Source organism: Lactuca saligna, chromosome 5 (assembly GCF_052625555.1).
Source record: "Lactuca saligna cultivar CGN05327 chromosome 5, ASM5262555v1, whole genome shotgun sequence".
Classification (NCBI taxonomy): Eukaryota; Viridiplantae; Streptophyta; class Magnoliopsida; order Asterales; family Asteraceae; genus Lactuca; species Lactuca saligna.
Genome location: NC_136421.1, coordinates 249,573,621 through 249,645,709, shown reverse-complemented (window position 1 = coordinate 249,645,709; position 72,089 = coordinate 249,573,621). Strand labels below are relative to the sequence as shown.

Genomic DNA, 72,089 nt, shown 5'->3' with positions numbered 1-72,089 from the left:
GATAAAATCGAAACAATGCATAATGAGTAATCAATATGGTGATTAGATAAAAGGGTTTTTATTTACACTCAAGAGTTTGGGGCCATATAGGATTAGTATTATTCTTGTGTTTTACTTTGCATGTTTTGATTTCCAGAATAACTAGGTCGTTCTTCCTGGATGACTAAGTTATCAAACCATCCACAGTCGGTCATATGCTGGAAGTAGATATGAATCAAGACTGTCATGAAGTTGGTTTGTAGGTAGTGGACATAGCAAAAGTTTCTGCAACATTCATGAGTGCTCATAAGTTATGAGTATTGGATTCAACCCATGCTCATTTGAATCACTTCATGGATTTTATCACGAGTGAATCATGAGATGATAATATCTTATATTCTTCAAACCTAGAGATATGAGTTGTTACTATGAGTTGGTTATACATTGATTGCACGAAAACGCATTGGTAATTCAATGTTATAAAACGTGCCTTTGTGTATGATTCAACAAGTAGTAGAACAAGCCATATGAGTCGAAGTTTATCCATTGCTTTTACCCTTAAAGGGATAAAAGCGGTATATGTGGGCCCCTCGATGATTTAATGATGACACTTGTGAGTGCTTGGCTAAGCCAGGACTGATTTGATTTGTTCAATCAGTCAGTTGTCATAAATCGAAAATCAGGAAACAACAAATGGACAGAGAGAATGATTATAATCCATGTCTCAGTCTATATGATATCTAGAATGGTGGAATGTATGATCCTTATCTAATGGGCTCGTCATTGGTTTATTCAGAGTTCGACATCGGCTTTAAGAGCTACGATTACTAGTCCGGTTATAAAGTCGTGTGACAACCGTCAAATTCTAGTCAATTCAAAGTCAAATAAAGTCAACAAGTCAAACCGGTCAGCTCAACGAACCCTTGTGTACTTGGACTTACGTTCAGTATTTACTAAACAACTCGCTATTCTGATAAGAAAACATAAATCGAAAAGTACGTGCAACTAGATCTCTTTAACCTAAAAGCTGCGGTAAGTGGCAAGCCAAACCGATAAAACAATGATGCTTACTCATCGGGAGTGTGTAAGATCCTTAAACAAGGCTTAACAGGGTTTACGAACCATGCATTGCGATGCCGGACACTCACAACTGTCCCACACGGAACCTCTCTCAATCGTTTTCACTCTATCTCTCTCTATGTCAAATCTCTCCCAAATCTCTCCAAGTATGTGAAATCTCTCTCTAATATCTCTCTGTATTAGAAATCTCTCCAAGAATGTCAAATCTCTCCCAAATCCCTCTAAGCATGTGAAATCTCTCTCAAATATCTCTCTGTATGAGAAATCTCTCCAAGAATGTCAAATCTCTCCCAAATCTCTCCAAGTATGTGAAACCTCTCTCAAATATCTTTTTGTGTGAGAAATCTCTCCAAGAATGTCAAATCTCTCCCAAATCTCTCCAAGTGTGAGAAATCTCTCCCAAATCTCTCTCAAAAGTTTCCCGTAACTTTTTGGAATCATTCGGGTCATTCCGGCCCTTAACCGGGTCAAAAACGGCTTAAAACGGGGCGAAAACGAGAAAAATAGGCTTTAGGAACCGAAACCAAGAGAGAAGCTTCTTAGGACCCGAAGGTCCTCTTAGGGACTGAGAGTAAGAGGAACCGAACCGAACCCTCCTGAGCCGAACCGAACCCTCCTGAGCCGAACCGAACCCGAAGGTACTGTTCACCACTAACCGAAACCGAACCCTGCTCAAGAGGAACCGAACCGAACCTCGCCCTGGAAGAACTGAACCGAAGGTAATGTTCACTACTGTTCACTACAGTTCGTTCGGTTCTGACCTTCTCGCCTTCTATCTCCGAACCGAGCCTCTGTTGGCTATGGGCGCGAGGACCGAGCCTCGGTTCTCAGTCACCTTATCTGTTCCGCCTCTCTGTCTCTTCCCTTCTCTCGCTCTGTCTCGCGCCTCTCTGTTCTCTCCTTCCCCCTCTCGGCTCCTTCCTTCCTCTTTTCTTCCCTCTCGGTTCTGCCTCCCTCTCTCTCTCGGTTCAGCACCAGAAGGCCGAGCCTCGGCCAGAATTCGCATTTTTGTCACTTTTAGCCCATTTTTTATATTTTTAACATTTTAAGCCCGTTTTTCGTGATTTTAAAGCGGGATTTTCTCCAGAAATTATATTTAAACATAATAAACTCTAAATATTCATAATTTAAACATATTTTGATGAAAATCATTATTTAAATAATAAAAATCAAATGGGTGAATTATTAAAGGTGGAGTGTTGACTTTGCCTTATCCAATGTCACAAGCAACCACCCCACACCCACTCTTTGACTAACCACACCTCCCCACCTTACCTAGGTCACATCAATGTCATTTCCACTCAATTTACACTCATTCCCACGTTTTTAGAGCTGGAACAAACATCCTCTCTCCTCATTTTCTCTCATTTGCCCTCATTTCACTAAGTATCAAACACCACTTTCTCTCAAACTTTTTCCACTCCAAACTCGAGATTCAAGGCTGATCTTCACATGTTCTTCCACTCTTAGTAAGTATAATTCATCCTCCTTATGATTATTTCACTTCATTCTACTCAAATCATGAATATCTTACACAAACTCCATCATATTAGCGTTAGAGCTTCGAATCTTCAAGTGATTCTTCAAGTGTTCTTGGGTTGAACACTTCTCTTCTTCAACACTTACCTACTGAAATCACTCAAGGTGAGTTCATACCCCTACATTTTCATGTTTTCTCAAGTTTACAGGGGGGGAATACAAGTTAAAACACTAAGAACATAATTAAATTTTTCTAACAGCCTTCATCAGAAAAGTTCAACTCCATTCACGGACTGTTTTGGGCATCTTAAACATTTTTGTTTTCAAAACTGTACAAGGTGAAAATAGTTCAAGTTTGTAGCTTTAAAATGACTACTTGCACATCTCCATACGATTTTTCTACAATTTATGGTGATTTTTACAAAACTACCTATCATTTCAAACAACAATCCGGACCAGTCTGTGATTATGGACATTTTCACCCAAGTTGGAGGTCATTAAAAATCGTGATAAAAATTATGAGTAAACTAGACACGTTTTGTGAACTCTCAGAATTTACGGATCTAGTTTTCGACTTCGTATGATTTTTCTATGATTTTTGCAAAAACGGGGCAGAATGGCTAAAGTTAGCCAACAACATGTAAATATCATAACACTTTGTATTATGTTGAGCAAAGTGTATAATCATAAGTTTTAATATTTGAATGTGTTTCCTTGTTAGTTTATCATTATGAACTGAAACTAAGACATTCATATTAAATATTATTCATTCATTTTGGAACACGTATTATTTAACTATAAAAAGTATAGTTTGAATATATTTATAACACTAATACATTTCCATAAAAGAGTTCATACATATTACATACATTTTAGATAAACTATAATAGGTATAGTTTATGATACATCACTCAACGCACTAGTACAAGAAGGGTACATTCATACAAGAAATATTTATATTCACACACATTTCACGTAAACTTGTTAACCTATATTGTGAGACTCTCTCTCTCTCTCCCCGTACGTCCTAGTGCGGGATATAATTCCTGGTAGTTATAATCAGAATCTCCTTGAGGGAGAACGTGATACTTGTATATAGATCTATATTGGGTTTGACACCCCGCACCTTGCTGCTAGCTACAGTTGGACCTGCAGGTCTACGGGTGACAAATGTCATTTTATTTTTCGCGACACTGAGAACGTCGTGGCAGGTTCACATAGTCATAGTATGATTATAGCGACTCACATAGGGATATAACAACCCATAAGTTTACGGGATTTTATTTTTAAAACCTAAATGAGTTTTATGTCGATTTAAAATCACCTTTTTATCTCTATGAGTACAGATATTACTGTACACTTTTGGTTTTGGTAGTTACGACTACACATCGTTTGAAACCACATTTATACTTTTAAGTATGGTCAATACTTGTTATTACTCGGTCCTCTAATTTAGGACTACATATATATAATGTATTAACAAACTATTTTTCATCTAGAACTGTTAGACTTCAACTATAATCGCTGACCGTACATGGTTGAGTCATATAAGAATTTAGTCTTGATTGGCCTAGAATTGGTGGTGCCCGCCTCATCTCCTGTTCCTTGTTTGGTTGTGGACCTAGGGCAGACCCACTATATTCAACGTTTTATCTAATTTAAACCTTATATAACTTATATACGCTGGACGATTATAGAGGAACTTTACGGGTCATTCTAGGATTCATTAATGCATCATATAGGAATATTTCTATTCACACTTAAATAAGAAAATATTGGATTTTCTGGAAATCAAACTATATCGATCTTACAAGGAAAAACGGTTTCTACTTCAAACAAAACTCTTATGAACTCACCAACCTTTGTGTTGACACTTTTTAAAACTACTTGTATTCTCAGGAAATCAGTGAAACAGGAAAACTTCATCGCTTTGAGGATGGGACGTTAAACCGTCAACAATTTATTTTGTCATCATAATGTAATTGCTTTTGAAACATATAAACATATACTTTGGTGTAACTTTTGCAATTATATATATGGTGGTTGTTTTTACTTTGAGCACTATTATACACGTTGCTGTGATACTGTACATGAAGTCCTCCACCCCAGACGTTTCCGCCATCCTTGGTTTGGAGGTGTGACAGATTGGTATCAGAGCATTGTTTATAGTGAACTAAGTATATCGAACCACATAAGATATACAAACTATAAATGCATTGGGACTAAGGTCTCTGATTTTAAGATTTCAAAACCACTATACCTTTAGGAATAAATAGCTTTTGTTAAAAGTATACATGCATGCATACATACTAAGGTCAGCATCATTTTAGGACGAAACAAAAGTAATGATTGTTGGATATCACAGGTAAGTCTGGGGATGTATGGTCAGTCTTGGGAGTGGCATAGCCTGATCAACTATGTTGGTCCGAGGAGTGATTAGTATATGCCCAAGAATGGTTGTGATGTGGCAACAAGACTAAAAACTTACCAACACTACCACAATGAAATACCATACGGGTATTTTGGCATTATTAAAATTACATATGTGAGAACTAAATAGATCTTTATCAATAGGTCAATAGTTGCTTAGTGGATACATTAAAATTTTATGTATCCAGGACGTCATAGACTTAGAATCTGTGGATCTTTGCTCTACTTCCTGTTCTCGTTGGATTGGGGATTTAGAGTTAGGGTCGTTTATTCGAAGGTCTATCCTGTCCCGAATACATATAATTAGTATGCACTAAACAATTTGTTGAAGTACCTGATAAAGATCATCATATAATTAGCTAATTAGTAAGTTTGCCTAGTTATTTCTTATATCCCCATTTCTCGCGAAGATATCATGGCTGGATTCCATCCACACGACGACCCGTACTACCCTAACCTCGACAATACCAAATGGCTCGGAGAGGAGCCAGAGAATGATTACCCAACCCCTGGAAATGGTCACCAAACTGAAGGATATGCTGATGGTTCTGACTCCGACTCTGAAGTGGAGAACTTAACCCCGATGACTCTTGTTTCGAATCCCAACCCTCGACCGGCTTTTCAAGGCCCGACGCCTCCTTAGGTAGAGTGCTTGGAAACCTGGAGCGAAGAACAAGACCAACATATGTCGTTTAATAGAGAATGAAGTTTCTACAACATAAACGAAGGAAGCTCAGCAGATAGGATTTTTCCAATCCTGGTCCATAGAGTTGCCCGAAATGAAATTCAGGGTAGAACAACTCTCTATAGTATCGCAGAGGTTGATAGAAATGCAAGAATACATACGATCCGCACCAATCGCCTTGAGCACACTCGTGAAAAATCTAAGAGAGACCACAAAACCTACTAACTCGTGAAGTTCATTCATATGGACTTCCTTTATGAAATATATATAAGAAATTCTTAAATCAAAGAATAATGCAGGGAAAATCTAATTCTATAACAACTGACTTGTCTGTACTAGTAGAAACTTACCATCTGATCATTTTTCTTTTTGCAAACTCGTGACAGAACGATGCCACCAAGGAAAAGACCCAGACCTTCGGGCAGCACAGCGCCACCACCTCCGACGCCACCTCCCCAGTTTGATCCCGAAATGTTCCAAGCTGCAGTAACAGCAGACGTGGTAGCTGCAATGTCACAAATTGGCACAAATAGCACTGGTGGTGCTGGATCTGGAGCCACAAACCCTAACCACGGGGATAGTGCAGGACGCACAAGGGAATGCACTTACAAGGACTTCACAAATGGCAAACCCGATTCCTTCGATGGAAGTGGGGGTGTCCTCGCACTAATTCAATGGTTCGAGAGGACCAAAGCAATCTTTGAGATTTGTGCTTGCCCCGAAGCGAGCAAAGTCAAGTACGCGACATTCACCTTCATCGAAAGAGCTCTCACTTGGTGGAACGGCAAAGTTAAATCGCTTACGCTTGCAGTGGCTAACTCGTTAAGTTGGGAGGACTTAAAGAGAATGATGCTGAAGGAATATTGCCCAAGAGGTGAAGTGCAAAAGCTGGAGCAAGAAGTATGGAACCTCAGAATGGCAGGCTCCGACCTTACAACTTACACCAATCGATTTTGTGATCTAGCACTCCTTTGTCCCGCTATGGTCACCCCGGAAGATAAAAAGTTGGAGCGTTACCTCTGGGGATTGTCCCCCGAAATTCAAGATAGCATGCTGGCCTCAAGACCAACTACCTTCGACAGCGCCAAGGAGTTAGCACAACAACTCATTGACCATCATGCCCACCATGACACTATGACAACCACCCTTACCCAAGCAAGAGGAGGGAACAGCGAAAGAAAGTTTTGGGACAACAAGAAGGACCAATCAGCCCAAGGCCTCGCTAAGAAGCAACAAATCCTTGCTGTTCATGTTGCCACAACCCTCACCACGCCGACTCCCAAGAAACCATACGCTGGAACACTTCCGAAATGCAACAAGTGTAACTTCCATCACACTGGGGCTTGCCGAAAGTTGCATTGCAAAAACTGCGACAGAGAGGGGCACACTGCTCGTTTCTGTAAGGCACCAGCACGACCCATCAACCAGGTACCTGGCTCTGGAGTAAGCCCAACCTGTTACGAGTGTGGAGAAACGGGACACTTTAAAAGGGAATGCCCAAGGACAAGAGATGCCGGTGGTGGTGGGAGGGTGCTTGCAATCACCGAGGGAGAAACCACTCCGGAACCGCCCGTAAATATCAGTACGTGTTTCTAACATCGACATTTAAATCCCGAATTTCTTTATATGCTAAATCTAGCATCGATTAAAGCATGCAGAGTAGTAATCAAATTCTTGTACTACGAAAAGTTATCCCCACCTTTCCCCTAAATCCCTGGATCCCCATTCGAAGTGCAAATTTCGGGACAAAATTCCCTTTAACGGGGGGATGATGTGACAACCGTCAAATTCTAGTCAATTCGAAGTCAAATAAAGTCAACAAGTCAAACCGGTCAGCTCAACTAACCCTTGTGTACTTGGACTTACGTTCAGTATTTACTAAACAACTCGCTATTCTGATAAGAAAACATAAATCGAAAAGTACGTGCAACTAGATCTCTTTAACCTAAAAGCTGCGGTAAGTGGCAAGCCAAACCGATAAAACAATGATGCTTACTCATCGGGAGTGTGTAAGATCCTTAAACAAGGCTTAACAGGGTTTACGAACCATGCATTGCGATGCCGGACACTCACAACTGTCCCACACGGAACCTCTCTCAATCGTTTTCACTCTATCTCTCTCTATGTCAAATCTCTCCCAAATCTCTCCAAGTATGTGAAATCTCTCTCTAATATCTCTCTGTATTAGAAATCTCTCCAAGAATGTCAAATCTCTCCCAAATCCCTCTAAGCATGTGAAATCTCTCTCAAATATCTCTCTGTATGATAAATCTCTCCAAGAATGTCAAATCTCTCCCAAATCTCTCCAAGTATGTGAAACCTCTCTCAAATATCTTTTTGTGTGAGAAATCTCTCCAAGAATGTCAAATCTCTCCCAAATCTCTCCAAGTGTGAGAAATCTCTCCCAAATCTCTCTCAAAAGTTTCCCGTAACTTTTTGGAATCATTCGGGTCATTCCGGCCCTTAACCGGGTCAAAAACGGCTTAAAACGGGGCGAAAACGAGAAAAATAGGCTTTAGGAACCGAAACCAAGAGAGAAGCTTCTTAGGACCCGAAGGTCCTCTTAGGGACTGAGAGTAAGAGGAACCGAACCGAACCCTCCTGAGCCGAACCGAACCCTCCTGAGCCGAACCGAACCGAACCCTCCTGTGCCGAACCGAACCCGAAGGTACTGTTCACCACTAAATGAAACCGAACCCTGCTCAAGAGGAACCTAACCGAACCTCGCCCTGGAAGAACCGAACCGAAGGTATTGTTCACTACTGTTCACTACAGTTCGTTCGGTTCTGACCTTCTCGCCTTCTATCTCCGAACCGAGCCTCTGTTGGCTATGGGCGCGAGGACCGAGCCTCGGTTCTCGGTCACCTTATCTGTTCCGCCTCTCTGTCTCTTCCCTTCTCTCGCTCTGTCTCGCGCCTCTCTGTTCTCTCCTTCCCCCTCTCGGCTCCTTCCTTCCTCTCTTCTTCCCTCTCGGTTCTGCTTCCCTCTCTCTCTCGGTTCAGCACCAAAAGGCCGAGCCTCGGCCAGAATTCGCATTTTTGTCACTTTTAGCCCATTTTTGATATTTTTAACATTTTAAGCCCGTTTTTCGTGATTTTAAAGCGGGATTTTCTCCAGAAATTATATTTTAACATAATAAACTCTAAATATTCATAATTTAAACATATTTTTGATGAAAATCATTATTTAAATAATAAAAATCAAATGGGTGAATTATTAAAGGTGGAGTGTTGACTTTGCCTTATCCAATGTCACAAGCAACCACCCCACACCCACTCTTTGACTAACCACACCTCCCCACCTTACCTAGGTCACATCAATGTCATTTCCACTCAATTTACACTCATTCCCACGTTTTTAGAGCTGGAACAAACATCCTCTCTCCTCATTTTCTCTCATTTGCCCTCATTTCACTAAGTATCAAACACCACTTTCTCTCAAACTTTTTCCACTCCAAACTCGAGATTCAAGGCTGATCTTCACGTGTTCTTCCACTCTTAGTAAGTATAATTCATCCTCCTTATGATTATTTCACTTCATTCTACTCAAATCATGAATATCTTACACAAACTCCATCATATTAGCGTTAGAGCTTCGAATCTTCAAGTGATTCTTCAAGTGTTCTTGGGTTGAACACTTCTCTTCTTCAACACTTACCTACTGAAATCACTCAAGGTGAGTTCATACCCCTACATTTTCATGTTTTCTCAAGTTTCCAGGGGGGAATACAAGTTAAAACACTAAGAACATAATTAAAATTTTCTAACAGCCTTCATCAGAAAAGTTCAACTCCATTCACGGACTGTTTTGGGCATCTTAAACATTTTTGTTTTCAAAACTGTATAAGGTGCAAATAGTTCAAGTTTGTAGCTTTAAAATGACTACTTGCACATCTCCATACGATTTTTCTACAATTTATGGTGATTTTTACAAAACTACCTATCATTTCAAACAACAATCCGGACCAGTCTGTGATTATGGACATTTTCACCCAAGTTGGAGGTCATTAAAAATCGTGATAAAAATTATGAGTAAACTAGACACGTTTTGTGAACTCTCAGAATTTACGGATCTAGTTTTCGACTTCGTATGATTTTTCTATGATTTTTGCAAAAACGGGGCAGAATGGCTAAAGTTAGCCAACAACATGTAAATATCATAACACTTTGTATTATGTTGAGCAAAGTGTATAATCATAAGTTTTAATATTTGAATGTGTTTCCTTGTTAGTTTATCATTATGAACTGAAACTAAGACATTCATATTAAATATTATTCATTCATTTTGGAACACGTATTATTTAACTATAAAAAGTATAGTTTGAATATATTTATAACACTAATACATTTCCATAAAAGAGTTCATACATATTACATACATTTTAGATAAACTATAATAGGTATAGTTTATGATACATCACTCAACGCACTAGTACAAGAAGGGTACATTCATACAAGAAATATTTATATTCACACACATTTCACGTAAACTTGTTAACCTATATTGTGAGACTCTCTCTCTCTCTCCCCGTACGTCCTAGTGCGGGATATAATTCCTGGTAGTTATAATCAGAATCTCCTTGAGGGAGAACGTGATACTTGTATATAGATCTATATTGGGTTTGACACCCCGCACCTTGCTGCTAGCTACAGTTGGACCTGCAGGTCTACGGGTGACAAATGTCATTTTATTTTTCGCGACACTGAGAACGTCGTGGCAGGTTCACATAGTCATAGTATGATTATAGCGACTCACATAGGGATATAACAACCCATAAGTTTACGGGATTTTATTTTTAAAACCTAAATGAGTTTTATGTCGATTTAAAATCACCTTTTTATCTCTATGAGTACAGATATTACTGTACACTTTTGGTTTTGGTAGTTACGACTACACATCGTTTGAAACCACATTTATACTTTTAAGTATGGTCAATACTTGTTATTACTCGGTCCTCTAATTTAGGACTACATATATATAATGTATTAACAAACTATTTTTCATCTAGAACTGTTAGACTTCAACTATAATCGCTGACCGTACATGGTTGAGTCATATAAGAATTTAGTCTTGATTGGCCTAGAATTGGTGGTGCCCGCCTCATCTCCTGTTCCTTGTTTGGTTGTGGACCTAGGGCAGACCCACTATATTCAACGTTTTATCTAATTTAAACCTTATATAACTTATATACGCTGGACGATTATAGAGGAACTTTACGGGTCATTCTAGGATTCATTAATGCATCATATAGGAATATTTCTATTCACACTTAAATAAGAAAATATTGGATTTTCTGGAAATCAAACTATATCGATCTTACAAGGAAAAACGGTTTCTACTTCAAACAAAACTCTTATGAACTCACCAACCTTTGTGTTGACACTTTTTAAAACTACTTGTATTCTCAGGAAATCAGTGAAACAGGAAAACTTCATCGCTTTGAGGATGGGACGTTAAACCGTCAACAATTTATTTTGTCATCATAATGTAATTGCTTTTGAAACATATAAACATATACTTTGGTGTAACTTTTGCAATTATATATATGGTGGTTGTTTTTACTTTGAGCACTATTATACACGTTGCTGTGATACTGTACATGAAGTCCTCCACCCCCAGACGTTTCCGCCATCCTTGGTTTGGAGGTGTGACAAGTCGTACTTGCAATAATAATTTTAGACTTATCCAAGTGGGAGACTGTTGGATTAGATGTCTAAGCCGATAAATATTATCGGTATGTACTTGACCCGAGTGTAGCATGGTCCATTTGGGTTGCATATCATCAGGAAAATTTGTTAGGATGGACTTTTGAGAGAAGGTAATTTATGGTTTAGTAATATATTATAAGTTATAATATATTAATATGAAATCATATGTTTTAATTAGTATTGATCAATAATTAATTTGGAATTAATTTAGTGATCAAAAGAGTCTAATTAAATCTATGGGGACTAATTATGATAATTAGTTATATTTATATGTGTTGGGCTTATGATCCATGTTGGACCAAGTTTATGTATGGATACATAAAGAGTTGGGCCACATGAACCATGGATCATAAAAAACCTATGGGTATGGCTTTGGGTTATACCCATGAATCTTGAAATACCACACATATAAATACATGCATCATTACCTAAAAACGCCACTTATGGTTACACATGAAGTTCTTGGAGTTCATGGGTGTTTTTGGGTGCATGGAATTCTCTCTCAAGTTCCACCTTTGTCCGTGGTGTGTTGTGATTCCACTTGAGGCTTCCACACTATTGGTTTATGTCAAATGCATGCTAGTTATAGGTTTAATGCCTTGTAAACCATTTGCATGTATAATTAGTGAAAACATAGATCCAAGGTATTTAGGGTTGTATGTGCACCATAGGATGTTGTATTATACCAAAACCCAACATTAATATCAAACATATTTCAAATTAGTTTTTCTACAAATCCAGGATCCACTATATAACATAATTCCAGCTCAGGTGGGTGTGTGTACAATCAATCCGGTGCCTTCCCGCGATCCTCGGGGGGTACCTGAAACACAAAACATATGAGTTTCCTCCATGGCCACACTTAAATGACAATTCTAAGGTCATATCTGTTTCCCCAACCTATATATATATATATATATATATATATATATATATATATATATATATATATATATATGACCTTCTAACACCAAATAGTCACGTAAAGGTCCAGACTTTATACACATGCAACACACATATAGCTCTATATGGTGAAATAGCTCTAAAAATGGCATCCTAGATTCATAACTCCAATGGAACTGCATAAAGCTGGAAGATTGGGACTCTCTGGACCTCTTAAGGTCCGGATCTAATACTTATTCCACATTGGGACCTCATATTCATCATATACTATCCAAGAAAGGGTAAAGAAAACCCTAGATTCAATGATTCTTCACAAAACAGAAGAAAGGGTCAAATTACTACCTCATAATGGAGATGCCTTCTTGAATGTCTCAGAATGTCATCCTCCTTTGGTCCTTCTAGCTGAATCCCTTCTCTTCCTTGGCAAAATCACACCAAAATACTTGATTTCATCATAAGAACTCTCCATTGGCTCCAATGGCGGTTTAGGGTTTCTCACAGGAGATATGAGGCGCATCCAAGGTCATAAGTTCCTTTAAATAGGCTCTAACCCCATAAATTTGGGTTTTCTCTGCCCAATACCTACTCGGCGAGTCCATACTTGGACCCGTCGAGTCCGCTCATTAAATCCACGTGATCATCCTGACGTGACTCGGCGAGTCAGACCTACGACTCGTCGAATCCCTCCTAAATCCTCAAAGTTGAACCACGAATTATCATACCTGAAATTCCGGATGTTACACACCGATAAGGCATTATTTTCATGAACATACCTCCAACATAATTTTTGTAAAAGAGCATATTATTGAAAGCTTCTAAGCTACTGATACCCAAACCACAATTATCTTTAGAAGTTATAATTGTAATCCAGACCACCAAGAAAATCATAGCACCATTTCCATCACTCCCCCAAAATAAATTGGAACAAAGTGATTCCAACTTCTTTTTTATTTGAACTGGCATAGAAAATAACAAGAGATGTTTGATACCTAAGGAACCCAAGATAGACGAGACAAGTACCGATCTACCATCGATATATAGCATGTTTGCTTTCCATTTGGATAACTATTTGTTGAGTTTATCAATAAGTCCCATCGTTTAAGACTTGCCATATTAGCCCTAACCTAAAGACCCGAGTAATGAAAAGGATCGACCTCTGGTTTATAACATATAACATAAGCCCAATGACATATATACCAGTTTGGGGGCTCTAAGTGAACCATAAATTTGGGGGCTTTGGCCTTTACTATATTTAATATTATAAACCATCCTCCTTTTTATCTGGGCTTGGGACCCCGTATTTCCTCTCAGACATGATTATTGATTATTTGATTAATAACAACAATCACCAAGATAACTACAAATGAACAAAATGATAAACTAAAAGTAATGGATTATGGATTAAAGTAAATACTTATTACTTGCCTGCTTGACATAGTGAGTCAAATGAAAAACTCAAATTTGTTCCAAACACTTGAGCCACCCCTGGATGAAAAATATGAAAAAGTTCTAAGTCAATGAAACATTTAGAAATCTATGAAAAACTTCTCTATTTCAAATTGGTATCGTCTAATCTAATCTCAAAATCAACATTTTTTTTCTTTCTATATTGTGATCTTCAACACAGCTGAAATACTATTTGTATCTATATTCATATATGTATATAAATTAAAGATTACAGAGATCTTAAAAATAATGTATTTTTCTGAGTTTCAACTATTTGAATGGTAATATATATATAAGAAATATTATCTCTTGAATATATATACCTAGAAAAATATATATGCCTAAATATATATATATATATATATATATATATATATATATATATATATATATATATATATATATTCTCAGTTTTAACTATTTGAATCATTGAATGGTGATACTAGGGTCGTCCTTACCCTGATTGATACAACGATCATCTATATTTTGTATTATACTCTTAAAGACGGTGTATTTGAAACTTAAAAACTAAAGGGTTCTTTGTTTGGCAGGAACGGAATGTAATCTGAGTGAAAAGGATTCCAATTCTCTTTAATTTTTGTCTTTGGTTCGTCTTTAAGGGAAGGAAAAGGAATCCCAAATGAAATATTTTTCCTTCAAATGAAGAAAATTTCATTCATTCACCATTTTAATGGATTAATTCCTTTATGACATGGAAAGTAGAAGATTACAATTTTGCCCTTGCTAAACATTATCATGCGTTTCATCAGGTAAACTTAGATATCGTATTCATCTCATTCCCATTCATCCAACAACCTTCTTTTGCCTTGTGTCTTCTCCACTTCGGCTCAGGGGTTGTCTAACGAGCTTCATCACAGGTGATTTCTCTCTCTCTCTCTCACTCTCTCTCTCTCTCTCTCTCTCTCTCTATATATATATATATATATATATATATATATATATATATATATATATATATATATATATATATATATATCCCGCTCTTTTAATTTCATCTTACATTCGAACCAGACAATGTCCTATGAAGTCAACCCCAAACAGGACTACTGTGACATCATTGGAGGGTTTCTTTTTCTTCAATCGCTACTGTGACCCCGCTAATATGAGAATCTGAAAAGAAAATCCATTTCTTTCTCTTCAGTCGTTGCTATTAATCTTGCTCTGAAATCGTTTGCATTAGAGAAACATGAAAAAGAAAACATGTTGTGGTTTCTTGCCAAATTGATAGAATAGAAAACATGTTGTGGTTTTATTTTCCATTTTGCTTATTTGAAAAGAATTTGTTGTTATGAGTTTCTTTTCATTATTCTACTTTCTAGTTACAATTTACAATGCTAAACCCCAAATAACACACACACACATTAATACAAACACACACACAACCACCCTAGTGGTGGTCGGAAGTGGCACGTGGTGGCAGCTTGATGGTTGACAGCGACGACAACTTGTTGTCAACGAACACAAAGAACGGTGACGGTGGAGAGAAGATGTGATTGTGGTGGTGGTGCTTGGACGAACTGAGGGTGAAGAAAACATGAAGTGAAGCTACAACGACGGAGGAGGATTGTAACACCCGTAAAATTCAAGCCAATTTAAAACTTTTCAAAACATTTACAAACAACAGTTATTACAAATTTGTTTTCAAAATAGTCTAATATCAGAGTTTTCCCAGAAAACATCAATAAAACATGAGGATATGTACGATCACGCCTTCGCCTTGCCGCGATCCCCTGATGTACCTGAAACAATAAACTGAAACTGTAAGTCTGAGGCTTAGTGAGTTCCCCCAAAATATCGATACACCACACATAACGCATATACAAATAACAACATGTACTGGGTCCACAACTTTACAGACTGGATTACCCCAGGGCCCACAGTGTGAGTCTGGATTGCCTTCCAGGCACATCTGGCTTGCCATCAAGCCCACAGTACGAGTCTCCCTCGGCTCGTATCTAGAATGCTCCATCGATTGGATTACCCTTGGGCCCACAGTGTGAGTCTGGATTGCCTTCCGAGCCCATAACTCACATCTAGATTACCATCAAGCCTATAGTACGAGTCTCCCTTAGCTCGTATCTGGAATGCTCCCGGGTTTGTTGGTTACCGCACGGAGCAATATCACCTTAACCCACCCCACATAACATATCAACATATAACATAACTATGGAGCATGTAGATAATCATATAACATAATAGGTAATCCTACAGATTTACATAAATGGCATAACCATTAGCATGCAACACTAACTCATACTCAACATCTAACACTGCTAGGATAACATATCCAATGGGCCGACCTTGGTGCCTTATACCCCTTAGTATAGTGAGGATAACTCACCTCGCTAGAAATGTTGAAATATTGTAACTCTCTGACTGTTGTCCCACCAAGAATCCTGAACTGTCACATAATAATAAATTCTAGGTTAATACCCAACATTACTCCCTTGACTAAGTGTCCACATAACTCATTAAGTCCATTCCATTTTGTTGGGCCAAACGTTAACTTGAACGTCCATATACATATACTAAATTGGGCCTAACCCCATGATCCATTACCATTAACTGGCCCAAAACATCTTATTTACAAAGTCCAACAAAGGCCTAAATCCAGTTAGTCCATAAACAACCCAAAACCCGAAGCCCATTTGTCAATGGCCCAACAGAGGACGTACGCGGGGCGTACTCCTCTGGTACGCGGGGCGTACTCATCCAGACGTTGACCACCATCGGGGTGGTTGATCTAGTACGTTGGGCGTACTGGACAGTTTGCCAAAACCTTGTTAAGTGCTTAATGGCTTAAGCACTTAAGCCCAAACTTCAAATCTAGATATCTATCATGCCTAGGATCCATAAAGGCGTGAACTTTATCACTTTGGATGTCCATAAAGTTCTAAATGCTTGGTCTTAATCCATTAAGACCTTATCCTTCCATGCATGGGACACCTTCAGCTAATGGGACCTCATTTTTATCACTCAAGGTCCCTTCAAGAGTCCAGAAGGATAGTCATTTTCGTTCAAAACACAACATGCACCACCTTGTGGTTTTGGGGACAATAAATGGGTCTTTTAAAGCAAAAAGGAGAGATCTAATCATATAAGCATAAAGTTTGGAACTTTATACCTTCTAAATCTTCTTGTACACGAGCTAACTTCAGATCTACAAGCTTGGTCTCTTCCTTCAACTCTTTGATGCAATGGTTTCCTCTTAAGGCACTCAAGAACTCACCTCACATAATAATAAATTCTAGGTTAATACCCAACATTACTCCCTTGACTAAGTGTCCACATAACTCATTAAGTCCATTCCATTTTGTTGGGCCAAACCTTAACTTGAACGTCCATATACATATACTAAATTGGGCCTAACCCCATGATGCATTACCATTAACTGGCCCAAAACATCTTATTTACAAAGTCCAACAAAGGCCTAAATCCAGTTAGTCCATAAACAACCCAAAACCCGAAGCCCATTTGTCAATGGCCCAACAGAGGACGTACGCGGGGCGTACTCCTCTGGTACGCGGAGCGTACTCATCCAGACGTTGACCACCATCGGGGTGGTTGATCTAGTACGTTGGGCGTACTGGACAGTTTGCCAAAACCTTGTTAAGTGCTTAATGGCTTAAGCACTTAAGCCCAAACTTCAAATCCAGATATCTATCATGCCTAGGATCCATAAAGGCGTGAACTTTATCACTTTGGATGTCCATAAAGTTCTAAATGCTTGGTCTTAATCCATTAAGACCTTATCCTTCCATGCATGGGACACCTTCAGCTAATGGGACCTCATTTTTATCACTCAAGGTCCCTTCAAGAGTCCAGAAGGATAGTCATTTTCGTTCAAAACACAACATGCACCACCTTGTGGTTTTGGGGACAATAAATGGGTCTTTTAAAGCAAAAAGGAGAGATCTAATCATATAAGCATAAAGTTTGGAACTTTATACCTTCTAAATCTTCTTGTACACGAGCTAACTTCAGATCTACAAGCTTGGTCTCTTCCTTCAACTCTTTGATGCAATGGTTTCCTCTTAAGGCACTCAAGAACTCACAAAGATGAGGTTAACACATAAATAGGAGTCTAGGGTTTGAGAGAGACGAGTTTAATCTGTGGAGGCTGAGGTAAAGAGGTGTTGGTGCACATTATGTTGCTTATATAGGCCCCAAACCCTAAACATTAGGGTTTCACCCAGACATTAGTACGCCCAGTGTACATAAGTGTACGTTAAGTGTACTGAGGCAGCCTTAATACGCTTAGTGTACTCTTATGTACGCGCAACGTACTCCCTTTTTAGCCCAAGTTTGCAACTTGGTCCTTAAACTTATCTTGGCTCTTCACTTCCAACCCCAAGGACTATAAATGACAAGGAAAAGATATAAAAGGGTTCGGGAATACCTGCCAAATCTCAAGATGTTACAAGGATGGCAGCGACACTAGGAGGCTCCATAACAGCGAAGTAACAGTGACCAGGTGGCGATCGCCTCACCAAGGCGGCAGCTGCTGGAGACTCACGAACGGCAGCCACCACGACACCACTCCTTAGATCTTCACTGATGCAACTTTGTTCCCCTCTCATTCGGTCTTCAACATCGTTCGATTGTGCTAGGTGGTCGGAGAACGACTGGGTGGATGGTGGCGGCGGCCGGTGGTGGGAGGCATAAGGGTGGCGACTGTCTCTCTTTGGGGTTAGGGTTTGAAGCGGGAGGGGTAACGGGTTATATACCCCGATCCCCTAAACTTACCTCCATAATGAAAAGTTTAGCCCCTCCCTTCCCTTTTTCTTTCAATCTTAGCCCAAGATTTACTATTTAAACCCTCAACATTAAAATCCATTACGATTTAGGTACAAAATTTACCATTTACACCCATGCTTCCATAATTCCTCTCAATTTCGATCCTTAATTTACCCAACAACCCCTTAGCCTCCAAAATCTCTTCAAATGAAGTCCCCAAAATTACCATTTAGTCACTACCTTCAATATTACTTACAAATTAAGTCTAGATTTCACACTTTAATCCACACCTTCTAAAATTATGACAGTTAATTCCTCAGGACCAACACCTTGCTATATAATTATTAATTTTAGGGCTACTATTCATTCATTAAGTTGTTTATTTACTTATTAAATAAATGGGGTGTTACATTTGGAGAAGGATTACAACCAAATTCATATGTTCTTGATGGGGAACAAGTATTGGACATGACCCGTTTCAAGATCACTTCATGGATCGTAGTCATAAGTGAATCTTGAACAAGGTATTATCTTTGTATCCTTAGACCCGAGATACATATTAGGGACTGAAATGTGAGGAGTGTTGTGCTTTAATATGTTTCTTCCCTGTTTATTAACCAGAGAATCATAAGGCCATCATTAGGTACAATATGATATACATAAGAGACGTATGTAGTTAAAGTGGGAATTGTTCCTCTTATGTGTTGAGAGTGAGACATATAAGGGGCCTGACTAAAGTTGTACACTAAATGATAATGATTGTGATACATATCTCATGTCTAACATGATGTCTGAAACAAAGGGATAACTGATACATACCTAGTTACATCAATTGAAGCTTTTGGCTTATAGGAATTGAATGTTGTTGACTGACACTTCAACATGTGTTCTTGAGGGTGGTGAAATGTTGTTTGACATTCATCATTATCTATATCATTTTATGATTCAATCTTGGACAAGTGGGGGGGGGGGGTTGTTGGTTCTATATGCTCAAGAATGATCATAAAACGATATTGCTAATGACATATGATCCTATAGGGTCGCACCAATAACAAGTAGATACTATAATTAATAGTTTAGTATATGGGTTTGATTCATATTAAAATATTAGAACTCTTGGAATTATTATTTGATAATAATAATAATAATAATAATAACAACAACAACAACAACAACATGATTCATATGTGTATGAATTATTATAAGATTTGGTACTTATATTGTTTAATTATTAAAATTTATTTATTTAATTTAAAAAGTTAGATTAAATAAACAAAGCTAACAAATATATGTATTTGAAAGTCTTTATAAAATATAAAAGCTAGTCTTATAAAATAGATGACTTAGACTATTAAAGAGGAAATAGATTGAGTGTTTGACAAACTCTTTCTCTCTCTCTCTCTCTCATAATTTTGTGTATAATCATCCACAACCACTTTTATGGGTGGTTCGATGCATGTAAAGGCTTTTATGTTGGTTATAACCGAGTTTTGCATGTGTAGGATGATTAAAAGGAGTGAAAGGTTTTCATTTCTAAGCTAGTTTTGCCTTGGACGAATTTCACTTGCACAAACTCTCTCATTTCTCTCTCTAAGTTGTTAGTTAGATAAATAAGAGAATACATATTCTATTGAAAATCAAAATTCTTTTTTTGGGTGTTCAAGCTTAAGATGTCGTATTATCAAGAGTTGAACTAACATTCTCTAGTGTTGGAGCTTGTTGGTGGACATTCTCTAGATGGATTCTACTTTGGGTTCATACCATCGTCATTATCATTCAACCTCTTGTGAGAACCAAAGGACAACAATGGTTGTTAATCTTATCCCTCTTTGGTTGTTGATTTAAATCTTGCATGATCATGTAACGTGATCATTTGTTAGCTTTTATGATGTTCAAGTTTTAATTTTAAGTCTTCCGTTGCAAACTCAAAAGTTTTATGTTTTGAAACTTGATCTTGAACACCATGATTCCCTCACTTGGTACCATCAGGCATGTTTAGATCATCCAACTTTATTTTGGACCATAGATTAGACGTACATATTTCCTCACCATATGACCACAACATGGCATAATGCTCTTTCAACTTACTTTTTATCTCACCAATTGCTCTCTTCTTTGTTTTTTGATACTGACTAACACTAACTTTTAGGTTATACTTCTCTTTTATATCCTTTTGGAATTCTCTATAACTCAAATCTAGTCTCTCCAATATTTGCTTGGAATAATTGTTAGCAATCTGGTTATGTGTAACAAGTGATCCAATATGCAAATTTCTAAAGCAATTATGGTATGATATCAAGCTTTTAATATGGAAAGATCTCTCTATGGTCATCCACGTAGCCCAAACTCTAAATGGACACTATACTTTACTTCCTCTTTTCCCACACCTAACCAATAATCTTTCTTTATATGATTTTTATACCACAACCCATAACCATGGTCCACAATATAGTTTGTTAGACACTCCTTAAGTTCTTTTGGATCTGTAAACTTCATCCCGCTAACCGGTTTCATCGACCTTCAAGGTGCGTAGAAGGATTACAAGTAGTGTATACATGTCATCAAGACCATCATCAGAGGTAGAATCATGTTGATCACTTTCTTGTTCAACAACAAACTTTGTGCAAAAATAACTATCATCCTTACTCTTTAGCTTGATCATGTCATTTTCTTATTCATGGTCCACATATAGTCCATCACACAAAGCATCATCACTCGACTCTACTATTTGATCGTCATCTACCATGTATCCTATTAAATATTCACCATGAATGTCAATGTATAAACTGATTCTACCAACAATATAAGCATGTCGAAGGAATTGTTGGTAATCAAGATCACATTCTAGCTTCCTTAGTCTAGTTGCTATGTTTTGTCTTGGAATACAATAGTAAACATGTCTACAATATTCCCCGATGAGCTTTCTCAAGAATTATAAGAATGAGTTGTACTCCATTAAACCAAAATTAACACCATTTACAATAATGATTTTCGAATGGCGACACTTCATGGTTTAAGGACAAAACACCCATGGTGATGTACGTTGACTGTAATAATCTCATCCATCTAGCTGACTCCATTGTTTGACGTCGACTGGTAATGCATTTCTTACAAGAAATTTGGGGGTTTTATTCTAGGGTTTAGAATGTCGATCAAAAAGTTTACGGTGCAAGTACAATTTGGGGGGTTCGATGTTTGATCGGGGGAAATGATTGTAAAAAGGGTTTTAACGGGTTTGTTTAACGTTCGTTAAGAAGGAAAGAGGGAACATGATTTTTACCGGTTTTACCTTTGATGAGAGGTCAACATAAGTAAAAGGGACAATGTTACCTTCCTAAAACATAAAATCGTTTAACCGACAAATTTAAGACATTATGAATGAAAAGTTACTTGGCAAAGAACCCTCTTTAATATTGTGATCTAGAGTAGATGTCTTTCTTAAAATTCCATACCGTTGGTTTAGCCCTCATACTTCCAGATATTTACAGATGGACCCTCGCGTTTCACACACGTGTGCCCGAAGCCCTCGACTTGGTTTGCTTGCGGATTTATATGCCCTGGAAAACACTTATCTCAACCCTCTCTCTGTTTGGCTTACCTCTCTCTCATTCATCCCGCCGTAACCTAGCGGCGATCTAGCCGTTCTCTGGTCGGATCTCCGACTAATCTATCCATACCTATTATCCTTCCCTCTCCTCTCTCTCTAGCTACCTGTACCCATTTCAAAAACAAAACAAAAAACAAGCATCTACAAAAAAGCGAAAAAATTTCTAGGGTTTCTGCGGCGTGTTTTGTTGTAAGTTGAATTTTTATCTGAGTTTCCCTTCTATCTATCTATTAAGATTTGAAATAAGAAGGGGGAGAGGGAAGTTACAAAAGCAAAAAAAAGAGAAAAATACCTGGAAAACAGAAAATTTTTGCTAGGGTTTTGAGATGGCGGCGCAAGTTCTTCAACCTCAATCGGTGAACGGTGGTGCTGCATCTGGTGGCAACGCTCAGCAGTTTGTCCCGACGTCGTTGTATGTCGGTGATTTGGAGATGAACGTCACCGATTCGCAACTGTTTGAGCTGTTTAGCCAGCTAGGTCAGGTGGTTTCGGTTCGAGTTTGCAGGGATTTGTCTACTCGACGATCTCTTGGCTATGGCTATGTCAACTATGTGAATCCACAAGATGGTTAGTTCCGCCGAAATCTATTTTCTTATACTGAAATGTATATAGTCTGTCTAACGTCTTAGCGTTTCGCTTTCTTCTGATAGTACCTGATTTCATTTAGCAATAATAGTAGTTGAAAATCGAATCGAGTATGCAAACAAGTAACTGGATTCGTTTCTGATGAATACGACATTAAAAAGCTAATTCATTACTTGCTCATGGGCTTTTGACCTGCATCGATTCTAACATTTTGATTTGTTTTCAAGATTCATGTCTCAAACTCTGTTGATTATGTTAATGACAGCTGCAAGGGCGATAGAGGTGCTGAACTTCACACCTCTCAATGGAAAGGCTGTTAGGATAATGTATTCCCATCGTGATCCCAGTGTACGCAAAAGCGGATCCGGGAATATATTTATCAAGGTATATCTAAACTTCAAAATCTATCTCTCTTTGCATTTCTTGTCATCATTACTGATTGATCTCTTGTTTGTTTCCTGAACAACACAGAATTTGGACAAGGCAATTGACCAAAAAGCACTTCATGACACCTTCTCTACCTTTGGCAACATCCTTTCTTGCAAGATTGCTACAGACATGACTGGTCAGTCAAAGGGCTATGGGTTTGTGCAGTATGACACTGAGGAAGCTGCACAACAAGCCATTGAGAAGCTGAATGGCATGCTTCTGAATGACAAGCAAGTGTATGTAGGCCCCTTCCTCCGTAAGCAAGAAAGAGAATTGGCTGTTGACAAGAGCAAGTTCACTAATGTCTTTGTTAAGAACCTGTCTGAATCAACAACAGATGATGACTTAAACAAAGCATTCAGTGAATACGGAACAATCACAAGTGCAGTTGTGATGAGGGATGCAGAAGGCAACTCCAAATGCTTTGGTTTTGTTAACTTTGAGAATGCTGAAGATGCTGCTAAAGCAGTAGATGGTCTTAATGGACAGAAGTTTGATGATAAAGAATGGTATGTTGGAAAAGCTCAGAAAAAGAATGAAAGAGAACAGGAACTCAAACAACGATTTGAACAGACCATGAAGGAAGCTGTTGACAAATCACAAGGGCTGAATCTTTATATCAAGAATCTTGATGATACCATTTCTGATGAAAGCCTCAAGGAGTTCTTTACTCCTTTTGGTACCATAACTTCTTGCAAGGTTTGTTAATCAAAGAATAGTTCAGTACAAAACTAATTTCATTAACCGTTGATTAATTTAATTGTATTTGTTTAATGTTTATTTATCAGGTCATGCGTGATCCTAATGGAACTAGCAAAGGATCAGGCTTTGTTGCATTTTCAACTTCTGAGGAAGCTTCTAGAGCTGTAAGTAGATGTTTGTGTTTATTATTTATATTATATTTAAGTTAATTTATATAAAAAGTTTAATAACTTTTTGTATCTAATTTTATAGCTGACTGAGATGAATGGGAAGATGATTGCTAGCAAGCCTCTTTATGTTGCACTTGCTCAACGCAAAGAAGACAGAAGGGCAAGATTGCAGGTTTGTTTACAATTTTTTTTAAAAATAAAATATAAAAATTGGTGATGGTTTAAATTGTATGAAAGCAGGCACAGTTTTCACAGATGAGACCTATTGCAATGGCACCTGCTCCTGGTGGACCCCGCATGCCAATGTACCCTCCTGGTGGTCCCGGTCTTGGTCAACAAATGTTTTATGGTCAAGCTCAGCCTACCTTCATTCCTCCCCAAGTAATTCCAATTCCAATTCCAATTCCTTTTTTTTGTGAAAAGAATTTTGAATGATGATGATTTTTTTGTTGTGTGTGGATACAGCCTGGTTTTGGGTACCAACAGCAACTAGTTCCAGGGATGAGGCCAGGAGGGGGCCCGATGCCGAACTTCTTCATGCCAATGGTTCCGCCAGGTCAGCAAGGACCGCGTCCAGGTGGCAGGCGAGGTGGCATGCCGGGTCAACAGAATCAGCAACAGACAGTTCCCCTCATGCAGCAACAGATGGTCCCACGTGGACGGATGTACCGTTATCCACCTGGACGCAATGTGGGTGAAGTTCCAATGGGTTCCATTCCGTACGACATCGGAAACGGAATGCCAATCCGTGAGACCGGAATGGCACAGCCGATTCCGATCGGTGCTTTGGCTTCTGCTCTTGCAAATGCTTCTCCAACAGAACAAAGAACTGTAAGCCCTTTCCCTTTTTCTTGTTATTTGAATGTTGTTGTTTTTGTTGAAGAATTAGATTTGGATAGGGGGTGAAAGTGTAAATATGATGGATTTGGTTGTGCAGATGTTGGGGGAGAGTTTGTACCCGTTGGTGGAACAGGTGGAGGGAGAGTCAGCTGCTAAGGTGACAGGGATGCTGCTGGAGATGGATCAGACGGAGGTGCTTCATCTGTTGGAGTCTCCGGAAGCTTTGAAGGCAAAGGTGGCTGAGGCTATGGATGTGTTGAGGAATGTGGGTGGTCATGGTCAGGCTGGAGTTGGAAGCCCTGCTGATCAGCTTGCTGCTTTGTCCTTGAATGACGGCATTGTTTCTTAAACTAATCGAATGTCTGAGGTTTTGAGACTTTTAGAGATTATGTTTGGATTTATTGTTCGGTTTTTGGTTGTTTGACTTGAGTGAGTTGTTAGGAGTTTCTTTTGACTATTTAATATTTATGTGTGGTTGAATTTTGAGATGGTTTCTTATCCTCTCTTGCTTTTTGGTTGGTTATTTTATTTGTTTTTCTTGCCTGTTTTCATAATGTTGATGAGATGCTTGTTAGGCTGGAGGGAGTGGTGCCACCGAAACCGCACTCCCTTCCCCGCCACATCAACGTCATGTCATCTTTTACCACTTAAGTGTGGTTTCTTGCCACACCAAGGGTGGTGCCACATTTTTTTATTTTTTTGTTTTTTTTAAGTATTTTAATTTAATAAAACTTCTTTTTTTTAACTAATTTAATTTAATATACTTTTTATTTTAATAAAAAAACATAATTCTTCACTACTTGAAAAAAAAAAAAAAAAACAAGTACATTGCGTTACCAAAAAAAAAAGGAAAAAAAAAACGCACACACACACATGACATTTAAATAACCCTAGAAACTTAAAAAACATAAAGAAAATAACTAAAGGAAACTACATAAAGTCGTTCTCCGAGAACTCATCTTCGGGGTCATCCGGTGGATCCAAATTAAGGTTAATGTTTTGAACCCCGTAAATGTGTTCCACCAAGTCATTGCGAAGATTGTGAAATGTTTCGGTGCAACGTATCTCTGCTCTCCTGTTTATATACTCTTCGCCACCAATTTCTATTGGCTGTGTCTCTGGTATGATTTCTTCCTCGTCAAACGCACATATCGCTCTTCCTTCGTCTTCAATAATCATGTTATGCACTATAATACACGTATACATGATTTCTTGAAGTTTTTCCTCGCCCAAATAAGCTGCTGGTTTTTTCAGTATGAACCACCGTTTCTTCAGAGCTCCAAAAGCACGCTCAACATCATTCCTAGCTCTTTCTTGAGCTCTCTTGAATTTCTTTCGTCTAGAAACATGTGGAGCTGAAAACGACTTAACAAACACAGCATACTCAGGATAGATTCCATCGACCAGATAATAACCATACTTATATGGCATTCCATGCACTTGAAAAGAAGAATCTGGTGCGGATCCATCGTATATGTTGTTAAATATTGGTGAACGGTTAAGAACGTTGATGTCGTTAATCGAACCAGGAGAACCAAAAAAAGCATGCCAAATCCACATATCTTGTGATGCAACTGCTTCAAGTACCACCGTTGGGTGACCATGATCACCTCGTGTAAATTGCCCATGATATGCTGTAGGGCAATTTTCCCATGCCCAATGGAGACAATCTAAGCTTCCTAGCATTCCAGGAAACCCATGCACACTAGCATGATGAGCTTGCAATTGCAAGATGTCATTACGTGTAGGCTTACGTAAATATTTTGGACCATAAAACTAAATGACAGTTTTGCAGAAAAAATGGAGACTGTCTCGTGCTGTCCTAGCAGACATCCTAAAACTTTCGTGTAACGCATCAGGCGGAATGCCATATGCTAACTGACGAAGTGCGGCCGTGCATTTTTGTAACGGAGTGAAACCGGGTGTACCTCTAGCATCGTAGCGTTGTTGGAAAAAACTGCACTCCCTCGTTACATCTTCAACTATACGTTCGAATAAACCTTTGAGCATTCTGAAGCGCCTACGAAAATAATACCCTTGGTAAGTGGCATTCTCTGCAAAATAATCTTGCACCAAACGTTGGTTGGCTTCTTCACGATTTCTGTAAATGTATCTTCGTGTTCTCTGTTGAGAACTTGCAGCTGCGTTGTTACATACAACGTTGTATGTTTGTTCCGCCATTTAAACACACGCAATAGCGGTATCAAAAATAGTCTGAAATTCTTCAGAAGATGAAGAAGATGACATTTTTTGGAGAGTGGTGATTTTAAAAAAAAAAAAAATTTGAGAGAGAGAAGATTGTGTTGTGAAAAAAATTAAGTTTGATGTGTATATATATAGGAAGGAAAATAAAAAAATAAAAATAAATAAAAAAAATAAAAAAAATAAAAAAAAAAGGACAAAATTAGCGTTCAACGGTCAAAAATTTGACCCACCAATCAAAATCCGCGGTCTTCAAAGGCCGCACTGCGGTCTCAATGGCAGGAAACCGCACCCTGGGGGCGGTGTTCCCTGCTGATGTGGCACCAAGGTGCGGTCCCAAACCGCACCATACCCTCTAGTCTTAGGGCCTAGGGGTATTTTAAATATCTCAAACTAATATAACTTGACCTAAAAAACAAATCAGATATAACGATTTTCTTGCAACTTAAAAATCAATTTTTGCTTTTGTTTAGAGGAAGTTTACATTTAGAAATGTGAGAGTATTTGCCAGTTAAATCAACAAATGCCATATTTATTTTATTAGATGAGAAGTTGAGTGATATAGCCAACCGTGTAAGATATTTTGAATAGAGTAACAATTACCCTGTTTTGTTTGAAAGCTAAAAACTGCAATGGGACATTACAAGGTGGCGTTATCTAGCCCAACTTGTTTTGTATTGGATTCCGAACTTAATGGCCCCATAAGGCATTCCAGAATGTATGTCAAAACATCATATTTCGAACGAAGTATGGCAAAAAAGAAGTGACATCCAATTTCGATGAGTTGAAGGTTTTATGAGTAAGTCTGGAACATGAAACAGTTCCGAAATGTTTTAGTAATTGATAGCAAGTGTTATAGGTAGGTAGTTATTATTTAGTCTTAGTATAGACCCCAAAGATTAGAAGAGTAGTTAGGTTAACAATGAAATGTGCCTTAGGTAATTCCAAAATGAATTTCGTAATCTGGAACATGAAAAACATGTCTTAAATATGAAGAACAAGTCTGAAATTCATAAACTAATCTGTTCCAAAACGCCATAATCAGTTCGGAATTTTCTTCAGTGTTGTATTGAAGCTAATTTCTTTTTGGTTTTTTTACTGCATGACCACATTTTATATGATTCTTACAATGTCTTGATATTTAAGACATGTTTTTTTTCCTGCATGACCACATTTCATTGCCGCATATATTTTTGCAAAAATCAAGAACCGAAACCATGTGAGGTTATCTTCTAACATACATATTTTGGTAGGTGGTTAGATATTCTTGTCAAGGTAGAAGGGGGTCATTTGTTTTTACATTACATATTCTGCAAAGAAGTTGTCACATAGCCTTAGAGCGATTTAGAGGAAATGGTTTTTGAGATCGGCGAGTACCAGTTGACATTTAGGAAGCTGGAATTTTCCCTCGTCACCTGCTTCCATTTTAGTGATTTTTTTGCAACTATAAGTTTCGGTCATGCCTTCTGATTATGTGCGTTTTCTATGATCAAGACGAACAAGTCAGTAAATTTGGAACATGTTATAAATGTATTTGAAACATCTCTTCATGTGTTATTGTTGGAACTTTATATATAAAGGAATTGCAAGTTGGCAATTTCCTTTGTATCCCACATTGGTGGGGGGAAGAAACTTTTGTGGGTTTATAAGCCTATTCCCTTGGTAAGTCTTCAAAGGCTTTAGTGGGTTAAAGGAATGGGCCAAGCCCACGCGCGCACCTAGCCTAGCCTAGCACTAGCCGACGCCGCAAGTGCGCGAAATGGCGTGATTTAGGCGCACTTTGCCTGGAGCAACCTGAAGGTTATCTCAAAGAGGAGATTTACCTGGAGCAACCTGAAGGTTTCGTAATACCTGGACAAGAAAACAAAGTGTGTAGACTTGTTAAGTCTTTGGTTTTCAGCACAACAATGCTGACATGTGTATTTATTCTAAATATACACCTACTTATATAGTAGTTATATGTCTTTATCATCTAGAAGGTATTCTTGAGACAAATAAATACCTATCCTCGAACTTTAAGATGAAAGATCTTGGAGAAGTAGATACTATTCTTGGTATCAAGGTGAAGAGGACAGGTGGTCAGATTTCTCTGAGTCAATCTCATTACATAGAGAAAATTCTGATAAAGTTTCAACATTTGAACATTAATGAATTCAATACTCCTTTTGATTCAAGTGTAAAACTGAAGGTGAATTTTGGTCGAGCAGTGGCTCAACTGGAATATGCCAGTGCAGTAGGAAGTATGACGTATGCTACTCACTGCACGCGACCTGACATCGCATTCGTTGTAAGCAAATTGAGTCAGTACACGGTTAATCCATGGATGGAGCACTGGAAGGCAGTGGGTAGAGTACTAGGATACCTGAAAAGGACAAGTACTTTTGAGTTGACATATTCGTCATCTAATGGAATACTTGAAGGTTATTCTGATGCCAACTGGATTGATCACACTAGTGATTCAAAATCAACAAGTGGTTTGGTGTTGTTTCTTGGGCGAGCAAGAAACAGACATGCATAGCTCATTCAACGATGGAAGCGGAACTAATTGCCTTAGCAGCAGCTGGCAAAGAGGCAGAGTGGATTCGAGATCTACTAATGGATATCCGTTTGTGGGATATTCCGATGACTTCAATACCCATGTACTGTGACAGTGAGGCCACACTATCTAAAGTATATAATGCGATATATAATGGGAAGTCAAGACATGTAGGTCTGCGACACAATTTTGTGAGACAACTAATTGAAAGTGGTACCATCAAGGTTGTCTATGTCAAGACAAGTAGGAACTTGGCAGATCCGTTTACCAAACCTCTGACGAAAGATTTGGTTACATTTACCACGAGAGTCATGGGTCTAAAACCACAATAGAATCGTTTAGTGATGGAAACCCAACTTGACATTAGTGCTCCTAATTTTCAAGTTTAACGGGTAACAACGAAATCACTAACGATAGAAGGTATTATCATTCATGATAGATCCATGTGAGGTAGGATAGTACGTCGTTGCCGAGAACGAGGTTGAGTTACGACTCTTAACATAGTTTTGGAGACATCTAAGCAACAAAGATGTTGTAAAACTTTGCCTATATGATCTAGAGGTGGTGCCGCCTCAAGTGAAGATTAGTGGTTTATCTTCTAGAGGGTCATGAAAAGGATTTATATCGCATGGCCATAATAGCGCTCAGGGAGAACACAAATATGACTTGTGATGTGTGGGGGTAAACCGGAGAGGTCATTTAGGTTCATGGTTTAAACCTATAAGGATACCATTGAATTGGTCTCTTCTTGTTTGTTCTCATTAAACTAGGGTTTAATCTTCGTGACACCCAAGTGACATCATCTGTCTGAGTGAAAGGAAACTTACCAACTTGGTGGGGGATTGTTGGAACTTTATATATAAAGGAATTGCAAGTTGGCAATTTCCGTTGTATCCCACATTGGTGGGGGATTGTTGGAACTTTATATATAAAGGAATTGCAAGTTGGCAATCTCCAAAACTATTCCCTTGGTAAGCATTCAAAGGATTTAGTGGATCAAAGGAATGGGCCAAGCCCACACGCGCGCCTAGCCTAGCCTAGCACTAGCCGACGCCGCGAGTGCGCGAAATGGCGCGATTTAGGCGCACTTTGCACTTCGCATCGGTCGCTGGGAGCTGAGGAGGGTCAAGCCTTCTAGAAGGATCAGGAAATGGCTTGCTTGGAGAGCAAGCTGTCGCCCTAGGTTTTCTGGGGTCGGCCTATGGGGGCCCGTTTGATGCCTTCTAGGGTTACGATACCTATAAATACAGCTCCCTAGGAGCCGCATTAACTCCTCTTGAAATCTGAAAGCTTCCTCCCTCTCTCTGCGTTTTTCCCTAGTTTCCAAGTAGTCGCTTTGTGTTTGTCAATTTCCAGTGCTGTTGGAATATCGATAAAGCTGCATTAAATCCTGGGGTTTTACTCTGTTGCTTACAGCCAGTACAAGCGAGGTAAAAACCTTTAAGGACAGGAGTCTGATCCGTGCAGTTACATCAAGATCAAGATCAGCAATCAACTGTCTTGTGTTTAATTCGTCCAATAACAGGACAGTCTTCTTCTACCTTTCTTATAATCAGATCTAATCGAGAAGGATAGATCTGGTTTCTGGACGAAACTCGGTAAATATAATAATAATAATTGGATCTATTATTCGCAAGTAATCGACATATAATTCTCAATATTATTTGTCGGTTTACTTGCGTGTCTATTAGTTTGTTATTTACAACAGTTATCGTACGAGGATATGGTTGGTGTGTCTTTATTATATCTGTTGGAGAGGTGGTTTAACAGTCTATTGCCTTGTCAACTTGTGAAAGATGAGTATTTTGGTTTGGTATCCAACTTTGATGGATCTAACAAGTATTATATCGTTAATCTATAAATATAATTAGTCGTTAAATTATACATATCATTAGTAATTTCTTTTACGTAGCTAAGTGGGTAATAATCTTATGTTTTCTTTGTAGGGTACCACTATTATTCCCATACAGCAGCCACAACATAAGATGAGAGGCCACTACAAGAAGATCGACTTGATGTCTACAATACAAATAGACAATGAACCTATGCATGCATCGGTAGAGCTGGCAACAATCATTTTGGTTCTCCATATAGATTACCAAATGCCAACGTTGGTACTTAGGCATACGTAATAAGAAAGAAAAGACATCACACACATATACCCATCATGGTTAGACAATTGTATAAACAATAACATTGACTGTCTATATCAAGTATTTGGGGTACCAAACCCACTAATATAATGACACCTCGAAAGTTTTACACTCACCATTGTGAAAGACACCAAGATATCACAACAATATGACGATAAAAAGGATCATAGAGTTTTCTTCTGTTGGTTTCTAAAAGGGCCGATCAATCGGTGGGCATAGACCGTTGCATTAAGACTTGGGCCAACTAATATCGATGGAGATTTGTACAAAATTGCATTATATTGTTATTTGAATATATCTAAATTTTTGTAATTACAAATTGTTGCATTAGATTTTTTGTTTCATACAATTCCAACTAGGGGTGAGCATTTGGACCGAACCGGACCGGCTCTTGGACCGGACCGGTTATGGATAATATTGTGGACCGTGGACCGGACCGGATGAGTCGTGTCCGTGTCCGTGTCCGGGTCCGGGTCCAGGTCCGGGTTTTCCGGTTCTTGGACCCGTTTGGACCGGTACAACTTTAATTGCATAGAGTACAAGTCGTTAAAATATGTTTTTGGGTTTGATAGAACTCATTAAAACGAATATGTTATTGGGTTTGATACAATATAACTTGTAAAAATGACTACGTTTCCGTTTCATGCATAGAGTACAACTCGTTAGAATATGTTTTTGGGTTTGATAGAACTCGTTAAAACGAATATGTTATTGGGTTTGATACGATATAACTTGTAAAAATGATTACATTTCTGTTTCATGCATAACTAATCTACCTTGATGTTAGAATATTATAACTTGCAAAATTAATTTTCCAAATAAAAACAACTAACATATAAATCAAGTTCACCATGATCCCTTTCATATGATTTATCTTTCAAAGATACATAAAATTCATAATTATAGTCTAAGACTAAAATAATAGTTAAAAAGTTGAAATATTTCAATCTTGATAACTTAACTTTGAAGGATTGTAACTCGCTGAATATAATACAAAAATCAACAAAATTATAGTCTAAATTCATCTACAAATTGTAAACTAAATGTTGGAAAAAAGCGTAGGTCAATCCGACTTAAAACGAATGAGTTATGATTGTTTAAAAAGTTTCACAGATTACAAAATTTTAAAAATCTTACTGAAAAACTAAATTTTTTTAGTTTTGATAGCTCAAATTTGAAAGACTGCAACTCATTGAATATAATATCAAAATCAACAAAATTATAGTCTAAATTCATCTACAAACTGTAAATTAAACTTTGAAAAAAACCACGTGTCAATCCGACTTAAAATGAATGAGGTCTGGTTGTTTAAAAATTTTCATAGATTACAAAGTTTTAAAAATGTTGCTGAAAAGCTGAAAATTTTCAGCTTTGATAGCTCAACTTTGAAAGACTGTAACTCATTGAATATAATACCAAAATCAACAAAATTATAGTCTAAATTCATCTACAAATTGTAAATTAAACATTGGAAAAAATCGCGTGTCAATCCGACTTAAAATGAATGTGTTATCGTTGTTTAAAAAAATTCACAAATTACAATTTTTTTTAAACCGGGTCCAACCAGTTCTAAACCTGGTAAAAACCGGACCGGACCGGGAAAAAAACCGGACCGGACCGGGATGGATTCCTAGAACCGAGAACCGGCCCGGGGGTCCAAAAAAACGGTCCGGTTCGGTCCGGTCCGGTCCACCGGTCCAAATGCTCACCTCTAATTCCAACATTATAGTTTTTCTCAATACATTTTTTGTTTCATTTAAAAGAAATGAGTTATTGTTAGCATATAAAGTTGGAAAAAACTCTGAATCATAATTAAACACTTGGATACATATTTTATTGGATACATAATCGATCACGAACGACCGTCAATCGAAATTAACATAAAATAAAAATAAAAATAAAAAGGGATAATAATTTAAAAAGGTAACGAAGTTTCAAAAATATATAAAAAAGATTATTGTCTTTTTTTAGTACACAAAATACCATTAAAAAATATTTTTTGTACACAAAATACAAACGAAGTACACATGTATTCAAATAAAACCTTCTGGTAACCAACTATCTCAGGTAAACAGAAAATAACTTAAAAAGGTAACAAAATTTCCAAAATGTTCAAAAAATACAATTAGTTTTTTAGCATAAAAAATATCATTGAAGTATATCATTTGTACAAAAAATACCAACGAAGTATATATTTTAATACAAAAAATACCATTGAAATTTCGAAAATGTTAAAAAAAAAACCATTTTTTTTTCCAGAACATCTTTTATTACCTTCGTTGTTTCGAGATTATATAAAACACAGTTATCGGAAATTAGTCACCGTCGTAGCAGTTCACACCAGTTGTGTACTCTCTTTCATTCGATCACTCAATCAGTTTGTATATAAAATCTTATTTAGGATTCTCATGACATAACGTCACACTCGTTTCTCTTTTATGTCTATCTTATGCCGCAACATTAATGAACTGCTAACATTTATATATAATATGTGCATCTATAACATATATGTTATAGGTTTGAGACATAAATGTGAATCGGAAGTTAAGAATGTTTAACTAAGGCTATTATATTCTACAAGGACGATCAAGTGAAGAAATGAAAAAGATTTGCACAATTGTTGTGAACTGATATGACAGTTCATGATCTCCGGTGATTATATTCTACATAATCCAACAACGGATTTAACAAAAAATGTGGTATTTTTTGAACATTTTGGAAACTTCATTACACTTTTAAGTTATTTTTCAATTTATCTGAAACACCTAATTACCACAATATTTTATTTGAACACATTATATTTCGTTGGTATTCTGTGAAAAAATAGTAACATTAATAAACAGTAACATTAATGATATTTTTTGTACTAAAAAAACAATGGTATTTTTTAAACATTTAGAACCCGGGTAATCTGCAATAATCGGTAAAATGATATTTTGAGAACTAAAAAAAAACAATGGTTTTTTTTTACATATTTTAAACTTCGTTAAAAAGTCATTATTCCAAATACAAATTACATTACGAAAGGACATTCCAGAAAGGCTAGTCCGGAATTTCGAAATCTTCTCCGAAATTGCAATGCTACTGACACGGTGATCCTTTTACCAAAACAAAAAAAGAATCGCTTTTTTTGTCAAAAAGGAAATTAATATTACGATCGTTTTGTTTTGTTTTGTGTTGCATTGGCTTACGGTTTGATTGGTGGGATTTATGTTTCCAATTTGCAAACGTAATAAAATGCATATCAATCAGCCCCTCGGCAGACAAATTTAAGAAAAAAGAAAAAGAAAAAAAAACGTCATCAAATTTCATATTACAGGGGGGTATTGAGAGCAGCTTCTGATAATGGTATTGACACGAATCAGAAGCTTTGAATACTACTATGGTTGAAATTGCTGTTAGAGAAAGGTTCTCTCCACTAATTCTAACAGATCAAATCCCTTTTCAGTTTTATTATTGTAATATTTGATTATCCGAGTGGGTTGTGTTTATGGATGCAAAGGAGTGGTTATATTAGATAACAAAGAGGCAGGAAAAGTGGATCGATGATAGCAAATGCATGGCATCATCCTGTTTAATCATAAACTGCTTCATTTAACATTTGATTCTGAAAATGGACATAAGCACAGCATTTGGATCCAAACTAACAACAATTACCCTAAACTAATTAACCGGGCAAATTGGAAAATAGATGGATCAGATTTCTGGCTTGGATTCTCCTAAAAATTTAGAAGAATGTTTAAATAGCGCACAGTATAATCAAATTCGATCATCTGGGGAAATAATCATCACGTCCATCCCTTTCTAAACCTAATTAATCAACTCTGGAAAATTTTCATCTTTAGATACAAATCAAAAGTATAAATCATTGATCAGATAATTGTAGTCTGGAAGTATTTTTAGATCGACATTATGTTTTCCGACAACTTTCTCATCACCTCAATGACAAAAGCTAAAATCAATTGCATATATTAAATAAGAAAAAAAAACACAAAGAAATACATGGTAGAGGATGCTCAGAAGGATCCATTGGTTGTTTCTAATCACAAGGAGAAAAACAAGTTTACCCTCATAAAATAGGTAGATTTTCATCATCACAGCATCTCTACTTCTTTTTCTTCTTCGATTAGATTATTAACAAAAAAAAAAAAAAAAAAAACCTACCAGGAATCTGATCGGCGATGGGGGATTTTGAATCAATCGGTTGTGTCATTGTGTGCATTTATAGTGTAATTTATGCATACGGCGGCTGTAATGGTAGCGATAGGGCACACAAGAAATACCAAGTTGTAGTTTATGACCTTGAAATATTAATGTTTGCTTTACGCCCCTTTCATTTTTATGGTTATGCACATTTCACTCCCATCAATATTTTCTATTTCAAATTCTCTTTTGAAGCATAATATATTTTTTTCTTAAAGAAATTATTGTAGAATTTAAATAAATTTCTCAATATATTTTAATATATCTAACATTCTCGTTTTTTTTTTCTAATGCAGCGTATGTATGAGAGCTTCCAGGTAGTTTTTTTTTTTTTTTTAAGTCTATACATGTGCACTTTTTCAACTTAAAATTAACTTGATTTATCACGAAATTCATGAAATTAAGCTTATAATAAACGACTAATTGAGTGTCTAATACTTGATTTCACATCATATAAATCGTTCTATTTGAAATTTTCCCTTAATGTTCCTTGTTGTTGATAGATTATGAGCTTGCTTGTTCATGTGCTTACTTTGTTGAGAAATTATGTACATGGTTGGATTGTTTTTATTAAAAATAGTAAGCTCTGAGGGTTGGATTGGAGTCCATTAGAGAGTCGATGATCATTGTAAGATTTCATACACACAAGGTGTTCGTCATATTGTCTAAAAGAACCTGATAAGTGTAAAAGTGGCATTTTATGTGAAAATCCTTAACTTTGAACCTTCATTAAGCCAAGCATATTAAGGCCCTTAGGTTAAAGTGAATTTCACATCTTAATAGCCTAATAAGTAACCGACAGTCATGTTAAAAGTGATAAACTTAAGACCTAACCATTAAGTCCTTAACAGAACATCAAAAGTGATTTAAAAGCAATTATGATCAATTTTCCCAAACCTATCCTCCAACTTCTAAAATTCGTGTAAGTCAATAAGAACACCTAAAAATCATGAGACTTAGCTTTCTGGAAATCTTATTGTGTCTAGTTTCTTCAAACTTTGAATCATATTTTGAAATTCCAATTCCTTGAAGGTTAAAATTGGCAATCTTATCAGGCTGGTCCATGGTATCACAGATTTCATGCATTGTCTTCAAAAAATCATAATAAATTCATCATAACTCCAAATGCCAAAATTCCAAATCCTATAGTTAGATATGGATGTATAATTCCTCATATATAAAGGGATTGATGTAATTCTTAGTATATTGGTACAGTTTATTCCAAGAGTGTTGCGTGGTCCAAAAAGTGACAACTTAAAGTTACTAACTTGTAAATTTAATATAAAATAAACCAAAAATCATCAGAACGAGATCTTTCTATTTATGAAAATAAAGGGGGTAATTCACCAATATTATTTTATTGAAATTTAAGAATGGGTTGAAAGGTAAGACAACATAACCCAAATAGAGCACTACAATCAAAGAGAAAATAAAGAAATATGTATAGAAGTTTTATAAGAGTAATACAACAAAGCACAAGCTAAATAATATAATAATTGTTGTGTAGGTTTTCAGAAAGGAAAGGATCCATGTGGCTCACGCTAGCTAATTTTCAAGTTCAAGGAGGTGAGTTACACTGACTCTCCTATTATGTAGGCATTACTTGTTTTATGTTACCATTCACGGATACCCTATTCTGGTAGAGTGAACAAGGAAAGACAGAATGTAGTTTGCTCTCTAGTGAGACAAGCAGACAAGATTCATTTCCACGTTCTCGATTCGTTAATTGTTCTCATTAAATCACATGTGATTATATGATCTAATCACTGTGACTTATATGTACAAGATTCATTTTTTTGTTTTCGATTCAATAATTGTTCTTTGTCCATATTAATCGCATTTGATTAAATACATAAAATGACATATGATTAAATACATGATAATAACTATATTAAATAAATGATAACAAATATTGAATTGGGAACAAGAAATTAAATCATATTCATATAAAATCATATGTGATTCGATATGTATAATCACATGTGATTAAATACACGATAACAATTATTGAATCAAGAACACGAAAATGAATAGTGTCCACATAAATCATATGTGATTAGATATATATAATCACATGTGATTATACGTATCTAATCATATATGATTTATGTGACTAAGATTCATTTTTGCGTTCTCGATTCAATAATTGTTTTTTTTTCTTCACTTTAATCGTATGTAATTAAATACATTCTTAGCCATCAATATCGCCCCATGTGTGAGCCGGAATCCAAGAACATAGAAACTAAAGCGTATTTTCCTTGATTTCTTTGATTTCCCGCTTGGAGTGCGGAGTGTGAAGCACCCGACTTCCTCCACACAATTTGATTAATCTATATAGATTTGGGCTAAATTGAACCTACTCTAAGACATATGTTAATAAAATCTTGGGCCATTTTGTTTGGTGGGCCCTATTCCGTAACATCCCAAAAATTATGGATCAAAAATTTCATTTTTAATTAAGTGATTTGCAAAATGTTAGTAACAAAATATCATTCGACCATATCATTTAATAAAACATGTCTCGCGTTTGTAAACCCGAACGTAGATCATAATAATATCAGAGTACAAATCCCAGAATGTCTCATAGTGCGGAAAAACAAGAGCGTGTGTGTGATATGCCGCTACCGCGCTAACTCCTTCCTTTGGCTGAAAAGGTACCTGAAACATCAACTAAAAACCGTAAGCACGAAGCTTAGTGAGTTCCCCCAACATACCGCATACCAAATAACCATATAACATACAAATATTGTCAGGCATATCTGGGTGCTCGACCTACCCCTTCGGTCCTCTCGACCGGATAATGACTAGCATATCTGGGTGCTGGTCTCCCCTTCGGTCCTTTCGACTGGATACTGACTAGCATATCTGGGTGTTGGTCTCCCCTTCGATCCTTTCGACCGGATACTGACTAGCATATCTGAGTGCTGGTCTCCCCTTCGGTCCTTTCGACCGGATACTGGGGACTATTTCACCCATACCACTACCACATAACACGTATCACATAATCTATTAGCATGGTTGGGCATAACTGCCCCTTCGACCCTATCGACCGGTAACCTGGGGACTATCTCCCCTACTAGTGGCAACCCTAGATGAATATCGCAGAGACAATCATCTAATCATATAATTCCTACTAGTGGGCCGGCATTGTGGCCTTAGACCCACCGCTACTGGAAGGTAACTCACCTCGAAGTAGCTGCTAAAAGTCTGCTTGCTGAACGCCTGACTGCTGAACCGGAACTCCCCGGCTACAATTTCCATAAACACTAAGTCAAATACTGATAACTAATCTTAGGGTAAAATGACTATTTTACCCGCCGGTCAAAGTCAACATCCTGGCGTTCATCTGTCTCGCCGAGTTGAAGAACAACTCGTCGAGTCTAAGGCAATCTTCATCGGACTCTCCGAGTTGCTCATCCAACTCGCCGAGTCCACGACTATCTTCATAGGACTCGTCGAGTCCATCGTTCTGCTCGTTGAGTACATTCAGTCATTTTTCCATACAGACCTGATTTGAGCCATGCAGTGGCTCCAAACCACAGATCCAAGCTTCTAGGGCATACTTATCACGTAAAGTTGCAAACTTTATGTGCATCCATAGCTTTAGGAGCTTCAAATGTCCAAACTAAGTTCTTAATGGGGTTCTAAGCTCAAAAGGGACCTTAATCATCAATATGACCGAAACTTAACACTTCAAGAAGGTAATGAGAGTCCAGATCTGAAGTATAACCCAACCATAAGGTTTCTCTTCAAGGATTTGGGGTTTTAGGGCTTAAAAGCAACAATTTAGGGACAAACAAGTTCTAATAGATCAATAACCAAGATGAAAACTTTATTACCAGAATGGATGGCCACAAATGAATGTGTTCTAGATCTAAGTCCCCTTCCTTGACCTCTTCAACTTCTCCCTTCTTCCACTTGCTCCAAAGTGCACCAAAAGTCCCCTCACAAGGCAATCAATCACTCAAACTTACCAATGGAGGCTAGGGTTTTCGATAAGGAATGCTCTGAGGGTGATGGAGGCTAAGATGGGGCTATAATGACGTTTAAATAGGGTGCAAACCCTAAGGATTAGGGTCTCCTCCTGATTGGCCTACTCGCCGAGTCCAAGCGTGGACTCGCCGAGTAGATCACTTAAAGTCTGCATCCACTCGGCGAGTTAGGGCTACAACTCACCGAGTAGCTCTTCCCTAAAGAACATTTAATTAAAATAAATACGTACCAGGAACGGGGTGTTACATATTCATTGGGACATGTTGAACACCCCATGGGTCGACTCTGTTTAAGATTTATTGAAATTTGCATTAAAACATTAGCTGATGGATACTTATAGTTAAATATTTATGCTTAACTAATTGCTTCAGTGTTTAGGCCATTTAAGTGATGTTGGAATCCAAGTGCAAAGATTCAAAAAGATAAATGATGGTTTTGACCATTAAAAAACCGAGTTTCTATTTGTAACCAACTTCTGAGCCATTTGACAAAACGAACCATATTTGATCCCATTTATGATTTGTAAAAAAACATTATTAGTGTATTTTGGAAAGTAACTAAATGTTTGTCTTCAAGTTGCAAACAACCGCATGTTATTTTTTTTAAAGTAACAAACTCATTTTTCGTATGTTTATCTGCTATCTCTAGGTTAAACAAATCAACAAACAATCCTTCTTGTCATTCTCATTGCGAAATTTAGGATAATCCTTATCTAAATGGTCCTTTCATGATAGTAATTACATGTGCATTTACGATTTACCCTTCACAAAAATATCTTTAGCGGAGTTTCTACAAATTAAAACTAGAGGTGAACAAAAGCGATCTTGAACAGTTTGGCTTTTTCTTTACCGGTTTTGGCATGTAATTTTTTGAACCGTTTTTTTTTTTTTTTTTTTTTTTTTTCAGTTCCGTCTTGTTTTAGATCGGGTCAATCTTGGTGTTTAGTCTTGATCTCTTTCATTACTGGCCAATTTGTGCATCTCTAATTGGAATGCCCATGAGTCCTCTTTCTTCCCAACTCGTGGATGCCAAAACCTAGTTCTACATGTCACAATTACTAACACTATCAAAGGGGTCATAACTAAACCAACATAATTGCTCTTCAAAGCCTCACTATAGATGTCAGTCTTCGTATCACATTGATTACCCTGCTTAAAGAGTAATGGGGGACAAGTAAAATGAAAGAATGAGAGAAATCACGATCCATATCCCTTCATTAACGTATTTAAAACTCAAAACTCTTCGTTCTACTCTCCTCACTCTCTTGAGGAGAAGAGCAAAGAGCTGAAAGTGAGGAAGGCACAACCGCACATGAATAAGAATGAGTTTTTAACCACATAATTGTAGTTGTATAAAATATTTACCAAGTACTTGTAATATTTAAATTTTTTACCAAATAATTGTATTTCATATTTAAAATTAAATTAGTTAAATAAATTGATCAACGACCCTCTTGTCTTCCCTCATCCCACGCCTTCATTCTGTCACCGTTGCTTTCGCAGTCGGCCTCCTTCCTTCTTCTACCCCCCTTCCCTCACCTTCAAGCCTTCTCCTACAGTCGTATATATTCTACTCTCTCATCGAGTTTCAATGGTATCTCCCAATCCACCCACCTGCTCATTCATTTCCTCTGTTTTGATGGTCACGAGACTTAACTCTCGGACTAATGGCCCCACCATTGTGGTGATTAGCAGTACTCAAGCTACTTCATGTGACAAGTCCAGTTTCGGTGATTAGAAGAGTAGCTAAAAAGTACACCAAAAACGTCGTAACATCAAAATCATCTGTGTTGTTTTTTACATCGGTGGCAGAGACAAAAACAGTGTAAGCGAGAACAATTTCTCCATGTGTGCGTTCCCCCATAGGACATAGGTCATACCTTCTTCTCGTTTGTGCCAGCCTACCTGTCTGATCAATCATAAGGTGAATTAGTAGTAAACCAGTCAACTTGTTTGATTTTAAATTCTAGCAAGAAATGTATGTCTATGACAACACGGAAGGAAAGTACCATATAAGAAATTTCCATGGAGAAGTTATTTACCAGATGAGGTTTGTAAAGGAACTCGAAACCTATGAAAACCTTAAATTAACTTCTTTGGTTGTTGATCAGCATCAAATCCCATATTTAAGCTCCAAAAATTGGGTACACGAAGAATTGTATTTATAATTTACCCTTCCATTGTTATCTATGCATTAAACCAAATTCATAGTTCTTACGGATTTGACAAGAATGGTTACAATGGAGACTGCTAAGCAGTTATCACGATCCAATTTTCAATAGCGATCGCTATTTGAAATAGCGATTATCACGGTGGTATAACAATGGTATAGCGGTTGTTTATTATTATGTATAATTTATATTATATATTTATACAATATTTATATTAGGTTATTAATACTATATGGAATTAATATCATAAAAATCATATAAAACATAACATAATCTATATATAATATTATAATATAGTTATATGGAAACTAAAAAGTGTCAAAATATTATTACAACTCAAGTCATACAAACATAACATAATCTATATATAATATTCTAATATAGTTATATGAAAACTAAAAAGTATCAAAATATCATTACATCTTAAGTTGTTCGTAGTTTCTAAGTACTAAAAAAGACGAAAAATGAAATTGTCATTTGTTGATTTGTAGTTTGTAATTAATTATATTTATTATTTGAACTTATTAACACAAATAATGTAGTGGACTAGTTAAAAAAAATAAAGATTTAATATTGAAATAACACAATCGTTTTTTTCTTTGTCAAAGTAGCCTAATATGTACGAAATTGTAAAAGCAGGTGTAGCGTTGCTATAGCGCTAATAAGTTTTGCGGTCAATAGTGCCGCTAATAATGTCACCGCTATTTGTAAACGCTATTTCAAAATAGCGGTTCAGTAACACCGCAAAACGCTATAGAGCACTATTGATAGCATAGGTGAGAAGAAGAAACTAAAAACAAAAAGATGACATGTATGTCTAAGTTAAAAAGATAAGACTTACCGAAGAAAAAAAAATTACTAGATTTTGGTAATTAAATTTTAAATTACTATATATCGGTAAATACTTTTACAAAATACAATCCCTTGGTACAAAAACTCAAACCACAAATAGATAAAAGGACACAAGGACCTAGAAAACTCATATACTACTTCAATATCTTGATTTTAAGCATCTACACAATCTAATATGAGGTCATGAAAACATGTAAGAGCCAACTCATTCATGTCTAACCTCATGTGATATTCTCACTTCCTTCTCATGAGCGCTCTCCTCACACTGTAGATCGTGAACAACTCCACCCTCCTAACTACATAAGTATGTTGCCTTATGTAGATGACAACTAGCATGCAGAACAAAAATTACAACAATGTGTTATAAGAACAACAAGCACATCAATATATACTAAACATTAATGCCAATCAAATTACAAATTATCTATTAGACATCAAAAGAGACTTACGAGAAGGAAGGTGGAGACTATTACAATCAATGGAATGGGACACAGATTGGGCAATGAAGAAATAAGTAATAAGATAGTTTGAAGTTACGCATAAAGGAGTTGGCTTTTATAAGAGGAGTGGATATATCAAACTAAGGCAATATATTATGTTTACATGCCTGTTGGCATCTACTTAATTATGTCAATAATTAGTTTTAGTAGTATCCATATTCCATAGTCTTCATACTATTTGAACCATATTCTCCATAGTCGCACTAAAACTTCATTAGCAAACTTTTAGCTTGACTCAAGAATCAAATCCCACGGATTTAATCATTCAAATGTTACAGATTATAACATGAAACAAGTCTATCATTCTAAAAAGTCCCATCAGTATGAATCTCATCTGATGATGTAACACATGTCATATATTTGTGTCAACAAACATTGATCAGACAGCCACCCATATATATGATAATATGATATGATATGATGAGACCTCACTTTTTTTTTACCTTTTACCAATTACCACACTGCTTCTTCTTCTTCTTCTTCTTCTTCTTCTTCTATATACTTACTTGACAATCTCTCTACATATAAAATATATTTAGTATTTACACAAACACCCCCCCTCCAGCCTCCAGGGGAACAACATTTCCCCCCCTAACTCTATGCCTCAACCCTACCACATCATCACCTTCACCATTACCAACCAACAACTCATCATCTTGTCTCTCTGTCTCTTCCCCAAAGTTATGAAGTCTTCTCCCAATCAAATACCGATCATCCCTTATGGAATTATGCAAATTCCTCACCCACACATGAAACCTCTTCCCACAATAACACACCAAACTAAAACTCAAACACCCCACCCATGCAAACCTGTAAACAGCCGAGTTCACCACCAACGGGTACCCAAATACTGGAAATACCCCTCGTGCCAACACGTATGGAAAACACAGAGCCGTTAGCAGCTTCATCACAATCGGGATCACAATCTCCCGCAGCACCCAAACTCCCTGCAGCCGAGAGAACCCGTTTTCTCTCACCCTCTCGAATTTCACCCGCCAGCTGTCGTCCACCAGTGGCGCCATCTGGTCCAGCATCACCAACTGTGTCCAGATTTTAAGGAAGATAAGCCCAAAAGCCCAGTCTTGGTACAATAAGAAAACCGGGCTTTCATCTACCGGGACCCGCATTGGTACAATCACCAGAAGCTCAAACAGTAGCCCGATCATCACCGGGATCACAAAAATCTGCAAAATGGAAACACAAAGTTAAATATAAAAAAAAAAAAAAAAAGATTCCCAAATAAAATAAAATATATAATATATTATTTTTTTACCCATATCGATAGTAGTATACAGCTCTTGACAACAATGGAGCACCATTTCCAGATTTGACCTAGTAAAACTGTGGCTCGCTTTGTTTTGATTTGGTCAATGGCATATCGTGCACCAGCTAGTCCGGTTGAGATGACGTAACTTCCGATTATGAAGGCATATAGATCTGAAACAAATTGTTGAATGCTGATTAATATATAATGAATTCAAAAAATAAAGAAAATATTTTTTTTTTAATTTTACCATTGCATTTGATGCCATGTGTGATTGGGAGAAGTGGGACCGCGTTAAACAAGGCACGCCCAAGTGAGATGGGGATCACGATTAATGCGGAGTTGAAGATCAAAAGTGTCATCCAAGCCGCCAATAAAAGCAACACAATGCAGATCACAAATCCATACCTCCTACAAAAGTGAAGAAAATAAATTGTCCAGATTAAGTGCTTAACCCATTAAGCTGATTAAGTAAAAAAGAAACAACCCCTTACTCTGAATCGGTTCGTTCATCAACATCGGCTTCTGGAGGATTAAAATTATTATCTATGGGAGGAGGAGCCACATGTCCAACTATAGCCCGATCCAGATCCAGATCCTGCCTTGCTGGATCCCGATTTCCATTTGCTGCTGCAGGGTGGAATTCAGGTCCGGGCAGTAAGAACTCGGTCAGCCCAAGTGCCCATCCCACTCCAGTAAACCAATAATGTAGAAGCGATTTAATCGTTGCCCGAAGCTTAAAATGCTCAATAGCAAATGGAATGCATATTTGAAACAGAAGCATGTTGGCTGGGATCTCAGTAAACGGGTCTGACACTCTACAATACAAAAAATATATATACGTAAGCAAAATAAGCATATCAAATAATACAAAAAGTTAACTTTATTCTTACGTGATATCAAGAGGAAAGATATTAGGGGCCATTCGCATGGCAAGTTTAACTGGTAGAAACACAAGCATTACTATTAAGCTTCCATAAACTGCAACTGACAAAAGAACCCTACGCGCATGTTTGTGAACCGGATCATCGATCAGATCTCTAAACGGGTTGTAATTAGGATCAGCCGGATCACGCAGAAAATACAAAACTCCATGGCGTAAAACCTGAAGAAATAACATGTTAATCTTAATCACAAGGGCAGAATGGTAATTACTAATTACATTTACAGTATTAGACTTTGGGATCAGACATATATACATATACCCACCCCTCTGAGAAGGCTGACGAATATCGATATCTGTAGCATGTACACGATTCCTACAGCCCAATGAATCAATGAGCTTGCCAATGGAGAGACTGAGAAAAAGTCAACCCGTTGACCGATTGACTTCCCAAACATTTTCAAAGTACAAAAATCCAGCCACCACCCACACATGAGAGGGAAAACCCCCAACTCAACCACCAAAAGGAACGCGACTTTTATCATAGTCATCAAATGTTTGACAGCTGTCACAAACTGTTTGAAAAGAGAAGGGATTGTTTCTAGAACCGAAGCAATTCCATAGAACCTTCCCATGATCAAAGGCTCCCCTTTCGTGTACCTAATAAGCGCCACTGTTGCAAAGTAGAAAACTATAAGAGAGAACACAAAGACATAGCCGACAGCAAGAGTTGTGACATCAGACACCCATGATGACGTGGCGGATGTTGTTTCTAGAATACTATCAGGTGAAAAGGGAGTAGTGACATTCGTTTGAATAATCTCTGAGTTGGAACTCTGATCAGATGTCAGATTTGCAACAGAAGTCAAAGTGTTTTTCAAAGTGATATTCGCTAGAGAAAGTGCTTGTTCTGTGAGGGGTACAACCGTCATTAACACCGGGGTTGTAGCAGATGATAAAAGCCATGATAAATGATGGAGTATAAATCGTCCGAGGTGGAAAGGGACAAGTATCATAACACCAAGAAATATCATGTTGCTAGCAAGAACCTAAAAAAAGAAAACAACAAATATTCAAAAACAAAAACATATGAACTAATTGCTATAACTATAATAGTATAATACTTACAGTAAATGCATTTTCAACCAAATGAAAAAGAGGTCCTTGCATGCCAACAAGTTCATCAAAAGGAACATCTTCAGCACCTTCTCCATCATCCAAACCATCAAACATTTGTTCCACATGTGCTTCCAAACGAGCTGCTTGCATTTCCCACCTGGCAGCAACATTTTCAGCATTTCTTCTAATTATCTGACCAGCGCCTGCGATCCCCTGTGCTGCAGCCACATCATCACCTACAATGTTTCTGTTCGGTTGTTGAGCTTGTCTTCTAGCAGCACGGGCCCCGTTTCTATCACCTTCATCGTCAACATTACCATCCTGCCCTCCGATTTCTCGTAAATGGCGAAAATAGTCCCTGAGTGAGGTGGCACCGAGGAATATGAAGACGATGCTTGCGGAGAGTAGGAAGCCATGGAGACAGTCGGTGAGGATGATGGTGGTGGAGATGTGTGTTAGGAAGAGTTTTTGGGCTTCTGTGAAAGTTCTGACAAATGAGAAGCGCCATATCCAGAATGTAATGAAGGGGATGATTACAAGCCATACGGAAAGGACAAAGGTGAGGCGTAAAAAGAACTGTAATACGTGACATGCTTTCATTGACATTCCTACTACAAACTCCTGGAAAGGGAGCTTTGCAGGGGCGTTTTCGGCGTATACTGGTGAGAATGAAAACGGGTGTTTGCAAACCTGTAATACATGTTCAGAAAACCAGTTTAAATTTTGTTTTACAAAGCTATTTTGTAAACTTGTCTTCATAGATATAATTTAGAGAATAAGCATTGCTTAGTTTATCAATGTCATAAGTCCATAAGAATCTCTTTCCTATGGTCAATATATCCAAAAATCATAAATGAGCAAGGAAAAGATTGGCGAGCATGATATGTAGAATGCTATTAACACACAAGATAGGTTCCTTTGGCTACACCATTAGGATTGTTCACATAAAGCCTAAAATCACATACAACGGATAATAAATCAAACCTAAATCCTTCTGAGTTCTAATCACATGGAGGATTTCTCAAGTACAGTTCGTATAATAATTGAATCAAAGGACACTGTTGCCCTATAGCTTGTATACATTAACACCGCCATAATTCCAACCCATTAAGACCTTAAAGGCAGCTCCAACTACTTTCCAGTGATTTGATGATCAATACAACGTTCCACCATATAACAAAATGACAAGATTTCTAGTCATTTGGGCCATAACCTATGGAATAGAAATGGTTTTGCTTATTGACATGCATCATTGTAATCTACAGTTACACCTGCATCTAAGCTTGACAGCAAATAAAATAACAGATTCGTTTATAAAGAAAAATGAAACACAAAATAATTGCACATAGAAGAACAATCATTCAACAAACATCAAATCAAACGAAAGAGAAAGAACCTCGCACTGCCGAGCGTTGCTGTGATTGAGCCACTGGAGAAGGCAGTCTTGATGAACAAACTTGATACTACCGCTACAAGCACAAGGATACCGTAGAGGATTATCAGCATCTCCCGGATTCCGGCAGATCCGGCAAACGTCCCCCTCTTCGTCGTCGTCGTCATCATACATGGTGTTCGACGTATTCTTGCCGCTATTAGCATTATCCGAAACAGTCTCTGATGTCAAAACCGAAGCAGAAGAAACCGATGATGAAGAAGATGCAGAAACCGGTGCATTGACAGCGATGTCTCGAACTGTGTCGTCTGCCGGTAGAACCGCTTGTTCGTTCGCCATCTCTTGGCAGATGTACGTAAGATTTGAGGCGAGATTCCCTCTCCTCTCCTCGAGATCCTCTCCCTGTGATGGCGATGGAGGCTGGAATCGGAGCGAGACGGTTACGAGAACGAAAGTTGTGGATCGATGGCGGATGGAAAATGTTTTAATTAGGTTTTATGCCCTTATCTTTTTCCCCCTTTTTTTTTTAATTATTATTTCGATCTTCTGATCTATAGGTACGTTGGTATGGCAAATTGTTACGCTTTTCCGTGTTCGAGATATTTATTGACTTTGACGATTTTAAATATTTTATTTATTATTTAAAAATATCATAAAATCTAATTACTAAGAACCCAGAACCCAGCAATATTCAATGTTGGGTGGTCTCCTTCGGTCAAAGTGGTTGAGGGTATTATTCAAGTCTTGTACGATTGAACGAGGATAATAGGAGAAAAACTAAGGTTCTAAATAACGTAAGCGTGTCTTGGTGATAATGTCAAATTTAAAATTTTTCTGAGCTTTAACAAGTCATGTCGTTTGTAAGGCGTGAAATATTGTAACAATTTTGTATATAGTTAATATTTTTATATACATATATGAGTTAAGACGGCGTTTTGGTAAAACTTGACGACAGACACAGGCATTGGAGTCATGGCGCGAAAACAATATATTCACTTTTTTATAAATTGTTTATTTTACGAATGAACTTTATGATTTTTTTTCAATATTTCCTTTGCAATTTTTGTTTTTTTTTTTTAATAAAAATAATGTTATTTTGTGAAAATAACATTATTTTTATGAAAAAAAAAATATGAACTATTAAGTTTTTATAGTAGTATTAATTTATTAATTATTCCACAATTATCATCTTTTATGGGAATGGAAGAATGTAGTGGTGATATCTCTTTATTTCCATAAATAAACTTCAAGACAAAATATAAGTGCTTCTTTAAAATCCTTAAAGCTCTCACAATTGTTTTGGAGCCTATTAGAATCATGTGTTATTTGAATTAGGCTTGATCATATATAGAATTGTCAAAATATAGAAACTACAAAAAGAAATCGAAAACCCTTGCCCAATGGCATCCATATTCATTAGCCTAAGAATTAAGATGTTATGCATGTGAAGGCGATGTTTGAGGTGGGAAATAATTTAGAAGATGTGAGATCGGAGGCGGTGTTTAGGATTGCCACGCTAGAACGTCGATTTAAAGAACATTATATGCATGGTGTCATAAAGGCTTAGGATATCCCAAAGACGCATATAAGATGCGTTCAAAAAATCAATGTCGAGTTTTTTCATCAAAGATAGTGATGTATGATGATAGACTTACGGACTATGTTTATACACATTAAGTTTGACTGTATACACTTGGTTTGAATGTTTGCAACTTTTATAGTAACATTCTTAATAATATATATATATATATATATATATATATATATATATATATATATATAAGGTATAACCGTACAATACACAAAGATTGTAACACTTGAATCCTGGTATGTCTCGTTATCATCCTTATGTTATTTTAAAAGTTGCATTTTAGACCTTGACCATTACGTGGGGCGTACCAAGTGGTACGCTTAGCGTACAAGCAAAAAAGCCAGTACGCGGGGCGTACCGAGGTGTAGGCTTAGTGTACTGATGCGAGGGTTGGTCGTGACTCTAAACATGTATGCAGGGCATATGTGTGAGTTAATGAAACCCTAATTTTGGGTGAGACACCCTATATAAACACCTTAAGTCATTAGGACTGATATCTTTATCAGCCTTTAAGCCTTCAAAACCCTAGAAATCATTCTTTAGCCTCCATTGTTGTATTTTGAGCTGATTGTGTCCATTTTGGTGTGTTTTGGTCCATATTCAAGAAGTAGAAGCTCGGTGCAAGGTTGTTAATCAAGTAAAAGCTTGTGGATCCTGATTCTCTACTCTATTTCCAGCTTGTTTGAGGTAAACAACTATGAACTTGATCCTTTATGGCTTAGATCTATTATATATGAGTTTTGGTCCCTTTTTGACCCCATTAATGAGATTTGGTGGTTTGATACCACTCTAGGAGCTTTCAGTTGCCACTCCTGTGTTTCTAAGGTTCAAGGTCCATAAAGTTGGCACCTTTAGGGTTTAGATTCACGTGTGCATGAGATTATGTCTATTTATTGAAATTAGAGTGATATATCTTGAAGTTGGGTCCTTATAGGGCATGTAAAGTCACCAAGTCAGTGACTTTATGGTTCTAGACGCTTATTAGGATTCATATCTATGGTTTGGACTTCTGGACTTAAGCAGTAAGTGCTTAAAGAGGATTTTAACTTAATGGGTGAGTACGTTGGGCGTACAAGTTTGTACGCACGACATACAAGCCATATAGCGTGTACGCTTAGCGTACAACTGAGTACGCCTCGCGTACTAAGTCAAGTGGGATCTTGCATTTTGGGCTTTCTCTTAGGCTTGGGTGTTTGAGTGCTTATTGGGTTATCTGAGTGCAAGCGTTTTAGACTAGGAAAAGTTGTTGGGCTTTAGGGTAAGGCCCATGTAAGGGTTTGGGCCCAATTTGAAAATTTTAGCCATAAATGGGCCTTGAATGATTAGTTGGGTTTTTGGGCCTTTAGATTGTGAGTTTAGGTCTTAGTCTTGGACCAAACTTGGTAAGAGGTAAAATGGTCCTTTTATCCCAAGTATGGATTGGAACCAAAATGTTGAATGGGTGTTATTTTTGGTGGATGGCTCGAGGATTCGTCAGACCAGCAGTCAGGGATTTTCAGTGATATTCAGCAGTCGATGTGAGTTTCCACATCGGATTTAGCGGGTCTAAGGCACCAATGTTGGCCCTTATTATTTTATGTTAGGATGTTGGGAGTCTGCATGACCCTTGCGTGTATTATATGTTGCTATATATATCGGGTGGGGCTCAATGTCGAGCGAGACCTGATGACTGAAACGTATAATGTTTGCTTGTGATCATTGTATGTGTTAGCATGATTATGGGATATATATTGTATGCATGTGTATTGGGCGGGGCCTGATGTCAGATAGAACCTAAGAATAACAGATATGTATACTGAGTGGGACACGATACCAGACGGGACTCGATGTCGGGTGGGACCCGATGTAGGGTCGGGCCCAATATGTGATTTATTATGTTTGGTATCGGGTAATTCGGGGAACTTACTAACCTTTGTGTTTACTGCTTTTCAGATTATGTTTCATGTACCTCTAGTTCCAAGGGGAAGAGCTCGGTATGACTGTATGGCACATACTACATTGTTCCGCTCTTGTTATTTACTCTAATGGATATGATGTTTGATACACTTATTTGATTTGGATTGTATTGATGATGTTTTTGGAATACTATTTTATTTAAATTAAAAATGAATTTTTTTGGTCATATTTTGGGACGTTACAAAGATGATGCAATTTTACGGAATATCTTTAAAATGTTAAGCGGGTTTTTGATATTAGTGACTTATTGTTTTTTGAAAAGTCACAAGTCAAAAAAAAAGTGTTTAACAAAAAGAAAACGACTTTTAAAACAACTTATCCTTAACCCTTCAAAAAATAGATTTTAAAAATTTAGAATTTGTAATTTTTCTAAACTTCTCATGATTTTTCGAATTGTAAAAGTCAGTATTACCTTAAAATACCTTTAAATTAAGATTTAAAAAAAAAAAAAAAAAAAAAAAAACCCAACAACAACAACTACTGATTGACTTATTGATTTTTTCCTACCACAAAATTAATCCAAACATTTTTTTTTAATTATTTTTCCTACTCAATAAGTCTTTTTTGTCTAAAATGTTCTTTTTAATGATCACAATAAAATCCCAAATACCCTTTTAAGTATTTAAAAGACGATGAAGTAAGGATAAATCGGTAAGTAATGATGAATAATATAAAAAAAATATGTTTAAACACATTATACTATGCCATAGAATTTTTTTTATCACGACATTCAAGATCCTATCCATCAAAGTCCATATTAACATTTTTATTTTTGCCAAGGCCGCCTTCCTCATTAACCAACTCATTTTTATGCGACGAGTGACGTCTACTTGCACCAAACCTTCTTATGGATCATGTTCCCAAAATAATTGAAGCTTTCTTTGGGATAAGAGCTTGCTCCCCTAAGACCATGCAATATGGGCCTAATAATGTTGTTGTATCCGACGTGCACCATCAAAAACATCGTTGTAACGGGGAACACCGCCCCTTTTTCGTTGTATCTAGTTGCGGATGCATCTCGTTGTTGTCTTGACCAAATGAAACAGATTGATTTCCACCAATTAAACCGTTGTGCAACGGTCAAATAAAAAAATTTAACTTTAAAAAAAATAATTTTTTTACTTATGAATACCTACTATCTATTTACAATATTTTTCACAAAATTCATCTCTTTCTCTTTACAATTTCAATTATCTTCAAAAAAATTATAGATCCTTTCAACTCGTCCAATGATGACGGTGATGGTATATTCTTCAATATGATGTACCGTTATTACACCAATGAAATGCTACAAGTAGACGCATTCTCGTTACTAACAAGACGTGCGATGTTAAATAGAAATTGCGAGGAAGGACATGAACGTCTATGTCGCTATTACCTTGTGGATAATTGTGTATACATATCGAAGGACTTCAAAAGAAGATTTCGTTTGAGTCCCCGACAACTAGCTAAGGGTCAAGTCCCTGGCAACACTCTCACAAACCCGTAAATCATTCGCGAAACCACATAAAATATCGTGCAAATCAGAGAACGACTTAAAGCTGATGGGTTTTGGTCATAAGACATCCTATGTGCTCATACAAACCCTAATGTTTGGATCTAGGTTTCTCTATTGTACATGCAAGTTATCCAAAACTATAAACCCTAATTCTAGCATTCATATAATCATATTAGTCATAAGAATAAGTTTATAATGTTACCTTGATTGTTATGTAGCAATAACAATCCCAAATCTCCTTGTATTGACTTTGGAATGCTTAGAGTCACAAGTGTCACTCCTCTAATGGTTTACAAACACCAAGAGCAAATGGAGAAGGTATAAAGAGAGAGGAGAGGTATAAGAATTCGTCTCTAGGACCTCTTGGGGAGGGATACACGAATTCATGAGCCTTGGGGCTTTATATAGGTGTTCAGATAGGGTTTCAGTCATTATCCTTATCTATTTGCTTATCCACAAAGCAACCCATAAGATAATCCTTGAATCGTTATCATAGTCGAATTCTAAGGCCTTATCACCTCAAATTCATTCACCCTATATTTAAGATAATCCTTACCTTATTTTGTAACTATCACATAATTACAAATCAGCCCCTCTAGTTTAATTAGTTACACTTTAGCACAAAATTAATTCCTAATTAATTATTGACCAATATTAATTAAACAAATATGATTTCTCCTTTAATATATTATTCTTATAACATATGAATAAATCATAATAACCTCTCTCTATTTATTTATTTCTCCAATCAAGTTGCTTTGGTGAAGGCAACCCAAAAGGACCATGCACCATCGGGTCAAGTACATACCAAAATAGTTATGGACTTAGACACTAATCCAACAAAAGCATCCAGGGATAGACAAAAGAGCTACGCCGACAGACGACAAAAATCTTGGAGTTCCAGGTTGGTGACCGTGTTATGTTGAAGGTCTCACCCTCGAAGGGCATGATATACTTTGAGAAGCTTGGAAAACTAAATCCAAGATTCATTGGGTCGTTCGAGATTCTTGCTAGAATCAGTCCCGTAGCATATAAATTTCATTTACCCCAAGAACTTAGCAACATTCATCACGTCTTCCACGTGTCGAACCTTAATAAGTGACTATCCGATGAAACCCTTGTGATCCCTCTTGATGAGATCGAGATCAATGAGAACCTAACTTTTGTGGAAGAACCAGTCGAAATTATGGATCGGGAAGTCAAACGAACAAAACAAAGTCGCATACCGATAGTGAAGGTCCGCTGGAATGTCAAACGGGGACCTGAATTCACTTGGGAGCGAGAAGATTCAATGAAACAGAAGTAACCTCATATTTTTCTGAGTCCATGATTTGTATTCTATATTAGAATTTCGGGATGAAATTCCCTTTATCGGGGGGGGGGGGGGGATGATGTGACAACCCGAACCTATTTCCGTTAATGTTAGCCGATTTCGTCAAATAAATTTGAATTTTATTTAGTTACGTCAAATTCTTATGGTCTGGAAAATCATTTAAGTTATATAATTAAATTTTATATAAGAGTCGGAACTAAAAACGTGCAAAAACCCGAGTTTCTTCGAAAATCAGTGAAAACCGGTCTGTCTGGTGTTCACGACCATGAACCCGATCACGGCCGTAAACCCATTGACAGTTGGGGGACCCCACCACTAACCATGAACCCAACCTATATATGTGTGCTCCTACCCCTCATTTATAATTTTCTAGCCGAAAACTCATCCCTTCTCTCTCTAACCTCTCAACTGCAAACACAAAAAATACCCCATTTTCTCCCGAAAATCATCAAAAATCACCTTTGGGTATTGTGGTGGACCCTCCAAGGCGTGTTTTTCATCAAATCAAGTGTTGTTGTTCTTGAGTTCACGGCCACAAACTCTTCAAATCTTCAATTTTTCAAGGGCCGAAATCAGTTCACGACCGCAAACCCTTTAAGCCTTCATATTTTCTTCAAGAACACCGTTCACAACCGTAAAACCATTCAAGGGGTTGTTCATGCCCGATAACAGTTCACAGCCGCAAACCTCTCCAAGTCGTGAACTCGGTTGAAAACCCGCTTTTCCGATTCAATCGAGTCCCGGTAACATTCCTAAACTAAAAGCAAGTGTTTTCCAACACTATAATTAATGTTTTCACTAATATTACGTGTATATGTGTTTAATTATTATTAGGATTCTGTTAATTCTGCATACAACAACTCGAAGGTCCTCATTCAGTTTTGCAGTGACACCTACACACAACTAACAGTGAGTTCATACCCCTACGTTTTTAATATTTTTAACGTGTTCAGGGGAGATTACAAGCTAAATGCAAATTATTTTGTGAACTTACACAAAAGAATTTCAACATGGTTTAAAACTTATGTAATTGGTACAACCAAAAGATTTTCCACATTTAATAAAATATTTAGATATTTTACCATTTTTATAACATGTCGAGCACAAGGTACATTTTCAACTTACAATCATAATTACATAGTTTTCAGATCAATACATGAACCAAGTACATAACCTACATACGAACTATAATATGTATAGTTTGAGATTTCAATATACAATTTTACAAATTCAGAACTTATACAGTATCAAATATATAAAGTATGGCAGACTTAGTTTATGATATACATTACTGCTTTTAGATTTTAAGAGTACAACATTAAATAATTATTTAAGTATAATTATTATTACTTTTCAAGGTATATAAACAGATTCAAATACAAGAGAACAATACAAAACCACACGTAAATAATTAATATGGGATTGGGAGAAATCTCTTCAATTGTACCCTTCGGGGTACGGAATAAATCCTATCATTTAGTGTAACCAGAGTCATCTGGAGGGAGAGCGTGAAATTTGTCAATAGATCTATTCGGGGCTGACAATCTCACACCTAAGTTGCTAGCTACAGTTAGACAGGCATGCCTGGGGTGACAAATATCATACCGTCCGATGCTTGAAGAACATCACAAAGGTCATCAGTCACATCAAGCATGGTTATACGACTCACGATAGTATAAACTAACATTTGTTTACGATATTTCATTCTTCATTAGTTTTATTTTAATTAATAGAATTACTTTACATTACACTGGAGGATTCCAGGGGATACAATACGTGGTTTTATTTTAAGTAATGAAACTACTATTCATATTGGTAGTAACCAGGGTTTTCAAACAGAGCATTCTATACATTACTGGTGATAGTTTGGGTTTTCATACAAAGGGTTTTTCATTCAAAATAACGATATACCATACAGCTGGTGGTAACCGAGCATACGAACTAATACATTACACACTACTACATAACACATTGACAAACATATATGTTATATAATATTAGATATTTTTGGGAAACATACAAACATTTTTTTACAGATTTAATGATAGGTTTTCATTAGAAAAGCATTTTTTATGAACTCACCAGCTTAATGTTGACACTCTTTCAAAATTCTCTTGTATTCTCAAGAAATCAGTAGACAGGTATTCACGTAGGCTTTTGAGAAGACGGCGTATAGAGTCACGTCTTTTATATTTGGTTATACTTTTGATGTATATAATCTATGTAACAAACAAATGTATATACCTATATTTCAATGTAATGGTTGTGTTTGCTTTGATTGCTATGATAATGATGTAATTATTGTGGTACTGTACATGACGTCCTCCACCCCCGAACGTTTCCGCCGTTTCGGTTTGGGGGTGTGACAACAACGTTGCATAAATGTGTTGTGGCCATTCGTTTGATAGCCATGGGGGAGTCACCCGACATCATGGATGACTATATGAGAATGTTCGAAAGAACTGCACGTGAAAGTTTGTATAGATTGTCAAAATGTGTTGTACAAACATTTAGAGATGTATATTTGCGGAAACCTTCGTTGCATGATACGCAAGAGCTTTATGCAACACATGAAGAAAGACATGAGTTTCCCGGAATGATTAGAAGCATTGATTGCACACACTGTAAATGAAAAAAATTATCCAATAGCATGGAAAGGGCAGTATGCAAGTGGTCATCATGGATCGCCTTCATTGGTTTTAGAGGTTGTTGTTTCCTAATATTAATAGATTTGGCATGAATTTTTCAGGATTGCGAGTTCCAACAACAACGTCAACGTTCTTGATCAGTCACTAATTTTCAATGATCTTTTGAATGGAAAGGCCATGGATGCTCCTTTCACAGTGAATGGAAACACATACAAATTTGGGTATTAACCTGCAAATGGAATATATCCTCTGTATTCCACATTCGTGAAGACAATCCGATACCTGCTTGAAGAAAGAGATAAATTATTCAAGAGAATACAATAAGGAGCACGTAAGAACGTGGAACGTGCTTTTGGAGTGTTAAAGGCGATGTGGCACATAGTTGAACATGCGACACAACCATTAGACTTAGAAACTATACAATATATCATGTACGTGTGACATCCTGACTTCCAGGTATGAAATTTATTCCTTAAGAGTCAAATTCTCCTTGGAACTCGTTGAGTTGATGGCCTCAACTTGACGTGTTGAAGACTTTTGGGTCGCATACATTTTTTGACTAACTTGTCGAGTTAGTGAGGGAAAACTCGATGAGTTGGTGGCTGATTAAGAAACCCTAATTTTTAGGGTGTTGCACCCTATTTAAAGGCCTTATACCCTTTAGGTGGCCTCCTTACCCATCTCCCCTATCCAAAAACCCTAGTCTCATGCTTTCTCTCTTATATTTGAGTGTGTGTGAGCTTGAAGAGTGTTTTCTTGGTGTTCTTTTGAAGAGCTTGAGGATGGTGGTTCCTAGCTTGAAGGAGGAAGCTTTAGATCCATAATCTCCTTGAGTTTGCTTACTCTTTTGAGGTAAACAGTCGAAAACTTGCTCATCTATTGCTTAGATCTCTTCATTGGAAGTTCATTGTCATTTTTGGCTCATTTTGGGATCATTCTTGGGTTTGGGCATTTCATGAAGTCATTACTTCAAATTTGGATGTTTTATGGCCTCATTGGACTTAAAGTTGCAAACTTTATCAAGTTTTAGGCCTCCTTCATGCTTTAGGTCCCTTATTAAGCCTTTATTGAGTCTTGGAGCTTCTTTGTGGCATGCATAGATGTAAAGTTAGCAACTTTATATGGTATTTCAACTCTTGGGAATTAGATCTATAGTTTGAGGCATTAGATTCGCTAAGAAGGGGTTGCATATGTTAAGACTAGGAAAATTCGACGAGTTGTCCTAACAACTTAACGATTTGGCTCGGGTTTTCCCATTTATCTGGATGTTGTAGGGACTCGACGAGTTGTCCCGATAATTGGGCGAGTTAGCTCGGGTTTTTCCCGCTTCTCTGAGTACCATAGTAACTCAACGAGTTGGTATGTGCACTCGACGAGTTGGGTCAACATGGATTGTTGACTTTTGTCACACCCCCAAACTAAGGATGGCGGAAACGTCCGGGGGTGGAGGACTTCATGTAGTATCATAACCACAATTTCAATAATAATTTAAGCAAACACAACCAACATATATATAATTAAAAAAGTTACATCATTTGTATGAATTACATGGTTCAAAATCAATTACAATATGTTGACAAAATATGAAAAGTTTGACGCCTTAACGTCCCATCCTCAAAAGCACTTGATTACCTGTTTAGTGTTTTCCTGAGAATACAAGTTGTTTGAAAAGTGTCAACACAAAGGTTGGTGAGTTCATAAGCTTATATTATAAAACTTAGTAGAAGTCTTTCACATGTAAATGTCGCGTTTGTTTCAGAAAAACTCGATATTTTCCTTGAAATCCGTAAAATGTAGCCTTATAACCAAAGACCAAAATGTATAAGAAATCATCCTTACTTGGTAGAAATGTCGTGAGTTTGAAATGGTATGGAAAGTAAATTTTAAATCAACCTAAAACCTACTTCGGTTTTTATGAAATCCCGTAAACTTTATGAATTGTTATCTCCCTAGGTGAGTCGCTATAATCATACTGTGACTATGTGAACCTGCCACAACGTTTCTCAAGCGTCGCGAAAATGAAATGACATTTGTCACCCGTAGACCTGCAGGTCCCACTGTAGCTAGCAGCAAGGTGTGGGGTGTCAAACCCAATATAGATCTATATACAAGTATCACGTTCTCCCTCAAGGAGATTCTGATTATAACTACCAGGAATTATATCCCGCACTCGGACGTACGGGGAGAGAGAGAGAGTCTCACAACATAGGTTAACAAGTTTACGTGAAATGTGTGTGAATATAAATCTTTCTTGTATGAATGTACCCTTTTTGTACGAGTGTGTTGAGTGATGTATCATAAACTATACCTATTATAGTTTATCTAAAATGTATGTAATATGTATGAACTCTTTTATAGATATGTATTAGTGTTATGAATTTATCAAACTATACTTTTTATAGTTTAGTATACGCGTTCTAAATGAATGAATAATATTTATTATGAATTACTTAGTTTCAGTTCATGATGACAAACTAACAAGGAAACACATTCAATAATTAGAACTCATGATTATACACTTTGCTCAACATAATACAAAGTGTTATGATATTTACATGCTGTTGGCTAACTTTAGCCATTCTGCCCTGTTTTGGAAAAATCATAGAAAATCATACGAAGTCGAAAACTAGATCCGTAAATTCTGAGAGTTCACAAAATGTGTCTAGTTTACTCATAATTTTTATCACGATTTTTAAGGACCTCCAACCTGGGTGAATAAGTCCAAAATCACAGACTGGTCCGGATTGTTGTTTGAAATGATAGGCAGTTTTGTAAAAATCACCATAAATTGTAGAAAAATCGTATGGAGATGTGCAAGTAGCCATTTTAAAGCTAAGAACTTGAACTATTTTCACCTTGTACAGTTTTGAAAACAAAAATGTTTAAGATGCCCAAAACAGTCTGTGAATGGAGTTGAACTTTTCTGATGAAGGCTGTTAGAAAAATTTAGTTATGTTCTTAGTGTTTTAACTTGTATTCCCCCCTGAAAACTTGAGAAAACATGAAAATGTAGGGGTATGAACTCACCTTGAGTGATTTCAGTAGATGATTGTTGAAGAATGGAAGTGTTTAATTCAAGAACACTTGGAGATGCCTTTAAGATTTTCGAGAATCTAACATTATAGTTATGGAGTTTGTGTAAGAAATCAAAGATTTGAGTAGAATGAAGTGAAATAATAATGGGGAGGATGAATTTTTACTTACTAAGAGTGGAAGAACACTTGAAATCAGCCTTGAATCTCGAAATTTGTGTAGAAAAAGTTTGAGAGAAAAGTGGTGTTTGTTACTTAGTGGAATGAGAGCAAATGAGAGAAAATGAGGAGAGTGGGTGTTTGTTCCAGCTCAAAAAACGTGGGAGTGAGTGTAATTTGAGTGTAAGGGACATTGATGTGACATAGGTAAGGTGGGGAGGTATGGCTGGTCATAGAGTGGGTGTGGGGTGGTTGCTTGTGTCATAAGTTAAGGCAAAATCAACACTTCACCTTAAATAAATCCCCCATTAGATCTTTATTATTTAGATAATGATTTTCATAAAAATATGTTTAAATTATGAATATTTAGAGTTTATTATGTTAAAATATAATTTCTGGAGAAAATCCCGCTTTAAAATCACGAAAAACGGGCTTAAAATGTTAAAAATATCAAAAATGGGCTAAAAGTGACAAATTTCCGAAATCTGGCCGAGGTTCGGCCTTCTGATGCCGAAACCGAGAGGAGGGAGGGTAGAAACCGAGAGGGGAGAAGAGAGAGGGTAGGAACAGAGAGGGGGAGGAGAGAACAGAGGGGCGCGAAGAGACAGAGAGGCGGAGTAGAGACCGAGCGACCAGAAGAGAGACCGAGAGAGGCAGAGAGTGAGAAGACAGAGACCGAGCGACCAGAAGAGAGACCGAGAGAGGCAGAGAGTGAGAAGACAGAGACCGAGCGACCAGAAGAGAGACCGAGAGAGGCAGAGACCGAGGCTCGGTCTCGCATGCCTTAGCCAACAGAGGCTCAGTTCTGGTCCTAAGAGGCCTCTTTTCTTGGTTTCAGTTCCTAAAGCCTATTTGTCTCGTTTTCACCCCGTTTTAAGCCGTTTTTGACCCGGTTAACGGTCGGAATGACCCGAATGATTCCAAAAAGTTACGGGAACTTTTGAGAGAGATTTGGGAGAGATTTGACATTCTTGGAGAGATTTCTCATACAAAGAGATATTTGAGAGAGATTTCACATACTTGGAGAGATTTGGGAGAGATTTGACATTCTTGGAGAGATTTCTCATACAAAGAGATATTTGAGAGAGATTTCACATAATTGGAGAGATTTGGGAGAGATTTAACATTCTTGGAGAGATTTCTCATACAAAGAGATATTTGAGAGAGATTTCACATACTTAGAGAGATTTGGGAGAGATTTGACATTCTTGGAGAGATTTCTCATACAAAGAGATAATTGAGAGAGATTTCACATACTTGGAGAGATTTGGGAGAGATTTGACATTCTTGGAGAGATTTCTCATACAAAGAGATATTTCACATACTTAGAGAGATTTGGGAGAGATTTGACATTCTTGGAGAGATTTCTCATACAAAGAGATATTTGATAGAGATTTCAAGTGTGGCATTTGTGAGTGTTTGGCTCCGCAATGCAAGTTTCTTGAGCCCCGTTAAGTCATGATTAAGGATCCCACACACTCCCGATGAGTATACAACATGGTTTTTATCAGTTTAGTTCATTGATTCGCACTAGGGCTTAGGAAATTTTAACACAAGGCTTTTCTCAAGTGATGTTTTCCCATTAATATAGCAAGTTATACAGTATGAACATAACACAAACCCTAATACACAAGGTTTAATCGAGTTGACCGGTTTGACTTGATGACTTGACTTGACTCAAGATTGACGTTTGTCACATCATCCCCCCGTTAGGGGAATTTCGTCCCGAAATTTAAATTCGGCTGGGACTTCAAGGGTTTGGGAAAAGATGCGGATACTTTTGTTTCATTTGATCTTTGCATTCCCAGGTAAACTCAGGCCCTCGTTTCGCGTTCCAACGAACCTTCACTATGGGAATGCGACTATGTTTTGTTCTCTTGATCTCTCGATCCATGATCTCGACGGGTTCCTCCACAAAGTGGAGATTTTCATTAACTTCGATTTCGTCGAGCGGTATTATGAGTGTCTCGTCAGACAAACACTTCTTTAAGTTGGATACGTGGAAGGTAGGGTGTACATTACTAAGTTCTTGTGGTAGTCGGAGTTTGTACGCCACAGGACCAATCCTAGCAAGGATTTCGAACAGACCGATGTACCTTGGGTTTAGTTTCCCTCGTTTACCGAAACGTATCATCCCCTTCCAGGGGGAAACTTTTACTAGTACCCGGTCTCCGACCTGGAATTCTAAAGGTTTGCGTCGCTTATCCGCGTAACTCTTTTGTCGATCATGAGACGCTTTCAGTCTTTCCCGAATTTGAATGATCTTTTCTGTGGTTTCCCTTATGATTTCAGGCCTAGTAAGGGTGCTATCAGGGACTTGCCCTCTGGCTAGCTGAGTATCCCCAACTTCAGCCCAACACAGTGGTGATCTACACTTGTGACCGTAGAGAGCTTCGAATGGAGCGACTCCAATGCTAGTGTGATAGTTGTTATTATAAGAGAATTCAATAAGCGGAAGATGGGTATCCCATGCCTTACCAAAATCTATCACACAGGCTCTCAGCATGTCTTCCAATGTCTGGATGGTTCTCTCGCTTTGTCCGTCAGTTTGTGGATGGTAGGCCGTACTCATGTCAAGCCTAGTTCCCAGAGACTTCTGTAGGGACTGCCAGAATCACGAGGTGAATCTACTATCTCGATCAGAGATAATGGATGTTGGTACACCATGTAGTCGCACGATCTCTTTAATGTACGTCCTGGTTAACTTCTCCATTTTGTCTGTTTCCTTTATTGGCAGAAAGTGCGCGGACTTGGTCAATCTGTCCACAACCACCCATATGGTATCCATCCCACCTGATGTCTTAGGTAGTTTGGTTATGAAGTCCATGGTTATTCGCTCCCACTTCCACTCGGGTATATCCGGTTGTTGAAGTAGTCCTGATGGCTTCTGATATTCCACCTTGACCTTGGCGCAAGTGAGGCACTTGCTCACATAAGTAGCAATTTCAGCCTTCATGTTTGGCCACCAGTATAACCTTTTGAGGTCTAGATACATCTTATCTAACCCAGGGTGAATGGAGTATCGAGTCTTGTGGGCCTCGTTCATTACAACGTCTCGGTACCCACCGAACTTCGGTGTCCAGATTCGATTCATGAGATAACGAGTTCCATCCCCTTTGACTTCCAAGTTCTTGTCCATCCCCCTTAGTGCTTCGCTTTCCACGTTTTCTGGTTTCAAGGCTTCTAATTGGGCATCCTTGATCTGGGTGGCCAGTTGGGAGTGGATGGTCATGGCTAGGGATTTTACTCGGCGACCCGAGTAATCTTTCCTGCTTAAGGCATCGGCTACTACATTGGCCTTGCCCGGGTGGTAGCAAATTTCACATTCGTAGTCATTCAGTAATTCCACCCATCTTCTTTGGCGCATGTTAAGTTCTTTCTGATTGAGAATGTGCTGAAGACTTTTGTGATCAGTGAAGATGGTGCACTTGGTGCCGTAGAGGTAGTGCCTCCAGATCTTCAGGGCGAACACCACCGCTCCCAGTTCAAGGTCGTGGGTTGTATAATTAACTTCATGTGTCTTCAGTTGCCTTGATGCATAAGCGATGACTTTTCCCCTTTGCATGAGAACACAACCGAGGCCTTGATTCGAAGCATCGCAATACACCACAAAATCATCGGTTCCTTCGGGAAGAGACAAGACTGGTGCGCTGCATAGGGCTTGCTTTAGTGTCTGGAAGGCGGCTTCTTGTTTATCTTCCCATTCGAACACCACACCTTTCTGAGTCAAGGTGGTGAGAGGCTTAGCGATCTTGGAGAAGTTTTGTATGAATCTTCGATAGTAGCCTGCGAGTCCCAAAAACTGTCGAATTTCTGTTGGCGTTGTAGGTGTTGACCAATCTTCGATTGCTTTGATCTTTGAGGGATCCACTGATGGATTTTGAGCATTCTAACACTTCCTAAGTGTACATGCAACCCTAATAACCTTGGATCTATGTTTGTCTAATTATCATGCAAAGTTGAATTCCAAGGTTATATTCCTATCTAGCATACATGGGGAACAATTTTAACTTAAAGTATAGATAGAATAACTTACCTTGTTGTTGTTTGTGTTCCTTGAAACCTTGTGAGCCTAGCACCCCAAGTGTGATGCCTCAAATGCTTCACACAACACCAAATGCTCTTGGAAGAACTTTTGAGAGAACACACACTTCTCAAAAATCGGCCAAGCCCTCTTGTTTCTTAGTGTAGCCGATTTTAGGTGGAGAACATGTTTCTTATATAGTGTTGACACATCTAGGGTTAAACCCTAATGTGTCATGACTCTTCATTTCCATGACCCATGGGTTTGTAACTCCCATGGAGCATCCTATGGGTGGATCCCAACTTGATAATCCATGGAGCCTCTTAGCCCACTATACAAGATATGGATGATTTACATAATCAACCCATATATTTAATTAGTTATCTTTTGATCACATAATTAATTCTAAATTAATTCTTGATCAAACTAATCAAATAATATTATTAATATATTAGAACTTATAATATATTAATAATCTCCTAGTGTTATTTCTCTCATTTAGTCTATCCAATTGCACGGTGCCATGCAACCCAAATGGACCATGCCGGGTCGGGTCAAGTACATACCAGAAATAGTTATGGACTTAGACACCTTATCCAACAGTCTCCCACTTGGATAAGTCTAATAACTATTACTGCAAGTATGACTTCAGGAACCGATCGGCAATCGTAGCTCTTTACAAGGTTTCTCGGAACTGAGATATCAGTCGGACAAATACATGGAACAATGTCTTACTTATTGTCCAAGAGTTTGTTTCTCGATTTCCGATTTGTTTGACAAAGAACTTCATTGAACACATCAATTTAGTTCTGACCGGGCCCGGTACATAGGTCAAAACAAAGTCATCGAGGGGCCCAGATATCAGCTTCTAATCCAAGAAGGAACAGATAAACTTCAACTCATATGTTTGTTCTACCACTCATTGAATTATACACAAGAGCGCGATTTATAACATCGAGTTACCAATGCGTTTTTCATACAATCAATGCATAACCAACTTGTAAGTAACAAATCATATCTCTAGGTTTGAAGACTTATACGATATTACCATCTCACGATCACTCGAGATAGAATTCCATGAAGTGATTCCAGTGAGCGTGGGTTGAGTCCAATGCTCAGAACTTTTGAGCACTCATGATTGCTGTAGCCTTGTCCAAGACCTCTACAACCAAACATGACAGTCTTGATTCATATCTACTTCCGACATATGACCGACTGTGGAGGTTTGAATAATATGTTATACCAAACAAAAATTATTCTCGAAGTCAAAACATGCAAAAGAAATATAGTAAATGATCGACAAAAGATAACAACACTTTACTCATAAATAAAACACTTTTATTCATCACCAGATGTCAATTACACTTTACAAATTTCGAGGTTATCTAACTACTAAATCTAATATCATCCTTCAGCCCTATGCTCCGAGCATGCTGGAGATGCTTAACCCGAGTCAGTCCCTTCGTGAGGGGATCTGCCGGATTCTCATCTGATGATACCCTCTTTGCCACGAGGAGTCCTTCTTCGATCCGATGTCTGATGAAATGGTATTTTCTGTCGATGTGTCTGGATCTCCCGTGATCCCTTGGTTCCTTGGCTAAGGCAACAACACTTTCACTATCACATAAAATTTCCATTGGCTCTTTAATAGCTGGTACAACTCCAAGGTCTCCAATGAAGTTCCTCAGCCATAACGCCTCCTTTGCCGCCTCGCTAGCTGCAATATACTCTGATTCACAAGTAGAATCTGCCACTGTCTCTTGCTTGGAACTCTTCCAAGAAATTGCTCCTCCATTTAGGGTAAAGACCCAGCCCGATTGAGAGCGGAAATTATCCCTATCAGTCTGGAAGCTTGCATCACTATACCCTACAACTCTCAAGTCATCACTCCCACCGAGGGTAAGGACCCAGTCCTTAGTCCTTCGTAGGTACTTGAGAATATTCTTTACCGCAGTCCAGTGTGCCTTGCCAGGGTTCCCCTGAAACCTGCTAACCATGCTCAGGGCAAAAGCTACATCAGGTCGAGTACACGTCATAGCATACATGATCGATCCTACAGCCGAAGCATAAGGTACTCGACTCATTTGTGCTATCTCAGCCTCAGTGCTAGGGCTTTGTGTCTTACTCAGTTTGGCGTTACTCTGGATGGGCAACTCTCCTTTCTTGGAGTCTTGCATTCTGAATCTCTTCAGCACCTTATCCAAGTAGGTACTTTGACTAAGTCCAATTAGTCTTTTACTCCGATCTCTCAAGATCCTTATCCCTAAAATATAGGCAGCTTCACCAAGATCCTTCATAGCGAAACACTTTCCAAGCCAGAACTTTACTTCCTGCAGGGTTGGAATGTCGTTTCCTATGAGTAGTATGTCATCCACATACAATACCAAGAAGCTAACTATACTCCCACTAGCCTTGACATACACACAAGATTCATCTTCACTCCTAGAAAAGCCAAATTCCTTGACCTTTTCATCAAAGCAAAGATTCCATCTGCGAGGTGCTTGCTTTAACCCATAAATGAATTTCTCAAGCTTACACACTCTATTGGGGTACTTGTTGCTGACAAAACCCTCTGGCTGACTCATGTAAACATCTTCAACCAACTTTCCATTAAGGAAAGCGGTTTTGACATCCATTTGCCAAATTTCATAGTCATGAAATGCGGCTATGGCTAACAGAACCCGAATAGACTTAATCTTGGCTACCGGAGAAAAGGTCTCATCATAATCCACTCCAGGAATCTGAGAGAAGCCCTTTGCAACCAGTCTAGCCTTATAAGTGTGTACTTTACCATCCATGTTGGTCTTCTTCTTGAAGACCCATTTGCACCCTACAGTCTTACGACCTGGTACATTCTCAACCAAGTTCCAAACTCGATTGTCATACATGGATTGTATCTCGCTATCCATAGCCTCTTTCCATTTAGCAGACTCGGGGCCTGCCATGGCTTCCTCGTAGTTGTTAGGGTCATCTTGACTTACTAGTGTTCCATCACTAATAAGTGTCTCACCTTCTGCAGTAATATGGAATCCATAGTAATGCTCAGGTGCACTCCTAACTCTCGTGGAACGCCTCAGAGGTACAGATTCGTCAATTGGCTCAACAGGAGTTTCCTCCTCAAGTTGAGGGCTAGAGTTTGAAGTTCCATCACCACTTGACTCTTGAATTTCTTCAAGATCAATTTGCCTCCCACTGTCTCCTTGGCTTATAAACTCTCTTTCTCGAAAGACTCTTCTTCTTGCTACAAAGACCACATTGTCACTAGGTCTGTAGAAGAGGTAACCAAAGGATTGCTGTGGGTAGCCGATGAAAATACACCTCTCGCTTCGAGGTTCGAGCTTATCATGAGTCTCGCGTCTCACGAAAGCCTCGAAACCCCAAATCTTGATGTGGTCTAGTTTAGGTACTTTACCAGTCCACATCTCGTGAGGAGTTTTGGCAACTTTCTTTGTAGGGACTAGATTAAGGATATGGGTGGCAGTCTCTAAGGCATACCCCCATAATGAGATTGGTAGTGAAGCTCGACTCATCATGGAACGAACCATGTCCAACAAGGTTCGATTACGCCTCTCAGCCACACCATTCAACTGCGGTGTCCTGGGAGGTGTCAATTGTGAGACAATCCCACATTCCCTTAGATAGTCGAGGAACTCTGAACTAAGATACTCACCACCCCGATCGGATCGAAGCATCTTAATGTTCCTGCCCAATTGATTCTCGACTTCCTGTTTAAATTCCTTAAACTTCTCGAAAGTCTCTGACTTATGCTTGATTAAGTAGACATATCCATATCTACTGTAATCATCAGTAAAAGTCAAATAATAACGATTAGCATCCCTTGTGGCATGTTTGAATGGTCCACACACATCCGTGTGTATCAGGTCCAACAAACCTTCACCCCTTTCACACGAGCCTGTGAAGGGTGACTTTGTCATTTTTCCAAGTAAGCATGATTCGCAACTATCATTTGACTTTAGGTCAAACGACTCCAAGACTCCATCCTTTTGGAGTTGGCCTATGCGTTTCTTGCTTATATGTCCAAGATGACAATGCCATAATGATGCTTTATCCAAGTTATTATTATTAGTGGAATCAATACACAAAACATCATTTCCTAAGTTATCTACAACAGACACAGCTTCATACACACAATCACAAGGTAATGCTTTAAAATAAAGAACATTATTAAAGAAAGCATCAATAGAACCAACTTCATTATTAAACGAAAAGGTAAATCCTTGTTTGTACAAAGCATGAAAGGAAATAATATTTCTTGCCATTCCTGGCGAGTAACAACACTTATTCAAATCTAAACTAAACCCACTACTTAGCGATAAAGTATAAACTCCAATCTTGGTGACAGGTGAAGCTTTCCTGTTCCCCATGATCAAGTTTATTCTTCCTTGCTCCACATCCTCACTTCTTCTTAGTCCCTGCAAGTCACAACAAATATGAATACCACAACCGGTATCAAGGACCCAAGATTTCGAATGGGGTGAGTTATTAGAAATGATAGTGTAAATACCTGCATGGTTGGGTTTGACTTTCCCATCCTTCACATCCTGCTGGTACTTTGGGCAGTTCCGCTTCCAATGAGCTTTTTCATGGCAATATAAGCATTCAGCCTCTTTTGGGTCAGAAGAAGGAGTAATGAAACCTTTCTTGGTTCCACTTGAAGAAGAGCCATCAAGGGTCCGAGCCTTGGTACCCTTCGAAGATCTCTTTCTCTTCCTCCCTCGACTTTTCCCGATTGCCAAAACCGGAGTTGAGTTTGGAGTAGGAGTGATAGCAACCGACTTCCCCTTAAGACCTGTTTCTGCAGTCTTGAGAAGTCCCTGAAGTTTGCTGAGAGTGACCTCTTCCTTATTCATGTGATATGTCATGCGGAATTGATCATAGCACGATGGTAGGGAGCGCAAAATTATATCTATTGCTAGCTCCTCAGGGAGGTGCACATTAAGTTTCAGCAATCGATCCACATACCTTTGCATTTTCTGCATGTGGCTCGTGATGGAATCCCCGTCCTTCATCATGGTTGTTATCATGGAGCAGATGATTTCGTACCTCTCTTGTCGTGCACTTTGATGGTATCTTTCCATCAAATCTTGGTGCATTTCATAAGGGTAGAAATCCTCATAGGACTTTTGGAGTTCTGCTGTCATTGTGGCCATCATGATGCATGCTACTTTCGTAGCATCCCTTTCATGTGCCTGAAAGTCAGCGATCTCCTGAGGAGTTGCAGTGGTCTCATCAATCTCCTTAAGCTCCTTGTCAAGGACATATTCTTTGTCCTCGTAGCGGGTAATCATCATGATGTTTCTGATCCATTCATTGAAGTTGGATCCATCAAAGGTGACTTTCCCACACAAACTCATAAGAGTAAAGGAGCCATTAGGATTCGAGCCAGAAGCATTATTTGAAGACATCTGAAAGAGGAGAACAAGTTTAGTATAGATTTAAGAGAGTCCTTAATAAAACACCCAAATGTAATATTAAGGCTAGGATCCAATCACAATATAATATAACTTAGAAGAGGTATGCCGTAATCTAAGCTATACTATATTTGAAAGGTAGGTGAATGACGATTCACCAATTTCCACCACGAAAACCGAAATATTAGATATTAGGTTTTATTGGTTTTTAGAAATTCCTAGATTCTTTGAGATTCAATGAACTTTTCAAAGGCATGTTTCAATCTCGAGAGTGCCCTCCAAGTTTTGTGACTGGGATACCGAGGATCACAAAACGAGGTGTGAAGTAACCATGCAAATCACTTGGTACCCTTAAAGTTTATCACTCAATTGATGTGCCGGTAAACCACACACGCTCCACCGATACTATAATAAACCTTAAGTCACCCTTTACCTACCTTGTTAAGTCCAAGTTAGTGTGTCGGTTAACCACACACGCTCCACCAACGACTTAGACAAAGTGTAAAGTGTAATTTCATGGATTAGCACCTTATTCACATTTTCCTAAAGTAACTAAGATTGGGAATTTAATAAAACATTTAGTTACTTTATAATATTCATCATACTTTGAATGAGAGTTTATAAGTCCTTGTCTTACCCGTTCGGCTAACGACCCTCCACCAGTCAAGCAAGCGGTGGGTAAGAGTAGACACCCATTAAGTCACCATTTTATAGGCAACAACCTTATACCCACCTTATAGACCGGCTTCGTGAATGAGGCGTACTAGCGGTAAGACGACTTTATTCTTATACATATATATATAATTATTAAATCATCATAATATAAGTATAAGGGTTGAATTTTAACTTTTAAAATTCTAGGGGTTGGAACTTAAAGTTTTAACTTAACTTTTCTTGTTCCAAAACTTGAGGGCAAGTTTTGTAACTTTCAAAACTTTTCATTTCTTGTAACTTATGAGTTTAATAGAGTAATAAAATGAAGACTCTTCATTTTTCTAACTCTTGTGTTTGTTTTAATGGTTTTAATTCAAGTGTGACTCTTGGTTTTCCATAACTTGAGGACTAGTTATGGACTCTATTAAAACACATTATGATCAAGAATTAATCTACCACATAGGTTACAAATAATTCCTAAGATCATCTAAAACATCATAAGAACAAGAACATGAATATGAACACAATCAAAAATTACATTTAAAACTTTGTAATTTTGATAACTAGTTGTTGTGAATGAATTAGAAAGAACATTACACCATCAAAACAAGTTTTCAAGTACCAAAACAGTTTAGGGTAATGTTTCTAGTCCATTTCCAGCAACTAAAATCGAAATTCTGCAATCATTCGATCCTACTTGCCGAGTGCATGAATTTATTCGCCGAGTTGGTTGAAGATACACGTGAACTCGCCGAGTCCCCCCTATAGACTCGACGAGTCCACTCGTAGACAGCAAGATTTTCGACTTTTTTTTCAACTTTTAAGCACAAATAAAAAGCAAACAAGCCTAGGCTCTGATACCACTGATGGGTTTTGAGCATCCTAACACTTCCTAAGTGTACATGCAACCCTAATAACCTTAGATCTATGTTTGTCTAATTATCATGCAAAGTTGAATTCCAAGGTTATATTCCTATCTAGCATACATGGGGAACAATTTTAACTTAAAGTATAGATAGAATAACTTACCTTGTTGTTGTTTGTGTTCCTTGAAACCTTGTGAGCCTAGCACCCCAAGTGTGATGCCTCAAATGCTTCACACAACACCAAATGCTCTTGGAAGAACTTTTGAGAGAACACACACTTCTCAAAAATCGGCCAAGCCATCTTGTTTCTTAGTGTAGCCGATTTTAGGTGGAGAACATGTTTCTTATATAGTGTTGACACATCTAGGGTTAAACCCTAATGTGTCATGACTCTTCATTTCCATGACCCATGGGTTTGTAACTCCCATGGAGCATCCATGGAGCATCCTATGGGTGGATCCCAACTTGATAATCCATGGAGCCTCTTAGCCCACTATACAAGATATGGATGATTTACATAATCAACCCATATATTTAATTAGTTATCTTTTGATCACATAATTAATTCTAAATTAATTCTTGATCAAACTAATCAAATAATATTATTAATATATTAGAACTTATAATATATTAATAATCTCCAAGTGTTATTTCTCTCATTTAGTCTATCCAATTGCACGGTGCCATGCAACCCAAATGGATCATGCCGGGTCGGGTCAAGTACATACCAGAAATAGTTATGGACTTAGACACCTTATCCAACATCCACATGTATTCCTTCCTTGCTTACTACGTGGCCAAGGAATCCTACTTCACGGAGCCAAAAT

At 37.7% G+C, this 72,089-nt stretch overlaps 4 protein-coding genes and 3 non-coding genes across 9 annotated transcripts; 1 reads left to right on the top strand and 6 right to left on the bottom strand.

Annotated features, from left to right (window-relative positions):
- Positions 1 to 22,030: 22,030 nt before the first annotated feature.
- On the top strand, positions 22,031 to 25,287 carry LOC145047329 (polyadenylate-binding protein 2-like). Of its 2 annotated transcripts, none has more exons than XM_078995587.1 (8): positions 22,031 to 22,642; positions 22,926 to 23,044; positions 23,132 to 23,788; positions 23,878 to 23,955; positions 24,044 to 24,133; positions 24,202 to 24,342; positions 24,427 to 24,792; positions 24,899 to 25,287. In XM_078995587.1, the coding sequence occupies exons 1-8, from the start codon at positions 22,402 to 22,404 to the stop codon at positions 25,148 to 25,150; spliced, it is 1,944 nt and encodes a 647-aa protein (XP_078851713.1). In that variant the 5' UTR covers positions 22,031 to 22,401; the 3' UTR covers positions 25,151 to 25,287. The 2 variants fall into 2 exon arrangements, with proteins under 2 accessions (XP_078851713.1, XP_078851712.1); XM_078995586.1 differs by having other exon boundaries at positions 24,199 to 24,342.
- Positions 25,288 to 25,731: 444 nt separating this feature from the next.
- On the bottom strand, positions 25,732 to 26,487 carry LOC145046500 (uncharacterized). The gene has a single exon (XM_078994786.1). It carries the CDS (start codon positions 26,485 to 26,487, stop codon positions 25,732 to 25,734), a length of 756 nt encoding a protein of 251 aa, XP_078850912.1.
- Positions 26,488 to 26,577: 90 nt separating this feature from the next.
- LOC145046499 (uncharacterized) lies at positions 26,578 to 26,982 on the bottom strand. Its single transcript, XM_078994785.1, has one exon. It carries the CDS (start codon positions 26,980 to 26,982, stop codon positions 26,578 to 26,580), a length of 405 nt encoding a protein of 134 aa, XP_078850911.1.
- Positions 26,983 to 35,383: 8,401 nt separating this feature from the next.
- Positions 35,384 to 35,490, bottom strand: LOC144999286 (small nucleolar RNA Z103). Its single transcript, XR_013660799.1, has one exon. It is a non-coding gene; the product is annotated as a small nucleolar RNA Z103 (small nucleolar RNA).
- Positions 35,491 to 35,558: 68 nt separating this feature from the next.
- LOC144999298 (small nucleolar RNA Z155) lies at positions 35,559 to 35,637 on the bottom strand. The gene has a single exon (XR_013660811.1). It is a non-coding gene; the product is annotated as a small nucleolar RNA Z155 (small nucleolar RNA).
- A 63-nt stretch (positions 35,638 to 35,700) lies between these two features.
- Positions 35,701 to 35,799, bottom strand: LOC144999288 (small nucleolar RNA R41). Its single transcript, XR_013660801.1, has one exon. It is a non-coding gene; the product is annotated as a small nucleolar RNA R41 (small nucleolar RNA).
- Positions 35,800 to 42,921: 7,122 nt separating this feature from the next.
- On the bottom strand, positions 42,922 to 48,595 carry LOC145047328 (putative E3 ubiquitin ligase SUD1). Of its 2 annotated transcripts, XR_013682190.1 has the most exons (9): positions 48,073 to 48,595; positions 46,686 to 47,366; positions 45,884 to 46,606; positions 45,568 to 45,779; positions 45,169 to 45,492; positions 44,925 to 45,085; positions 44,684 to 44,847; positions 43,854 to 44,594; positions 42,922 to 43,239 (listed from the first exon to the last, which is right to left on the bottom strand). XR_013682190.1 is itself a non-coding variant. In XM_078995585.1 (8 exons), the coding sequence occupies exons 1-8, from the start codon at positions 48,406 to 48,408 to the stop codon at positions 43,953 to 43,955; spliced, it is 3,243 nt and encodes a 1,080-aa protein (XP_078851711.1). In that variant the 5' UTR covers positions 48,409 to 48,595; the 3' UTR covers positions 43,586 to 43,952. The 2 variants fall into 2 exon arrangements, 1 of the variants encoding a protein (XP_078851711.1); XM_078995585.1 differs by lacking the exon at positions 42,922 to 43,239 and having other exon boundaries at positions 43,586 to 44,594.
- Positions 48,596 to 72,089: the final 23,494 nt, after the last annotated feature.

Coding starts and splice junctions, on each gene's coding strand:
- LOC145047329 (XM_078995586.1), top strand. CDS start 22,402: ATGGCGGCGCAAGTTCTTCAACCTCAATCGGTGAACGGTGGTGCTGCA. Junction 23,956..24,043: donor CTGAGGAAGCTTCTAGAGCT/GTAAGTAGATGT, acceptor CTAATTTTATAG/CTGACTGAGATGAATGGGAA. Junction 24,343..24,426: donor CTACCTTCATTCCTCCCCAA/GTAATTCCAATT, acceptor GTGTGGATACAG/CCTGGTTTTGGGTACCAACA.
- LOC145046500 (XM_078994786.1), bottom strand. CDS start 26,487: ATGCTAGGAAGCTTAGATTGTCTCCATTGGGCATGGGAAAATTGCCCT.
- LOC145046499 (XM_078994785.1), bottom strand. CDS start 26,982: ATGGCGGAACAAACATACAACGTTGTATGTAACAACGCAGCTGCAAGT.
- LOC145047328 (XM_078995585.1), bottom strand. CDS start 48,408: ATGGCGAACGAACAAGCGGTTCTACCGGCAGACGACACAGTTCGAGAC. Junction 46,607..46,685: donor TGGTTGAAAATGCATTTACT/GTAAGTATTATA, acceptor TTCTTTTTTTAG/GTTCTTGCTAGCAACATGAT. Junction 44,848..44,924: donor ACATGGCATCAAATGCAATG/GTAAAATTAAAA, acceptor AATTTGTTTCAG/ATCTATATGCCTTCATAATC.